General features: G+C 34.9%; 2 long non-coding RNA genes and 1 pseudogene across 2 annotated transcripts in view; all 3 read right to left on the bottom strand.

Annotated features, from left to right (window-relative positions):
- LOC107975333 (uncharacterized) overlaps nucleotides 1-2,328 on the bottom strand; it is a 12,276-nt gene extending 9,948 nt beyond the window's left edge. The window contains exon 1 of the long non-coding RNA XR_010158109.1: nucleotides 2,245-2,328. This is a non-coding gene — a long non-coding RNA (uncharacterized LOC107975333). The remainder of the gene's footprint in view (nucleotides 1-2,244) is intronic.
- A 16,167-nt stretch (nucleotides 2,329-18,495) lies between these two features.
- Nucleotides 18,496-49,337, bottom strand: LOC129144302 (uncharacterized). Its single transcript, XR_008548604.2, has 2 exons — nucleotides 49,161-49,337; nucleotides 18,496-18,730 (listed from the first exon to the last, which is right to left on the bottom strand). It is a non-coding gene; the product is annotated as an uncharacterized LOC129144302 (long non-coding RNA).
- Nucleotides 49,338-67,825: 18,488 nt separating this feature from the next.
- LOC100614001 (putative taste receptor type 2 member 33) lies at nucleotides 67,826-68,665 on the bottom strand (annotated as a pseudogene).
- Between the last annotated feature and the right edge of the window lie 3,424 nt (nucleotides 68,666-72,089).

Raw genomic sequence — 72,089 nt, 5'->3', positions numbered from 1 at the left:
TGTAGGTTTTCTTCTTTGTTACCTATGTTTTCAGATCAAACTCATAAAAGATTTTTAACTTGCTGTACAAACTCATAATTGATTAAAAATATTATTTAAAATGCTAAAGCATTTTTGTTACCTAGAACCACATATTAGAAGAATATCTCATAAAATAATAGGTAGGTAAAATTAAAACTTATTTGTATGTACTTTTCAAATATATCTACTTGCCTCTTTTTATTAAAATTACTAAATATTTTAGAGAACCACATATTAGAAGAATATCTCATAAAATAATAGGTAGGTAAAATTAAAACTTATTTGTATGTACTTTTCAAATATATCTACTTGCCTCTTTTTATTAAAATTACTAAATATTTTAGTTGGCAGAATCATAAACCCTATCGGGCCACATTCTTACTCTTCAATTTTGTGGCAGATGCCAGACCTATACACTAAAAATGGCATTGTGGATTTCTTGGAAAGTATGGAGAATTGAGAGGAATAATAATTCTCCCCATATGTGATTCTCTTTGCCATCCAATCGTATAGACTTGGGGACTTTTTTTTCCTCTTGGGTGGAAATTGAAGTCGAATTTAGGATAGGAGGGAAGACCCATATGATAATTTTTAATATTTTTTAAAGGGCAAAATACAAGTCTTCAAATTAAAATGAAGTGCATACCTCAATATTAAAAAGGTTTTGTAATAAACTCCATTCTTTGAGGATAAATTTGTTTATATAAAGGTCCAGAAAAGTTTATGGAAGTAGAATTTGTCTTGGTTGGTAGTTGGCAGAAAAACACTTGACAGTGGAGTTTTGCCCAGAAATTTGCTATAGGATTTTCAGCTAATTAAATGAAAAAGGCAAAAAAAGAGAGAAGAAATATGATATTGGGACATTTATAATTCAACCATTATAAACTTCTTTCCTTTCTCCTTTCTATGCTCTCTTACCCATGGACAAATGCCATATGCCATTAAGAAAATTGGCTCTTTAAGTTGGATATTATCCAAAGCCCCAATGTATAAAGATGGAAAATAAATAAATACTGGAGCCAGGATGTTACACATCTTATCTTTGGAGAATTATTAACTCAGAGGTACCATATGTGATGGCTGTCTATGGTTTGCATGGTGAAGATCATTATTAAGCATATGGAACCTCCAACACTAATTCTAGTGTCATGAATTCCGTTTAAAAGCAATTCTTCTACAGTCAGGTTCTGGCAGAACTTCAAAGCTAACATTCAAAGTCAGAAAGCTTAAAACCGTGCAAGCTTATTTAGATTCCTTAAATGGTCTGGTTTAGGAGATTTCTGGGCATTTGAAGCTTTGTAAGCCATTGCAGAGTGAAAAAAGTTAATCTGTGTGGCTACATTTTCAATAATGTGACATTAGATTCATTTCAAAGGCTTTTCTTCTTGGGTATCAAGCCACAGTCAGGATTTCTCCAGGGTACAGAATACAGGCTCTTCCTTATTTATTTATTAATTTTTAATGAAAGGATTGCTCCTCATGCTGAGGATTATATAGTCAAAGACTGAAGTTGTGTTTTTGTTATACCCAAAGAGCAAAAAATGGACTGTTTTCTTAAAAAATAAATGCCTGTAACAATAGCAGTAAAACTGCATTTTAAGGCACAAAACTCCTAAAAATATAGGTGAACAATAGCATAAAACTGATGTGTGATTATAAGGGCTATATCAATATGACATTTGAAATTAAAATGCTAAATATACATTCTTCCTCTCTCTCTCATTTAACATCTCCAGAAATAATCTAGTTTTCTAAGTTAGCTGAATGTACAAGGTAAATATTTTTTAATCGTTGACTAAGCTGTTTTTCTATGTAATTATTTCAATATGCATTTTTAATATTAGGCAATTTAAGGAGTATGAACAAAAAAATAAGACCCTGAATAGCCAAAAAATGATACATAAGTATTTTAAAATTTTATTTATATTTAAAAAAAAGAAATTTGACACACTTTATCAATTTTTCCCCCCTCTGGGTACTTTTCTCTTTAAGATAGTGAGAATCGCCCATCAAAATATTTAATTACTATGTAATCAAATCTATACAGTGGCCTGATATTGTGCTCAGCTATAATCCCTGCATTCAGACACATCTGTATATTTGAAAAAAATCAAAATAGCAACTTAAAAATTTGATATACTTAAGTACATATCCAGCCTTGAATTTGTGTGTGTGTGTGTGTGTGCACGTGTGCTTTAAATAGCAAATTATGTCATATCTTACCAACTTGATTATAAGTTTCTGGATGACAGCAACTTCATCATAAACACATTTTCTTCTCTTTGGGTAACTTTCACAATGTTTCCCACAAAATAGATTAATTTTAAGGCTGTTTTGGAGAAATGGGCATACGAAATAATGTATGAATTATTGAATTTTGACAATTATTAGGAGATTCACATTGTTGACCCCAAACCCAAATTGAAAATTAAGTTCATTATGCATTTCTTTTTAAATTTTCGATTTTTAGTTTCCAAAATCAAGCACTTTATATTACTTTTCTGAACATTAAGAAATAGCCTTAGCAGGCATATAAATACATATATATATTTGCCGTTTATATATAACACTTAATGAATACTCATTTCAGTACTCAAAATTTGCAAAAATTAGAAATATTTCCAAAAATGGCATTAAGAAAGCTTTATCAATTCATATGGATTATGATATATGTTTTATGTGTGTGTGTATGGTTTTTTTTTTTTTTTTGATAGTGGTCAATCAGATGTGTCCCCAAGACGGGACACGGGAGAGACTCAGGGAAACAATGTTTATTATGCTCACAGGTTCTAGAAAGAGTACTGTATGCTGAGAGGGGCCCCAGAGGAGGAGCACCACAGGAGCACGTTCAACCAAGCCAGTGAAAAGCCCCAAGAAACCGTCAGGCGAGGGTTTTTCTTATACGTCAGAATAGAGTACATCAGAAAAGGCTTGAAGGGATTTCACTGGTCCTTTTGGATGTTACTAGGTCACTGTCAGGGGAGGGCAAGAAGAGGAACTTGTGTCACAGACCACTCTATTCACTGGTGAACTTGATCACTTGGGCAGGGTGCTCACAGCTTGTCTGTGGGGATGTTGAGGAAGCAAGAAAAAAAGAAAGAAAAAATATGAAGTTTTAAAAATTTACAGTACAATATAGTATGAAGCTATTAAAAAGGCATTGACCATTTTTATGTCCTTTGTCAATTCAGCTTCATCTCTGCCCCTTCCATCATCTCTGGGAGGAAGCCAAAAGTTTAAATCTCATAATCTCTTTTCACTACACTTCCAGGTTGGATTCTGAAGGCAAAAGAGGAGAGCCCTCATTTTCTAGAGGCAGATATACACAAGCATCCTGTAGCACTGAATGCTCCACCTGAGGATCACCCACTTACGTACTGAGGCAGCAAAGATCTTTGGCAGCTTGCAGGTGGCTCTAGGCATTCCCTTCAGAATCTCCATCCCTGATGCTGCCATATGGCTGTAATCACTGATGGAAGCTTCTTTGCAATTGCTGCACTTCCAGATTGCCTGAAAGTGGCCTTCTAGTCTTCACTCTCCTAGTGCTTTGAGCAGCCCTTAAGCTTATAAATCCCTATAATATATCTTTTTCTATTCCAATATCCTAGTGAGACTTCTATTTCCTTAATGGCATTCTGAATGTTTCATATAGTTACATCATACATTTATATCTGCAGACATGGTAAGATGTTCACAATATATTATTAAGTGGAAAAAAATAAGATAGAATAGTATGCATAAACTGGTACTGCTTTCTTCTCCTCTTTTTATAAATGTTTAATTATAAGCATTGAAACATCAAAGCGTATGTGCCACATTGACGATGTTGTTAACAGTAGTTACATTTTTCTTTTCCTTTTAGATTTTTTTTCATTTTTGAACACTTAACATGGAATAATTGTTCAATAAAAATGAAAGAAAAAAATTCATTAAAAGTTCTAAGACGTAGTTTACTATAAATATAAACAATATTGTTTTAATTTAGAGAAGTAAATTGAGGAATGTGCTAAAGTGGAATATTCAGCCTGGATTAGCCTGGTAGTAATAGATGCTTATTGAGGCAAATCCTTGCGTATTATCAATTTATTTCTGATTCCTGGACATAAACTCTTTCTGTGGCAAATTGATGATAAATAAAAGTAAATCGTAATTCCAATAAGGTGATTTCACAAACATATGTTTCTTTTCAATGCTGAACAAAACTGAGGTTAGAGATGAATATCTGTCCTGAACTGCCAATTTTCTTATAAACTCTTGAAAATTTTGATTTTTCCTTGGTTGTTGTTTTACTTTACAAATTTGGAAACAATTATCTTATGACTAATTTGTTTTGAAATGTAAACAAGAACATGGATATAGACTTTTTCATTTTCCTTCTTTTTCCTTGCTTATAAATTATTGAAAATCAACTTTGGTTTTTCTACTAATTTACTTAATAAATTAAATAATCTCATACTCCCTTGGTCCTTTTTTTTTTTTTTTTTTTTTAGTAAATCAGCTCTGAAACCAAAAATCTCTAAGGACTATAGGGTTTCAGTAGGTATCTAATAAAAAACAAAACAATCTGTCATAACAAAATAAAGTTAAGGTGTTATTTTGACTAACATTTAAAAGATAAATCTGAAAATATTTCTAAAGATTAATTTCTTTAAAAATCAAATTAAATTATGGCATAATTATAGTATAACCATTTTTGGTAAAACATCGTAACTGTTGACTAAATCACTTGAAATGAAAACATGTTTTCCTAATTTTTTCCCCTTTTTCCCTTTTTTAGAATTTTATACATATTTTATACCCACTTTGCAAACTAATTTCAGAAGGGTTTTCTCTAAATGCTAAGCAGAATGAAATGAAATGATTATTTCTTGTGCTCTAAAGCAAAATAGTGTCCACTGTATTCTGGAAGAGCAAAAAGGTCTATTGTAAGTGAGGTGCTATTTGTGAAACCTAGGAGATAAGAGAAGCTCTTTGTTGTGGCAGGAGGAGCCTGACATTTCAGCAAGAAAGTATTTTAAATATCAAAAGTGCATGTAGGTGCTAGCTGGAAAGCAACATAACTATGTTTCAACTATGTTTTTGCTTTTAATGCCAGCAACATAGTTGAAATACTTGAATATTCCTTCTTATTTAGGGGAAATAGAGCCCAAATGGAAACCTAAAATGGACCCATTAGTGGGAAGCAGAGCTGAACTAAGTCAGTTGTGTGTGCATGTGTGTGTGCATGTCTGACATTTTGCTGATAATGATGGATAAATTATAAAATGACATAGAAATAAAATATAATAAGGATGAAAGCTAGTTAAATCTTTTAAAATAAATGGAACATACAACCTCAAGTACATGTGACTTGCTAAATGAAGATTAAAATAATCACTAGATGTCAAGGACTATCATTTTAATCAGATTTATTCTAGTAACACCAAAAATGTACTACAATGTAAATATTAAGACAGAATTTAGAGAAAATCATGACAACATATTTTAAGAAAGCTGCTATTATTGGTTTTAAGGAAATAAAATGTAGGTGTATTTAAAATTATCATTGGAACTGACTACTAATGATTTAGCACAATGCCCTGACATACCACAGAATCCATGTGGGAACTCTCATCTTAATTCCTTCATGCACCAGAAAGTTCATCAGTGGAGGCAGAATCAAATGAATGCTCTCACCATTAGGTTAACATGACCAAAGTGAGGTGGTTTTCTTTTACATAGTGAAAAGTAGAACAGTGCTCACACAGCTGCTGACATGCAAACAGTTTACATAACTTACTAACTCGAAATGTCTATTCAGATAGCAAGGGCAGTATCTCCATGTTTCAACTGTTTGACACAATGATGGATTATTTATTTACTGAACAGCACTGGTGGCCAGAAAATCTGATTTCCATGCATGAAATCCATGAAACCTCAGCCACTGAACAGTTTCTTTTACATGTGGCAAAGGTCATCTATCAAGGGATTTTCTCACGTTTTGTGTGATTGGTCATGCCTCATTTCCTTCAAGAAAATATGATTTCCCTAAAGTCTGTGTATTTTAAAAAGACTCACAAAAGACCCAGAAAGTTATTTCCTCTCTGTGATAAGTACAGAATATAGAGGCTAACCTATAGGGAACGACAAGCAACTGTTTGTAGCTAGGAACCATATTTAATCCTATCATTAGGAAGCCTTTGCACTCACCAGGTATAAAAAGACTGCAAAATTAGACACTTAACCTTGTCATTTAACCTTGCAGAGTTTAATCTGCATTCAAACTTTAATAAATATATCCCATAGACCTATTCTTACATAGTAGAAGGCATTTGTTTCAGATAGTGTATTTCAAACTTAAAATCATTTGGTGAATGGCTGTGTGAAGATTTGACAACCTTAAAAATACTGAAAATCATTATTTCCATTTTTGACCTCAAAAATCAAGGAGAATGAACATTAAGAGATTATATTTTTAGTAAAATTTCTAAGAACAGTAAATATAAAGCATGGTGAAAATCAAGAGCAATTTAAAGAGTACTGAGAACAGACTAGGACATATACTTGGAGATTGAAAAAGCAAAACAAAACCCTACTGTTCTAACTTAATTATATTTATAAAATATTCTTTGGGTCACAGTTCAGAAGTATCTTATAGTAGTAAAAATGTGCCAAATCTCTTAATGAACCTAGGTTTTGTCTAGAGTTCCAAATATTGAGTGGCTACTCTGTATCACTGTAAACACCTCCAGATTCCTTCATCGTGGAGGGATGGGTGCATGTGCTTATTTGAGGCACTGAAGCAGGAAAGTCAGGAATAATCTCTGATTATTAATATTATTGTGATACATCATGAAGACAATAGCTATGGAGAGTCAACATAAGGATATGGCAAATGATAATACCGTATCAGATACTGAGTAGAGTATAAGATACCATCCAAGTAGCTTGGTCATGAATCTACTGAGTATCTAGCTTTACAGCCACTGATTATATAGGCTCTTTTCAAGGCCTTGTATGTGGGTTTGAATTAGTAATTTTGAATTATTTTTTGTAAAGAAAATATCCCCTAATTGCATAAGCTTTACACCCTCAAAATATTAGTCATCCAATTTCCACCATACCTGGATGCCATAAATTTCTTTTTCTGTGTTTAGCTCCCTATGTAGTAAAACATGCATTTGTTCAACCAAGTCTATTCAAAGTTAGATTTGGGGGATGACAAACAGGAGGTTGGGAAAATTATATCGTGCATAACATTTTTCAGCTTTCTCACAACAAATGTGTATTCATATGTGTATGTTTGTAAGTGTGTGTAATATTGAGTTAAGTTTAACTTGTATAGAGATCTTTTTAGGAACAAAAGATACACTCTTGAAAGACACCATTACAATTAAAGTTGTGCTTTAGAAAGTGGTGCAAAAGTTACATTTCTTAAGGGAGTTACAAGAGAAGGGTAGAGAGTTTTACACGCAGATGAAAGTATCTCCATGTGTTACTATCCTCTTTCTCTTGCTATTTTCATCAAAAACAATATATTATGGTTTAGGGGAAGTGAAAATTTATTTCTAACTCTCTTAGGATCTCTGACTGGGCCTGTGAAGTAATTTGGCACAAGGTAGATTAACAGGAGAAAAACACGCAAGTAACTGTATTCAATACAGTTTTATATGACATGGAGCTCTCAAAAGGAAATGCCCCCCAAAAGTGGTAAAACCTAAATGCTTTTATATTAGTTTAAACAAAGAGAGGCAACTGTGGAAAAGTAAGTAACTATACTTACTAAAGTATAACCTATAGAGGAGGCTAAAGGAGCATAGGAATTCTTTTAACAGTCTGTTTTTATGGAATTATCTTGGCTAAGACTCCTCCTCGAAGACGATTTCTTTTTTCCTTGGTATAGGTAAGGCATCTTTCACGTGGGATTTTGTATCTCCTCTTTTCAAGCGAAAGGGGTAATTAGAATGCCATTCTTATACCTGCTGTTTTTCAAGTGCCTTTAGCTCAAAATAATCTTATGCCAAAGTGGCATATTCTGCCACTCTTCAGTGAGATTTGAGGAAATCACCCCTAATTTCTTCATTTTATTTATGGATCTTTCTTGGTCATGAGCTTCTTTGATGTGCCAAAATTAATTAAAAAATGAAAATGTAATATATTTATGTATACACAAAGACACAAGCACATGCCCATACACATATATACTGTCTTTGGTTAAGTTAATAAATTTGTGCATGTATGTTCATGTGTGCATGTGTATTTGTGTGTATGTTTGCATATCATTGAGACTAAATGTCAACTCAAGGGAATTTATATAAAAACATAATTCATATACTACTAATTTTGAATAATTGACCTATTTTGTAACGACAAGTAGTGATTTGACTGATTTCCATTAGACACATATATCCTGGCTCAGTTAATGCTGAGATCAATGATAGGAGCATTGAGTTATTTTTATTAATATTTTTTGAATACTTTATTATGTAAAATGTTTCTAACATCTTTTGTAAATCATAAGGGTAATTTCTGAGCCTTTTTTAATGATACTTTTATTTTTAATGTTGAGCTCTTTTCAAATGTGTTAGTCTTGAAGAAAAGAGAATACTGGAACATGAGCTACAAATAATTAGAATTTTTCTTTTTTTTCTTTTCTGTTTTCTTTTTCTTTATTTTATTTTATCTATTTTATTTTATTTTTAGACAGGATCTCACTCTGTCTTCCAGGCTGGAGTGCAGTTGTGTGATCATGGCTCCCTGTAGCCTCGACCTGTCCAGACTCAAGCAGTCCTCTCACCTCAGCCTCCCAAGTAACTGGGACTACAGGCACACTCCCAGTTATTTATTTATTTATTTATTTATTTATTTATTTATTTATTTATTTTTGAGAGACAAGGTTTTACCATGTTGCTCAGGTTGGTTTTAAACTTCTAGGCTGAAGCTATCCAGCCACCTCACTCTCCCAAAGTGCTGGGATTACAGGTGTGAGCTACTGCACCTGGCTGGAATGTTTCTTTAAACTATTCTAATATTCTGCTTATTTTAACTATATTCTCAATATTTTGTAAACTGGATTGATTTTTTTGATAGTAAATTATTTTTCTACTTAATGCTTTAGCACTTGTTGCCATGAATATTTTAAGTTATAAACAAGTTTTTACCATTGTTAGTATGAAAGCAAAATGCAGTTTTTGCATTATGGTGATATCCCTCACCTATAAAAATATATCTTTCTGGCCGGATAAGGTGGCTTATGCCTGTAATTTCAGCACTTTGGGAAGCTGAGGTGGGTGGAACACCTGAGGTCAGGAGTTCGAGACCAGCCTGGCCAACATAGTGAAACCCCATCTCTACTAAAAATACAAAAGCTAGCCGGGTGTGGTGGTGGGAACCTATAATTCCAGCTACTTGGGAGGCTGAGGCAGGAGAATCACTTGAACCCCAGAGGCAAAGGTTGCAGTGAGCCAAGATGGCACCACTGCACTCCAGCCTGGGAGACAGAGTGAAACTTCACCTCGAAAAAAAATATATATAATTAATTAATTAATTAAAAAAATAAAAGTATATCTTTCTGTAGAAATAATAGTATATGTACTTATGAATTTTCCACTTCTTAAATGGAAATATGTTTAAGGTTATGTGTTTTTTAAATTATGAAACACATTATCACATTAGTAAACATATTTTTTTTAAATAGAAACTGTTATAATTAAATGGCATGAGTTTCTTAGAAATACTGTAAACAGTTACAAATGTGTTCATTCAGAGAACTATTTGATATTTATTTTCAAATGTAATTCCTACTAAAAGTAGGTTGGCAGCCTTTTTAGTGCTTTATTATTTACTTCAGTTACATTATGAACAAATGAATATTTTCTGTGATTTTTTAATGAATTTTCAAAATAAAAAATTATTGCTTATTCTAAATTTTTGACAGTGTATTTATTTAAAAAAATCAATTGCTCTAATATTAATATCTAGCTTACTGTTGAAAACAAGCCTGCTTCATTGCCACTCTCCACCAAAGAATTGATTTTTATTTTTTGAAATAGGCTGACTATATTTAAAAATTTTATTGATTTATTTTTTATTTTCTAATCCATATAGTCAATGAATGTGTAATAACATGAAAATTTTAGTAGCAAAGTAATGTCAGTCACTAGACTTGACAATTTTACATGAATGAAAGCAGTGCTTAGTAAATTCTGAGTATTTAGGAACAATACTAGTAATTTTTCCCATTATTGCTTAAGAAGGCCACAACTGGGCTGCTCACGTGGACTCAAATGTGAAGATTTGACAGTGTATTTAATAGCTCCACAATGCAGCTCCTGGTGCCTCATGCTCTGTATTCTCTGAATGCCTGAGGTGATGGAGAGTCACTGGATTACAGAGAAACTAAACTCTAAGAGAACATTTGTTGTTTGGTGTTACAAATTTCAAATAAGAATGCAGTAAAAAAAGTAGGCTGATGCACTTCCTAGGACAAAATATGAAATGAAGAAATAAGGATCCCAATATTTCCTGGTAATCAAAAATTTTCCTCTGATGCAAATAAAAAGTCTAGTTCACAAGAGAGTAGTGAAATTCAATTTTCATAATAATTTCTGCCTTATTGAAAAAATGCAAAGGTCCCTTGATAAAAGAAATGCAAAATTTTCTATCAAGTAAATGTAAAATATGCTAATGTAGGGATTGGAAAGTCAAGTGCATATGACGGCTGATGCTGGAGATTGCTTTGGTTCCTCATGTTACAGTTTGTTACAAAGATTAAAATTATTTGATACAGTAATCAGTTACCCTTTCGCTTCAAGTTCAATAAAGTGATCTGTCCCATTACCCAACACTTACTCCTACTTTTATTTTTCTTTCTTTTCCTCACGTTTTTGGAGAGGGTTTTCAATTCATTCAATGTCATTTTATTTAGAATGCCGTATGGTTAAAATAAATGTTTTAATTTTAGATTTCTTTCTCTTTCTTTAATTTAAATGATTATATGATGGTTCTTTTTATTTATTTTGTCATAAAAGTAAAAGATTAAAATATTGGGGTTGAGCGAATAAACCTAAAATCTCGTGCAAAGACTTGGTGCTATTGGTTCATTTCTATTAGATTATTGAATTTTTTTGTGTGTTAACCTGAACTGATGTAATATCATATTTAAGCAGAGTGAACTATACAATATATAAAATTATTGAAATAGTGCTAACTCATAATTATTCAAACCTAGTATTAAATGCTAGAAACATTTAAAATTATTACATAAATGAATAAAGGAAAATATAATTTTCATAAAGAGGTTTGGATAATAGTTGCATGTCCTTAATTTGAAGGACAAATTGTAGGTGAATAAAATCACTGCTGGCTGGGCACAGGGGCTCACAACTGTAATCCCAGCACTTTGGGAGGCCGAAGCAGGAGGATCACCTGAGGTCAAGAGTTGGAGACTAACATGGTCAACACGGTGAAACCTTGTTTCTATTAAAAATGCAAAAGTTAGCCAGGGGTGGTGGTGCATGCCTGTAATCCCAGCTACTCGGGAGGCTGAGGCAGGAGCATCGCTTGAACCCGGGAAGCGGAGGAGGAGGTTGCAGTGAGCAGAGATCGCGCAACTGCACTCCAGCCTAGGCAACAGACTGAGATTCCATCTAAATATATATATATATATATATATATAAAATATAAAATATATATATTGCTATATTATATACATACACACACACATATATATATATATATAGCTGTTTTCAAAATGTACTACACTGAGTTTCTATTTAAAGAACAAAGAAACATGAGTCTATATCCTGAGAACTGAATAGACTTAGTCAAAATATTTCCAGATTTCAAGATCCTGAGAGATGGTCACAAAACCTTGGCATCCTGTAAAGTCTTAAAGGGTGACAAGTTAATCACTTACCTAAATCTCTCTCAAGGACCAACATTCTGATAAACTCAGGATTTCACTCTTCTGGCTTTAGTGAATATTCAACCACTCCTCTACTGTTTTCCTATCCATCACATCCTAATAGATTTCCTCCATTCCAACTAGGACAGGTCTATTATTTTCTCTCACCAGAAATACCTTTGATATTGCTCTACCTTAATATATATACAGTGCTTTTAAGTTTTGTTCAATATTTCTTCCAACACAGAAGGTAAGCTCTAAGAGAACAGAGTAGATGAATATTACAGGTACATCTCACTACTAAACTGCCATAACAAGAATAGTTCTTGGAACACTTAAATATTTAATTTATTTAATTTAATAAATAAACATTCAACAAATGTTACTTAATTGATAACAATAAATAAACATTTATAATCAATAACAAAGCCGTAGTGACAACCGTGATAACACGACAGTTTAGTAAGTGCATACCATGTGCCAGATATTCCAAAAGGGTTAGCTCATTTTTTTCTTCAATACAACTCTTTTTGGGGTAAAAATAATTATTCCCAGTTCACGTGTGAAATGAAAACTCTAAGATTAGCTTGACAGAGATGTTTGAAGGTATTACATAGGTCACCCAGAAACTTGCCTCTTTTAAGTATTTGATTAAAAGAATCCAATGGTGATATTCTGAGTATCTCTATTATCATCATATCATGCCATGGATTATCAGTGTTCCTTTTACTCCTGGAAATGCAACATTAATGCTTTTAAATCTAATTAGACTAGGGAACCAATTGCAGAAACCCCAGAGCCAATTTAGAAAATGGGTTTTTAAGATTTTGTTCTTTAAGAACCACTTTTGATTGTCAGGATGAATGAGCAGCCTAAGAACCACTTTTGGTACCAAAATCTGTATCAGTCAGAGTTCTCCAAAGAAACAGAACCAATAGGATGTATGTATGGAGAGAAAGAGAGAGAGAGATTGAACTGAATTTATTTTTAAGGAATGGGCTCACATAATTGTGGGGGCTGGCAAGTCCAAAATCTGCAGCATGTGCTGGTAGGCTAGCAGGCTGGAGCTTCAGGGAAAAGATGATGTTGCAGCTCAACTTCCAAGGCAATCTGGAGGTATAATTCCACTTTCATCAGGAACCTTTGTCTTTTTTTCTGAAAACATTCAACTTATTAGATGGCACCCACCACATTCTGGAGTATAAATGGCTTTACTTCAAAGCTACAATCTAAATGTTAATTTCATTTAACAAATACCTTCACAGCAACTTTAGGCCAGTGTTTGTCCAAATATCTGAGTTCTGTGACCTAGCCAAGCTGACACATAAAATTAAGCAACACAGGTAGCAGAGCTCAGTTGTGATGGGCCTCCAGAGAAATATCCTCAGAAGGCTTTCAGAATTACCTACCTGAGGGGATAGGAAGCTAGGGCATTCACTCATTAGCCACATCCTCATCCCATTGGTTGAAGTTTACCCTCAGGGGCACTAGACACCCTGTACTTCCCAGCTGTATTTTCATGCTGGACTCAATGACTTTCTATGGCATTGGAGAAGTTCCTGTATAAACTTTATAAAAATCCAGGTGTGGCTGAGTTTGCAGTGTGCTGTCCACAGCAGCTGCAGCTGAAATCATGGCAGGCAGAGAAGATGTGTGGACCAGAGTTCCAAGTCTATATTTTTAGCCCTGCCCACATTTGCACCTGTAATTTTAATAGGCTAATAATTATCTCGGACATAACATACCCTGATTAACAACAAATTATTTATTTTTCCCACCTGCTGGTCTTCTAGCATTTTCCTTCTCATCAAATGATGCCAACACTCACCAAATTGCTCAGCCTTTAAAGGTGGGAGTGACCCCAATTCTACTCTTTCCTTTGTACTTGCATGTTCTCTTCACTTTACCAGCAATATGCATCCTAAAACCGGATATTTTCCCCATTTCAGCTGCTATCATCCTACTTCCAGTCACTGTCAATTCTTGTTGAACAAACCACAATAGGCTGCAAAATGAGAGTTTCAAGATATAAATCATATCTTGCCATTCCCACGCTCAAAAGATGCCAAGGTCTTTCCATCGCAAGTATAGTAAATCCCAAATTGTGTACATGATCTGAGTCCTTTCTGACCCTTCATCACCATCTCCTATTTCTTTCAGCTTCATTTGTTGAATTCCCATCATATTTCATTCCAATATCTGCTCAAAATTCACTTTCTCAGCAAGCCTCCCCAGGAACTCCTTATCTGAAATTGGATACCTTTTCTTTGCCTCCGATTATCATACTTCATGCTTCACACTGTTTCACTTAGTTTCACATATTTATCAATACCTGAAATTAGATGCATTTATGTCTGTTCTTTTCCCCATTAAAATGTAGGTATACTCAGGGCAAAATTTTACCTTATTCTTGTCTTTATTATCTATGCCTAAAAATGAGAATTGCATACAATTGCAGTAAATTTCAATATATATGTGCAGTAATGATTAAAAGGAAAATTTAAATATTATAGCCTATTTATATATGACATAATTATAGTAAAAATAGATTCATTCAAAAAATATAGTGGATATATTTGCAAAAAAAGCAAAATAATTGGAGTATGTAATTACCTTAATCACTTCTGACAACATATGTACAATATTAAAATTTACTAGTAAAGCTATTCTTAATTTATACAGAATTTCAACTTATAATGTCTTTTCACCTAAATTTTATCACTTGATGGTTTAAACACTTTCATACGGGTAAAGAGCCACAATACTATTCAGACATGTATTTTTGTTTATATTGGTTTTATAATTGAAAAAATATGGTTACAGAATTTTGGCACATATTTTTTTCTGCATTTTAAAGTAAAAAATATATGTAATTACTCCTCGTTGTTTTAACAGTTCTTTTCTTAGCAGAATTACTTTTCATTCTCAATATGAATTCTTTCTATGCAAGTATTTGGCGTCTTAGACTACACGCAATTCAGCCTCAATTAATCTGTGTTTAATATATTGAGTGAAATGAAAATAGAGAACACTGAAATCTGTAGTAGATTCTGTGCCAGAATTATTATATTAAAGTATCTCAAAAGTAACTCATACTGAGACTAAACAAACTAAAATCAAAAAGCATTTCTCTGACATTAACAATACAAAATTATCCCTTGAATTTATAGCTTATAATTTGACATTCTCAATAGGAAAAACAATACTATTTTGAATGTTTAAACCTAAAGCTTAAGAAAAATAAAGCTGTTTGCTTTATATTAACCTTAATCTTTTGGGTATTAAAACAGGCATTATTACTATATTGATAACTGGTCCATGGTTTGTACACAATACTTGTAGGATGCATGAATAAATGAGTTGGAAAGTAAAGATCTTTAGTCTTTTGCCTTGTGAGTGGTCCAAATGCCAACTCTTTCTTTCCTGCCAACTTGAATTTTGGTGAAGTAACTTGAGGAGTAAGACAGAGTTCTAAAAATTGTCTTAAATGGCAAATTTTAAACTTTCCCTTTAGAATTTCAGAGACTCTTCTAATGCAGTCTTCTTAGTGTCATGTGGACCTAATGGCCTATATATGTCTATTTTTTATATAAAATCTTCTCATTAGCCTTAATAACATAATATTAGAGAGATTCATATAAATTCCTCTTACACTTACAGAACTTGTCAATAAATGTCTCCTCGTTTTTAACAAGATTTTAAAAATCCATTCTTCTTTCATGTTTAGTTTTTTGTTTTGTTTTGTTTTGTTTTTTCTCCCTCTCTGTCCCCTAACTCATCAACATTTTGCCACCACTACCACTTAGGTATGCAATCTGAGTAAGATATCAGTGAGTTAAGATATTGCAAAGAATCACATTTTCAAATGCCACACCTCATTTCAGACACATACCAAGTATGATTTCTGTTATCAATCCAGGTCTTTTTTGCCTAACTTGGTTTCAGGTTCCATTTGACCATTAAGTGTTTCAATGTTATGCTATTTTCCTCTAGGCATCATCATTTTCTCAAGTTTCATTTCTTTCTACTTTTTTCAAACCAAGGAGTGAAACTGATAGTTTTGAACACCCCTAGATGCTATCTTCAGCTCCACGGTGTAGCATCATCACCATCCTACATCTGCACAACACCATCCTGCACAAATCTGCCACTCCATATGTCGCATCGTGCAAGGAGATTACAATGGCTTGAATTTGGAACACACTCAGAGATTCCCTGGAGACATTCCACAGGAAAAAAATACTGCTGAATCCAACATTTAAATCTTTGCCTAGAGCTACCCCACTCCAAAGAGAAATATAATGAGGATGAAAACACAAGCCCCCAAATTCAATTGCCACATTTATTTTCCCTCTTTTGAGGAGTGTCTCCTCTTCTCCTTGTTGTGGTTTCTTTTTGTTGATACTGGCAGTTGCCAGATGGGCTTTATTTTTAAATTTAAATACTTTATTTTATGGCAGTGTTGTCCATTGCGTCTTATTCAATGCCAGCTTTTATTCCTTTAAAACACAAATGTTTGGCACATCCTTACATTAAGGATTAGAGACAAGAAACTTACATGGGGGAAATAAGAAAAGCATACATTTCTATCACCCTAAAATTGAGAGAAACTTGAGCATAGAATGATTATTCAAGGGAACCTTTGAAACTAGCTATGCTTTTATTTCCATCACAACCAGCGGATAAACTGCTCACAGTATGTGGGCAACTAGTGAAATCTAAAAGGTAAGCTATAAAAAAGAGGCTCAACAATGCAGAGAACAGAGATATCTCAAAAACAAGGCTGATATGTCCCAGCACCCATACTGCTGCCTTATCAGCACATGATTAATTGGCAGAAACTATGACAGGCGTAAGGATATTGACATTTAGAAGGTCATTTACTCATAACAAAAATATTATTCAACTTGCAAATATAAACAAATAATCTATTGTGTAGAAATACTTTTTTTCTTATATGAGTATATGGATAACCTAATGTTTATTGATAATGATGTAGTTTATTGTTTGATGTATATAATTTTCAATAATGTTATTTAAATCTAAGTTGGTGGACCAGTTAATTTAAATATTATATATATATACATATATATGTAATATTCTGATAAATAAAGACCAGTTCCTTTGTGTATGCAAACTATTATCTGAGTTTCAGCTAGAATCCTGGTGTGAGTAAACTAGCCTCTCATCATATCCTTCTGGTACTGAAAATTCTTCCTTTTAAAAATCTATTTATCCACTCATCGTCAGTACAAACACACTTGAATTCTGTCTCTCATCTTCATTTAGAGTACAGTTACCTGACAATTTCAACATTCAGGATATATTTCACAAGGAAAAGAGAGTCATTGGCCTCTAAGCTATAATATAAACATAATAAATCTCCACACTAAAGATTGTGTAGTCTTTTGCAAATACTTTCACCTTTGTCCTCACCCACTCCTCCCCAAAATATTCTCTCTGCCTGGAGATTAATTTTTCTCCTTTTAGAACTCAACAAAAGTGCTTCTCTGACTCACAGAAGCAAACTGAGTTGCTCCCTCCTCTGCCTTGCCATTTCTTGTCTATTATACCTTTTATCTTCAGTATGTATTTCTTTTTAATTATACTAAAGTACAAGCATTAATGGTCAGAAGAAAAGTATTTATATTTGCCAAAATAATTATCTACTGCATAGAAAGAGCTCAATAATAATTAATTAAGTAGTTAGTGCATATAATGAATTAAAAAGTATCAGGTTCATACTTAGAGATTATTGACCTTTTCACAGTTCTATCATATTGGATTTTATAAACAGATAAGAGAAAAAATATGTGATGCTTTTAGACAAGAGGTAGAGTTTGGGGAATTATTAAGTAGAGATGCAATGGTAATATATTTTTTTAAATGACAGTGGTCATTGTGAGACAGGAATATCAAAGGCAAAAAGTGAATAAAAAATAAATTACAGGCTATTGCGATGGAATATGATCACTGAAGTTCAAAATTACAGTCCATAATCATCAAGCATATTAATGCAGTGAAGTGGGCAAGAAAGAGGACAACAGACAGACATTTGACTACTTTGTTCTGTCATTTTTGTATATAACAAATTCTGAAAAAAACCATCATTTCTATGAACACTATGGTGTTTGGAATTTTTGAGTGAGAAATATGACAATGAATTGTGGTGTTACAAAAGTAAAGTTGTCTTGGTAATATATGAATCACATGGGAGAAGTACTATACAATGGCCAAAGACTATTTCTCTAGGAAGATAAGTGTTTTTTTATTGTTTTTGTTTTTGTTTTGTTTTGCTGTTTGCTTTTAAGGCACAATAGTACAAGAAATATTGTTCTAGAATTGTTGTGCATTGAATACAGAAGAGTCACTGTTCATGTTTAAAATTTCAGCAAGACTTTGTTGTTCTATTCAGTTCACCTTTATAGGCATCAGGTTATGGAGCACTTCAGACAATATAGGAAGATTGAGAAGGAGGCAGGAACCTGATAAGATAGGTTGAATCTTGAAGTAACCAGCAACTTAATTAACTGAAGAAGATAGTTAACTAAGAAAAAAAAAAAAAAAAAAAAAAAGCAGGCTGCTCCTACCCAGAAACACTCTCAGGATTGTTGGACAGTGTCACTAAGTGATTTTCTTTGTCTTCCTCTTGCTTATTCTCTGGTTTTTTCAAAACCAAGAGAAAAATGGCTGAGTTGAAGATGGTGTTTGCAACACAATCTGGAGAGTTATTGACATACAAACCACTCCCTCTGTGTAGACTTGCTCTAAAAGAGATGCTCACTCATGATCTAGCCACTGCCACTGAACCAGCAAGGTCTATGCCTGAAAGAGCAGAGCAGAATTTCTTCGGTTAAAAAAAAAAAACTGTCATTAGAGTTCAATAATATTTTATAATTTAGTGTTATATTGATCCATAATAGTTTCCTTAGTTCAAAGATCAGTCTTGCATTAACAAAATGAAAAGAAAAACTCCTTTCACCATTTGCCCTCATGACCACTGGCTGCCATTTTCCTCAATCTCTAATTATTTTATAGTTAATAAAAGAGTTCTCTCTAAAACTTTTGCTTGCGGCTCAGGGTCTGAACTCATGCTGCTGATTATACTACTTAACCTGAAAAGAGGAAAAGCTTAATTATACTCTATAAGCACTTCTAAAATTATTTTATTAAATAGGTGGCTAACCAAAATCTATTTCTTTGAGAAAAAAAAAGTGAAAGAAAATTGACTTGAATTTTGAATAACAAGAGAAGTTTAGTGCATATAAATATATTTTTAAATGGAAGGATGACTAAATATTGACTATTACAGATGTGAAACATAATTAGACATGCTCTCTTTTTCAATACAAATTTAAGTAAAATATATTAGAATAACACATGATTCACTTTGAAAACAACTTTTGCATGAAGGAATGCTTTTAGATTTTATCCTAAATTAACAAGTGGATGGCCATCTTTTTTTTGTTTGTTTGTTTGAGATGGAGTCTCGCTCTGTCGCCCAGGCTGGAGTGCAGTGGCGCTATCTCGGCTCACTGCAAGCTCCGCATCCTGGGTTCACACCATTCTCCTGCCTCAGCCTCCCGAGTAGCTAGGATTATAGGCGCCCACCACCACACCCGGCTATTTTGTTGTATTTTTAGTAAAGACGGGGTTCACCGTGTTAGCCAGGATGGTCTCGATCTCCCAACCTCATGATCCACCCGCCTCGGCCTCCCAAAGTGCTGGGATTACAGGCGTGAGCCACCACGCCTGACCAGGGATGGACATCTTTATATACCAGCTAGAGTAATTATAAGAAGCACAATAAGGTAAGAGTCAGCAGTAAATGAACACAAATTTGCAGAAAAACTTACCTATTGTAGCTACATCTTTAATTAACAAAAATACCTACAACTACATTTTAATAAGCACAGTTTTACTAACAATATGTATCTTCAATTTTGCACAGAAACATACTTCATTATAAAACTATAGAAGAAAACCTCAGTGTTGTATAGAAAGCCTTTTGCTCCTTTGAGTAAATTGATGGAGAAAGAAATATGTCTTCATGGAGCTGATAGGATATAAGATAAGTTAACTTAAATATAGCTGACATTCAGTTTTCACTAACTTTCTCCCTTATCTCTACAAATAAACTAGGCCTGGTGCAGTAGTTCCCACCTGTAATCTCAGCACTTCCAGAGGCCAAGACAGACAAACTGCTTGAGTCAAGGAGTTTGAAACCAGTCTTGGCAACATGGTGAAACCCTGCCTTTACAAAAAATACAAAAACTTAGCTGGCATGGTGGTGTGCCAGGTACTCAGGAGGCTGACACGGGAGGATAGCTTGAGCCAAGGAGGCAGAGGCTTCAGTGAGCCAAGATTGAGCCACTGCACTCTAGCCTCGGTGACAGAGTGAGACCCTGTCTCAAAAATAAAAAATATATATATATAAACTAACTGCTCTGCATTCTCAAAAATTCTTTTGTCAACAGTGCATTTACTTCAAATTTGTTTTTTTTTTTAATCAAATACCTGAAAATACGTTACTACTCAAGGGTCAACTAAAAATTTAACCTAGGCTATATCAAGCTATTTTTGTATATAGCAATTTTACTCCATTGACCTGAGAGTCAAAACAGAAAATTTAATGTAACATATTTAAATATTACGTCAATATTTATGTATTTATTTCATTTAGAAATGATTCTCCCTCTTACAGATAATGACAAGGTAAAGAAAGTGGTAATTTGTGCAATCCCCCTTTATCCTTACCTCTCCTTGGCTCTCAGACCATCTCCTACTACACTTCTGCACTGTGTCAGCTACTCCATTCTTAAGTAAGAAAGCCCTCTCCATTGCCTCCTGGTACCATGTGTCTTTTTTTTTCTTTTTTCTGGGAGGCAGAGTCTCGCTCTGTTGCCCAGGCTGGAGTGCAGTGCCATGATCTCGGCTCACTGCAATCTCTGCCTCCCAGGCTCAAGCGATTCTCCTGCCTCAGCCTCCTGAGTAGCTGGGACTACAGGCGTGTGCCACCACGCTCAGCTAATTTTTGATTTTTAGTAGAGATGGGGTTTCACAATGTTGGCCAGAATGGTCTCAATCTCCTGACCTCGTGAGCCGCCTGCCTTGGCCTCCAAAATTGCTAAGATTACAGGTGTGAGCCACTGTGCCCAGCCAGTACCATGTGCCTTTAACAGCTTGTAATACAGTGTCTACATACCCTACACTTCAAGTAGCCTATGAGCACCATGATGACACATGCATTTTACTAACATTTGCATCCTCACTGCAAATGGAGTTAAGAACACATCACAGGATTTCTATTCTTTTAATGTAGTATGAACATTTTGAATGAATCAAGCAATGTGATTAGTATTTTATCTTTCCTAGGTAACACAAACAATGTTTTTAAAATATCTTTTACTTGGAGGGACTCTTTAATGAAATAAAGGCAAAGAGTTACATGTATCAAGGCAGAACATTTCAAAAGACGTTTTCCCACAATATTAGATCAAATTCCTGCAAATCAAATTACTTAGATATCAATTTCTTGGTAACTATTTATAGTTCCTGCATTTTCCCTAGTAATCAATTGATAAGAGATAGCTAACTATTAACTGAAGTGTCAGGATAGAGGAGATAAAGAGAGGTATACACTGTTCAATTTGATATTTTAAGTATATAAATTTTTTGTTTATCTAATAGCATGCAAATATTTCCAAGTTGCTACTACAAGAGATATTTTTAAAAAGGTAAGTTGTGTAACATTTAAAAATTCTCTGCTAACATAGAATAAATTAAAAACCCCTAAAAGTAGTACAGAAATACTACATATTTCAACTTGTAATCTAAAATATATACAAGTAAAATTATTAAAGGTGCAACTATTCAAATTATAACAGATTAGATGAAATCCTATACTTACAGGTTGTATTAGTCAGGGTTCTCTAGAGGGACAGAACTAATGGAATAGATGCATCTATCTATCTATCTATCTATCTATCTATCTATCTATCTATCTATCTCTCTATATCCACCTATAAAGCAGAGTTTATTTAGTGTTATCTAACAAGATCACAAGGTCCCACAACAGACCCTCTGCAGGTTGAGGAGCAAGGAGAGCTAGTCCAAGTTCCAAAAGTGAAGAACTTTGAGTCTGGTGTTTGAAGGCAGGAAGCATCCAGCACAGGAGAAAGATGTAGGCTGGGAGGCTAGACCAGTCTCTCTTTCACATTTTTCTGCCTGCTTGTATTTTAGCCTTGCTGACAGCTGATTAGATTGTGTCCACTCAGATTAAGGGTGGGTCTGCCTTTCCCAGTCCATTGATTCAAATGTTAATCTCCTTTAGCAACACCCTCAGGGCCACACCCAGGATCAATACTTTGTATCCTTCAATCCTATCAAGTTGACACTCAGTATTGACCATCACATAGGTATATACTAGAAAAAGCGAGAGAGAGAGTAAATGCCTCAACTTCCACATCTATCTTTGCATGGCCTGGGCAGGATGGCTATAAAGCCTCCCTTACTCTTTGCAGTGTGCATTTTAGGTGTGTGAACAGTGTCCTCCAGTGTGTGTGATGAGCAGCTGCTGGAAGGCTGTAGCGTGCTGAGACAGACCAATGGCATCCCAGGTGTAGGGACTTGGCCATCTGGCTTCCCACTATGTTTGCAGATTTGTGGTCATCTTGAGATAAGTGTAACATTTCTCCTTTTATAGCACATACATAAAAAAAATCAGTCTTTCAAGGTTATTCTGATCAGATTTGTGTCAACCAAACATCAGAGTGCTTAGGGATTTGACAGTAGTGAAGGTTGTTACATAGTTTCTTATTTCTTACATAAGAAAAAGGATCATTACTAGCTCCCATATGAAATATAGCAGTAACATTAAAAAGTTGCATTTCAACCCATCAATAATTTGCCTCAATTTCTTTATTTTGAAATGTGAAAATTATTTTCAAGAATGTAGCAAATTTCACAAAATCATCAACATGGATGATCCATTACCTCAAATTATCCAATAACAGACAGAACATTTATATGTGTCACTGTGAAGAAGAAAAATGTCAGACATTGACGAATCCTGTCTACACGCTCTTAGATAAATGTATAGGTCAAAGGAAATACCCTTCTCAATACCAGGGTGGGTATTGTTAAAGAAGATTCAAAGATATTTTTGTCCATCTGTTCTTGTCCACCCACCCACACCTCTTCTCCCCTCTCTCATTTGTGCACTCTTCTGAATACTATGGTTCCATAGATCATTCTTTTATTATTATGGCAAATGATGCCTGCACATTATTTAATCCAATTTGAAAAAAAAAATTGAATTCAAAGTTAGAATATCTGAATGCAATCTCATAAGCACAGTTATTTTTTTTTTTTTGCTTCATAAAGGGAAGTTTCCTTGACTGTAGTAAAATGTAGATGTTGAAATATATGCACATCATGTAGCCTCAAGCTCCCAGACTTGTGAGTGCCACTCCCCTCTCTAACACTTGTCCAGCAGAGGTTCACCCAGTAAGTGTCCTTCCTACCTGTATGCAGGGAGTCCATGCTTTTTTTCACCCATTCTTCCTCTCCTCTCCCCTCCCCTCCCCTGCCTTGTCTTTTCCTCTCCTCCCCTCCCCTCTCCTCCCCCTCCCTTCTCCTCTCCTTCCGTCTTCTTCCTGATGTTGTTGCACAGGCACATCTATTGACTATTGCTGAAAATCCCAAGAGAATTCTTCTTCCTCACATGGATTATCACTTCTGTGGATTGCTGCTCCAGGCCTCTCTTATAACCACCACATGGCAATTAGTCGACTAATTTAGGTCCCACTCTTATAATTAAAACTACAGCAGTTATTTCCCTGCAGTATACCTTGGTCTCCCTGATACACACACAACTTTTTTTTTTTTTTAAGCGATAGGTTCCCACTCTGTCATCCAGGCTAGAGTGCAGTGGTGCCATTATATAATATAATATTGGTGCCATATATAATATTATATATATATATATATAAAATATTATATATATATATATATATATATATATTATAACCTCAAACTCCTGGGCTTAAATGATTCTCCTACCTCAGCCTCCCTAATAGTTGGGACTACAGGCATGCACCACTTGGACAATTTAAAAATATATATATTAGAGATAAGATCTTCCCATATTGCCCAGCCTTATTTCAAACTCCTGGCCTCAAGCAATCCTCCACCTTTGATCTCCTAAAGCGCTGGGATTGCAGGCATGAGCTGCTGAGTCTGGCCCAGTGTTTTAAAGAGTATATTAACATAAAAAATGCATTTCCAATGTATATTCAGTATTTTAAAGTCAACTTTATTATAATTTTGTTGATAGTTACCTGCATCATTTTAAATCGTGAATACACACACACCATACACACATTATATACTAAAGTCTATGATTCATTTCACTTTTCTCATAATTTATAATTAAAATGATCAGTGTATTTACACAAAAGGAAGATGTTCACATCATTTTCTTTGGTAAATGGGAATTTATTTTGTTTGAATTAGTGCTTGAATATCTAACCATATTGTTTAGGGAACTCTGGGGATTTTACGCTTACTTCTTCAAATAAAAATTGATCAAGGTTGAATATCAAAGGAAATATAGAAAACAATTTAAATATGTTTGGTCTAGAAGCTTCAAAAGTATACAGTAGTAGGTGAGACTTCTAGTTAGAATTTAGTGTGGATTTCTAGGTGTTTGGCACTATGTAACTACATGAGCAATAATTGGCCCAAAATTTATAGAGTTCTATTAGGAATATCAACTGATAAATGTTGTAGTAAAATGAAATGTAACCATTTATTTATTGTATTCAATAAATATATTAAGTCCTATATATTGAATATATTTATTAATTCTACAATTTAATATCTGCTTATGTTTTCCTATCTAGTCAATGTTACTTTTGGTTTGCTTTCTTCTATGTTTTTCTTTTTAATGTAAGATCTAAGTATATATTTATTATAGAGTGATAAAAGCTCATGTAAATTGTTATTTCCAGCTATAATACATAAATATTTAAGTATAATTGGTGCTTGAAAATTTTCAAAGTAAAATGGAATTTTGAATCAAATAACTTTATAATTCAGTTTGTTTGTAATCCTTATCATAATTGAGCATAAATTTTTCTTTGTCCTCTGAGTCAGCCAATGGGATTTGACTCTTTCACACTGTGGTTTGAAAAGGATTTCTATCTTACAGTATCTAAAGATGAAACTATTAACATTATTTATTAAATAATGGTATTTAATACATGTATGGTATTTTATACATGTATGTATGGTATTTTATACATGCATGGGGTAATGGTATTTTATACATGTATTTTATACATGTATGGGGTAATTATCATTAGTAATTATGCAATCATTCCCATAATCAAATAGGAACAAGGTTAGTAGGATTACATTTAAATGTAATTCATTATATATGAAAACTCAATAAGCAAGAACTGAATTTGTTAAATGTGCCATTATTGAAAGAGAACACATTGAAAATTGAGCAGTAGAACCATCAGTTGATTCTTTTTCTTTTTCTGTTTTTTTTTTTTTTTTTTTTTTTTGCTTTTTGTGTCATCAACAATTATATATATTATTTGGGTGTACATCAATATTTTTGGTGATAAATATCTGTAGAAAATCTATGTGATAATAAATAAGCACTCCTCTTGTTACTTGTATACATTTAACTTGTTAACATTGTTAAGACAATTCCATTTAGAAAACGCAAATAATAGGTCTTTCAACTTGCTTTGCAAACAATCTCTAACCTGAATTGCTTTAAAGTATTTCAGTTTTTGGGTTAAAAATTATTGAGACTGCCATTAATATTCTCTCTGGTAGAAATAGTCACAGGATTTTTTTCTATTTTCTTCAAATACAGTCAGCTGTGGCTTCCTTCAAGCCTGCTAACCAACCCTGCATAGAGGAGCTATGTCTGACTAAGTTGTAAGAGAAATGATACTGCAATCACCCCTGGTATTCCATGTGTAAAAACAGCCTTAGGCTCTTCTCCTAATACATGCTGTTAACACTTGTATATTGCTATTACATGAGATAATGGAATTTTTTTTAAGAAAAAAAAAAAAGCTAGAGAGTTTTACCCATTAAAATCCTATTAGGGAAATTACAAAAGTTCTTTTGTACCCAGGGCTGGCCATAGGCAAAATCCTGAAGTTGGCACTTGTTCCGGGCCCTGTGCAGCGTTCTAGTCTTAATATCTGTGGAACCAATATGTAAGGTACAAAATAATAAGGGCTTAAGATGCTATCTCACCCAATAGTCCCAGTATTTTTATAAAAAACTAACAAGGCAAAATATTTGATGATTTTTTGTGTGTATTGGCAAATAGCATCACTTCCCACTCAATTGCCCAGTATATGTGACACAATTTGAATCTATGTCCCCACCAAATCTCATGTCAAACTGTAGTCCCCAAGGTTGTAGGTGGTGCCTGGTGGGAGGTGGTTGGATCATGGGGGTGGATTTCTCATAAATGGTTTAGCGCCATTCCTTTGGTGCTGTTCTCATGGTAGTAAGTTCTCAGGAGATCTGGTTTTTGAAAGGGTGTAGCACCTCCCTCCTCACTTGTGCTCTTCCTCCTAGTCCCACCATGTGAGATGTCTTGCTCCCTCTTGCCTTCTGCCATGATTGGAATCTTCCTGAGACCTCCTAAAAAGCAGATGCTGCCATGCTTCTGTGAAAGGAAAATAAATCTGGGGACTCCAAAATCACTCAGCTAAAGGGAATATTCAGGCTGGGAACTGTTTAGGGCAAACCTGCCTCCCATTCCAATCAAACTCATCCCTCTGCTCACTGAGATAAATGCATATCTAATTGCCCCCTTTGGAGAGACTAATCAGAAACTCAAAAAAGCAACAATTTGTCTTTCATCTATCTATGACCTGGAAGGCCCCCTCCCAAATTTGAGTTGTTCTGCCTTTGCTTTGAGCTGTCCCACCTCTCTGGACCCAATGAATGTTCAACTAACATATTTTGATTGATGTCTCATGTCTTCCTAAAATGTATAAAACCAGACTGTGTTTGGAGCACCTTGGATAGATGTCCTCAGGACCTCCTGAGGCTGTGTCATGGGTGTACATCCTTAACTTTGGCAAAATAAACTTCCTAAATTGACTGAGACCTGTCTCAGGTATTCAGTATTTACACTCCCTGTACAGACAGCAGAGCCATGTGTCAATTAAACCTATTTTCTTATAAATTACCCAATATCAGGTATTTATTTATAGTAATGTGAGAATGGACTAATGCAGAATATTGGAACCAAGGAGTGGGGCATTGCTATAAGGAGACCTGAAAATGTGGAAGTACCTTTGGAATTGGGTACTGGGCAGTGGTTGGAAGAGTCTTGAGGGCTCAAAAGAAAAGAGAAAGATCAAGAAAAGTTTGGAACTTCTTAGAGACCAACTAGGTAATTATGAACAAAATGCTGGTAGTGATATGAATAGTGAAGGCCAGGCTAATGAGGTCTCAGTTGGAAATAAGGAACTTTTTCGGAACTTTAGTGAAGGTCACATTTTTTTTAATGCCTTAGCAAAGAACTGGGGTGCATTGTGCCCTGCCCTCAGGATCTGTGGAATATTAAACTTGAGAGTGATAATTTAGGGTATCTGGCAGAAGAAATATCTAAGTAGCAGAGCTTTCAAGATGTTGCCTGACTGCTTCTAACAACCTATCTCATATGCATGAGCAAAGAAATGACCTAAAGTTGTAAATGATATTTAAAGCGGAGCCAGAGCACAAAAGTTTGGAAAATTTGCAGCCTGGCAATGTTGTAGAAAAGAAAAGCCCACTTTCAAAGGAGGAATTCAAAAAACATGCAGAAATTTTCCTAAGTAAAAAGAAGCCAAGTGCTGACAGCCAAGACAATAGGGGAAAAGGCCTAAGAGGCACTTCAGAGAACTTCGTGGCAGCCCCTCCCATCACAGGCGCAGAGGCGTAGGAGGAAAGAATGGATTCATGAGCCAGGCCCAGAGCCCTGCAGCCCTGCACAGCCCCAGGATACTGCTCCTTTCATCCCAGTCACTCCAGCTCCAGCTCTGGGTCAAAGGGGGCCCAGGTACAGCTCACATCACTGCTTTATAAGGTGTGAGCTTTAAGCCTTGGCAGCTTCCATGTGGTGTTAAACCTGCAAGTGCACAGAGTATAAGAACTGAGGTTTGAGAGCCTCTGCCAAAATTTCAGAAGGCTGCTTCAGGTGTGTTGCCCTCATGGAGAAATTCTATTAGGGCAGTGCAGAGTGGACATGTGGGGTTGGTGCCCCCATATAGAGTACCCACTGGGGCACTGCCTAGTAGGACTATGAGAAGAGGGCCACCATCCTCCAGACCCAGAATGGTAGATGCACTGACAGCTGGAAAAGCCACAGGCACTCAATGCCAGCGTCTGAGAGCAGCCATGGTGGCCCAACCCACCAAAGTCACAGGGGTGGAGCTGCCCAAGCCCTAGGGAACCCACCTGCCATATCAGTATGCCCTGGATGATGTGGGGCATGGTGTTAAAGGAGATTATTTTGGAGCTTTAGGATTTAATGACTGTCCTGCTGGGTTTTGGATTTACATTGGGCCTGTGGCTGCTTTCTTTTGGCCAGTTTATTTTCGCCTTTCAGAATAATAGTACTTACCCATTGCCAGTATCCCAATTGTATATTGGAAGTAACTAACCTGATTTTTTTTTTAATTTACAGGCTCGTAGGTGGAAGGGACTTGCCTTGTCTGTAATGAGACTTTGAACTTCAGACTTTTGAGTTAATGCTACAGTGAGTTAAGACTTTTGGAATAAGTGGGAAAGCATTATTTTATTTTGAAATGTGAGAAGGACATGAGATTTGGGGGAGCCAAGGGTGGAATAATATAATTTGGATCTGTGATCACACCAAAGCTAATGTCAAACTGTAGTCCCCAATGTTGGAAGTGGGACCTGATGGGAGGTGGTTGGATCATGGGGGTAGATTTCTCACGAATGGTTTAGCATTATCCCTTTGGAGCTGTTCTCATGATGGTGAGTGAGTTCTTGTGACATACGCTGTTTGTGAAACCCCATCTCTACCAAAAATACAAAAATATTAGCCAGGCGTGGTGGCCAGTGCCTGCAGTTCCAGCTACTCAGGAGGCTGAGGCAGGATAATGGCATGAACCTGGGAGGCGGAGCTTGCAGTGAGCAAAGATTGTGCCACTGCACTCCAGCCTGGGCAACAGAGTGAGACTCTGTCTCAAAAAAAAAAAAAAAAAAATTGTGCAGCACTTTCCCCGTTGCTCTCTTTCTTGCCCCTGTTGCTGCCTTGTGAGACACCTTGCTTCCCCTTTGCCTTCTGCCATGATTGGAATCTTCTTGAGGCCTCCCCAGAAAAAAATGCTACCATGCTTCCTGTATAGCCTGCACAATCATGAGCTAATTAAACCTATTCTTTTAAATAACCCAGTTTCAGCTATTTTTTATAGCAATTTGAGAATGAACTAATACAACATATTTGGACTTTTTTGACACTTCATCTTCACGATCATATGCAGCTGTTATCAAGTCCCGTTGATTCTCCATCCTAATGATGTCTTATGTTTCCCCTTCTCTTTTTCACACACTAATAGTGCTTTATTTCATACGGTCATAATATCTCATGAAACTATTATAATACCCACCCACACAATCTCTACCTCTAGGCTTCTACTCCAATCTGTCTTCTACAGTTCCTCCATAGTTGCATCTCTAAAGTACAAATATGACCAAATTGCTTGTATTTAAATTTCATTCATTAGCTTTTTACATCTTCACATTTTTTTTTTAATCTGGCCTATTTTCCCCCTACATTGACAACTCAGCTCTATGGAAACACTAGATGTGCACATACAACAGATTATTTTATCTCGTCTTTTTTTCTAGTTGTTTTTATTTAATTACTTGTTTGTTTTTTGTTATTTTCTGTGCTTGGAATTTCCTGTTCCTAACTCTCTTTGCCAGTCTGGATTGAAACAATTCAAATATATTATAATCTGCAGACTCTGCAGTGAGTGAATACTTACTATTCTTTGAATCACCAACACTTGTTTCTAACACATTGAATGAACAAATAGATGGATGAGATAAAACCAAAGGAAAGTATTTCAAACAGTGCCCAGGTGGTGAGGACCTTACATGGCCAGGTGTTGCCATACTGCAGTGAGTAATGTTGTAATCAATAGCAGTACATTTTCAGAAGAAAAAAAAATCTGTGCAGGTCACATGTTAATATGTTTCTAAATGACTAATCGGTTGAAAAATGTTCTTTACTTCTCTTTTTAGTACAGATATTTTGATTTTGAATCTGTATTTCATGGGATAGCTGAGTAGTTCAGTACATTTTAAGTTTACTTGTTTTCAAGTTGGATAGACGCTGAAGGCTCCAGTTTTCCTTCTACTTTCAGGACTAGGGCAACATAGGAAAAACTGACACAGATAAAGAAGGGAGAGATTTGTGAATGAGTTTCATAAAAGTAGTTAGGGAGGGATAGGGGTTGAATGAGAGATAGGAGTGTCTGTTAAAGGTCCACTAACCCAAATTATAAGTACAAAACCCTAAGCATTTATCAAATAATTTAATACAAGTGTTTTATTTATTTAATTCCATGACTAGGTTTCCTTTGCTCTGATAAAATGATTAATTCTTTGTGCCAATCTTATTTGACAAGATTCAAGAATACATTTCATATGATATTTTCTTTCCACTGTGTTTTGTTTTTTCATTAATAAGATGACATGTGGTTTTTAAATCAAGAAAACTTAAAAGCATAAAAATTAATGTAATCTTCTCTACTGCTGCGAGACAGATTCAATTATTCTACCACTCTTTACACTTTATTTTCACATGAATTTGGACAGCTATCTTGCAGTGTTAAATGTGATCAGGTAGATTTATGCCTCTCTTTGTCCTTTGTGGACTCTATGAGAAAGAATATAATATCTCATCTATTTTACTACCCTAAACTCTACCCTAATCTTGCATGGGTAGAGAAAAATTCTAGCATGCATGACTTAGGGAGAAATTATGTCAAGGGAGAATTGGGGAAGATCAGACATTTAGAAAGACGCTAGTTTCGGAAGACCTCTAATGGTTTTATCCTGGTCTTGCCCTACCACAGCTTCTGCTCATATCTTTTTCAAATATCCTTAACAACCAACAGTATCTTAAAAATTGTTGAAAGGGTGTAAATTTTGAAGAAAGAACTCTAGCGTATCAACTGTATCATTTACTGTCTTTCTCCTGTCCTCATGTGCTTCTTTGGTAAGCACATTTGGTAAGCATTTGCTTAGTAAGTGATGCTCTTATTTATGAATCATTCCATTAATTGGCTGAAACCTGGTGATCTTGAACACAATTATCTGCATCTGAACAAGAGCAGCTAAGCTTCCTTTGACTAGAGTCTTCTAATTAGATAGTAAGAATATACCTGTACTTTTACATCATAAATCAAGTTTCCAGCAATGTTTTTACATTTCCTGGTATAAATTCACTTTCCACTTCTCCAGACAACTAAACTCACAACTTCTTTACTCTCTCCAAAGGTCATCATATTAATTTTCTTTAAACCCAAACACCAAACTTGACATGGTCAGCTCATATGATTGAATCATACACCTTATTGAAAAAATTAGAAGTAATTGGTCCAATTTTCTTATTTTCCCAAGACTACCTCTGTAAATCCTTTACTGTTTATACCTATATTTTCTGTGCTTCTAACTATTTCAATAAAAGAAATTTCTGGTCTTGCATCGGAGTTAAGCCCCTTGATTTGCACTCTAAATTTCATCCTCTATAATCTACTCTGGAATATTTTCTTCTACATTGTCCAGTTCTCCCACTCCATTAAAATACTTCCACTATTGCTGATATAAAAACAACAAAAAATACTTAAATACATTAAGGTCTTAAAACGAACACTGATATTCTCTGCTCCCCTCTTTTAAAAAGTGACTAAAGTCCATATCTCCATTTTCTCATTTGCTTATTTATTCATTCTTACTTTCCATTTTTTACTCCAGTAAAACTCTGTATATTTTCTGGCCACACTTGAATATGAGCTCTATAAAGGCAGGACTTATATATATCTTGTTCACAATTCAAATTCAAGGTGTGGAGAGTGCCAAGCCCATAGTAAATATTTGCAATATTTGTCAATTGAATCCATGAGTTCATGCATGCACCAAGACTGTTTTAACCAAAATTAAACAATATTTATTGAATATTCTGTTAAAGAATGCTAATACATGGTATAAAACTAACACATACTGAAAAATGAAATTTGGAAAATACTGAAAAGTATGAAGGGTAATTTTTTAAAAGCATATACATTCTATTACAATAGGGTGATTACAGTCAACAATAACTAATTGTATGTTTAAAAATAATGGAATGTTTGTAACACAAACATATGATAAATGCTTGAGATGGTGGATATCCCATTTACCCTGATGTAGTTATTATGCATTGTTTGTTTGTGTCAAAATATCTCATACACTCTACAAATATATACACCTACTATGTACCTGTAACTTTTTTAAAAAAGAAATTATCTTGGTTAATATTTTAGGTTTTCATTTCATTATTTCTGTATTTATTGCATATATTTTAATATCTTATGATCACTTAACATTATAGATTAAGCATTCATTCTTCCTAGCAATGCTTGATGAACATAATTTTAATGATTACATTATAATTCATTTATGGATGTGTTATAATTCAATATTTCCTTATTGGTAGATATTTAATTACGTTCAATGTTTTACTATTTATCATAATGGACATATCCTTCATGTTTTAGTTATGTTCTTAACACAGACAGCAAGAATTAGAATCACTGAGTAAAAAGACACAGAGGGTAAAATATCTTGAAACATATTATTGAACTACTTTCACAATGTTTATAGCCGTTTCTATTCTCATAATCCCCCCATGAAAATGACATGTATAAAACCCTCACCAGCTTTGTGAGAGTTTCTGTAAATACTATTCATTCTATAAATACTGATCTGATGGTTAAATTGGTATCTCATAATCTTTCAATCAGTGTTTCAGCAATTACTTCTAATACTGCAATAGTTTCTATATTCACCAGTACTTTTGTTTTACTTTTCAGGCAGCTCTTATTCTTTGTCCTTTTATGTGGCAATGCTTAACTTTTCAGTAAGTTTGAATGATGTCTTTAATTGTAAGGGTATCAAACTTTGTCATATTTGTTTTATTATTTTCCAGTGTGCTGTTTGCATTTAATTATGTGCATTGGCATACAGGTTATTTTACATTTGAAGTTTACAATCAAATTTTACTTCTTTTTCTAAAATTACTATCAGGTTAAAAAGTACTCATAAATTCAGAAATTTCATAAATTCATTTCTATTCTAGATTTTAAAAATTTGTTTAATTGCAATTATTTAAATTTTAAGTCAAGTTAATTTCAATTGAGCTATTTAGGCATTAGAAATTTAGAAATTTCATCAACCTAATGTGTGCAAATATGCAATGATTGTTCCTTGACCCCTAGTTTTTAGGAGATCAATTTGATTATTCAAAAATGACTTTTTAATTCAAAATTTTCTCTGTTTGTAAAATACATGAGAGGTCTGCAATATGAGAGATAATTTTCCATGTAATGAAAAGAAATACTATTTTGGGAGAAGGAGCTACCTGTAAACAGTCTAGCACAGCATAAGGGTCTTGCCCTGCACTCTGCTTTTATAGCTCTCCATAATTCTACAATTTGTCCTTTCTTTTTATTTTGGAATTCACAGATTTTCTCAAAGCCTTTTTCCGTAGCAGCAAGACCATGTTTAGTTGAATGGACGAAAGGTGACCAGAAGACAAAGAAATAGTATAGGGAAAGTAGAAGCTGTTTGTGTGCCTATGTATTTGTAAATGTCCCAGTGGGGTTACTATAGCCAAGCAGTTAACAGATGGTTCAGATTTATCTCTAGTTTATTTATTGATGAATTTTCAATGACAATTTATATACTTATTTGGTAAGGAATTGACTATTAAGTTGACAGAGAAAGAAAGCTTCAAAACAATTTGAAATTAGCATGCTATCTGTAGTTCAAAAATGAAATGAATTATTGTGAATTTTATTAAGTGAGCCAGAGAATGTGACTAATCCATCCTCTAATTATGACAAACCCAGTGAACAGAGGAATCAATGCTTCCTTTACTGCAATGAGAGAGTCTTACATTTCCTACTATTGCACGAAGTGAATTCCAATATTGCAGAAAGTGAATTCCAACAAAATTATCTTTCTCTTAATAGACTCAACTAAGGGCTGATTTTTTTCATTGTCCTCATTGCATACACCTGCTACGGAAATCTAATATACTAAATAACATTTGTCTTTTTTCCTGTTGCTTTCAGTTGGACCCCATACTTTTGCATTTAACTCAGAAGACTCAAATATATGTGGTGTTTTACATTCAGCATAGTTTAATAATATCTAGAGATGATTAGCAGAAAATTTTAATCATCCATTTTTTTTGGTTTGACCTAATTTCTTATGAAGTCAGTGCTTTGTCTTGCATTTCCTTTTCGCTGGATATTCTGTATGCAGTTAACTTTTAATTTAAGAGGAAGGAACATTTTTAGACATATTTTATATGGTAGCAATGTGGATATAGTTATGAGAGCTTTACAGTCATTCTTTACACTACATTGTTAACGACCCCTTTCAACTCACAAAACACAACATTTTCCCCTGATATATGTTTATTTTTCTTTCTCATTTCCAAATCTCTCAATCATGAATTGAAAGCATTAATATCTCCCTAGAACAGATGCCCCTGAAGTCCCCTTGCAAACATAAAAATTTCCCTGAAAGTGAAGAGGGTAGATATAAGAAAGGCAGTGTGTTCAAACCTGTGGCATCCATTGTATCCTGTTTTTCTCTCCTCATATGAAAAAATTTATTCTCTTTAAAAAATTTCCTCCATAGTGATTATTTCTAAGTTTAGTCAAATTAAGCTGTTGTTTTAAACTCTGTATTTTTCAAAACTAGTACTTATTCAAGACAGTTTAATTTTTAATCCATCAGCAGCTTTGCCTATATGATGAAGAACATCCTTAAACGGTATTCAGTCATAGGACTTTATGGTTGCCAAGTATTTAAGATGAGATGGGGAGAAGAGGAAAAGAAAAAAAAAAAGAAGAAAAAAACCCAAAACTCATCTCCCACTCTTTGTACATTGGCTCTGTGCTGAGGCTTCCCTTCACCAATTAGCCAGGCCATTCACAACTCTGTCTTCACCCTCACTTTTTGCCTGGACCGCTCTTAGAGATCACTCAGAGGTGAAATTCTGGGTCTTCTCGGCTTTTCTCTGAGTAAGCTTCCTGTCCTGGGCATGAATGTGGCTTTCTAAACACTCCAATAAACGCTGGCACTTTTTAATGCCCTAAGTTCCAAAAGAAACTCTCCTCTGCTTTTCCTCACAGACTTCTAGTCTTTTATATGCCCTGAGGACCTACTCAAGCTGCTATGGGTTAGTCAGTCACCTTGTAATGTTTTTTAGGAATGCCTGCAGCTTTTTCTCCTCAAGTAGGTTCCTAGTTAGGGAAAACAATGACCGATCATGCATCAGCTTACGCCCCAGACAGATAAGAAGAGACAAACAATTCTTTATCGATGAAGCTTTCTCTCCCCTCTCCAAAACCAGGGCCCAGGGGCCCAGGCTGGGAAACTCTACCAGATTCAGAATAGCTGCAGTGCTGGGGAGGGGGTGGCACAAGAACAAATAAAGCATCATAAAGCTTTCCTACTGTTTTTAAGTTGCCTTTTCTTTGATTCAGCATTTGTTTTCTTGTTGACAACCTTTGACTGTTTTCCAGACTTTTGACAAAGTTGGTTCTGACAGTTTTTGCTTGATTTTTTTTAAGCTTCTGTTTTCAACCAAACTAAAATGAAATCAGGCAAAAAGCAGCAAGATACTGGTGCTTATTCAGGATCTTGTCTATTCTTATAGTCAGATATGAATTACTCTGTCTTAACTAGAAGTAAAAGCCAGAAATTTTTATGTTTAAAACGTTTATGCTTTTTTACGCAGTAACCTTCTAGGAAATTATTTGCAGAAAATAATCAGAAATTTTCATGATGCTATCTACTCAGTTTTATTTACCAGAGTTAATATAATGTTGATATTTTCCACACTATTAATGATTTAATACTAATAAGTTCAAGTGACTGTATAGAAGACGTTAATCAAAGGAATCATCATTTTGGCCTAATAACTTAGAAACAGAGATACAGATATAGATTTATCTATAAGAATTAGATTATTTTAAATTATTTTACAACATGAACAACATTATATTAAATATAAATTTAAAAATGGTAATAAGCAGTATAATCCAATGTTGTTAAAATATTAGTGTGTATTTATATGCATAAAATTTGTTCATATATATGAATATAATCTTTATGTCATGACTCACATATGTAATTTTATAATATAGTCCCGGGCACACAGGAGACATGGAAGGAAGAAACAGATAAGGAAAGACAAATTGCTGAGCTCATTTACGATAAAAGTACACACTTCAAAAAAATTCATGAAAAATAGAATGATAAAAATTATTTTCGTTTTGTGTAAAGTTAGAAAAACATAAAGAAAAAATAAGCAAGGCCTAATCTATTGCTTTTTAAAAAAACTTTAGAACACTATAGCCTTTCTACATATAATGTTAATCAAGATGGGAAAGGCAGGACTATGGACCTTTGGAGATAACGCCCATTTATGCGAACACTTTCACATATATAGCAATACCCTAATATGAATTTTTTATCTTACGTGGGTCACTAGTTTATTTGCATTTTTGGGGTATTTAGCTACATTTCCATTTAACTTTTATAATATTGTATATAATATACACACATGTTTAATGTCTTATAATACTGGCAATATTCAGTGTATGGTCATAATTTCTATGATATCAGTAAGGTCGATTATAAAATGTGTTTTTCCACATTTTCTCACTTATAAATGGGAGCTAAATAATGAGAACACAGCCATGCATAGAGGGGAACAACACACATTGGTGCCTATTGGAGGGTGGAGGGTGGGAGGAGAAAGGGGATCAGGAAAAATAACCAATGGGTACTAAGCTTGATACCTAAGTGATGAAATAATCTGTACAGCAAACTCCCATGAGGAAAACTTACCTATATAACAAATCTGCACCAGTACCCCTGAACTTAAAAGTTTAAAAAAAAAAGTTTTTAATAATAGTGATATAACATTTTATCATCAATGATGATGTTTTCATTCTTAAAAGATAACCATGTTCATCTGAACTATTTTCAGAAAAAAAATTACTATAAAAAGCACGTTATGTTTAAGCAATATTTTTGTTTTAAAACAAATCTATAAAATCTATCTATCTACCTACCATCTATTTATCATTTAATTACCTCAGCTGCAGTACTGAAAGATGGATGTTTATCAGTGGGACAGACGGGGCATTAAAAAAAGCTAAAATGATGCCCCTCACAGGTCTGCCACCGTGTGTCTATATATGTACTCCTCAGTATATTTCTTAATAGCTGAAATGGCATCGTGCCTGCAACTCATCACTGACTTAATTATCTTTCTGCTCTTATCTAGCCAGGCCAGGAATAGAATAATGAAAGAAATGACAGACTTTGTTGTTGCTATGATTTAGGTAAATTTCCTAGATGACAACTGCTCCTGAAGGAAGACATCATATTGAATTATTGGTGCCAGAAACAAGAGTATTATTTTATACTTTCACATAAAGGCTCTGAGAAAACCTTCCCATCCCATGAGCCTCAGTTGTGTGATTGCAAATAACTGCATCCCTTTTTGGGGGATACGATGCTAGCTAATGCCCATATTTATTCCACATCTCTTTTAACATGGTGTCGATAAGTCAACATAATAAACATTTCTTTCAAAACTGCCATCTCTTTGCCAGTTAAAAAACCCCTCCCACCCAATATTATAAGGTGAGGAGATAGGAATCTAATGAATGGAGTTTAAAGGGTGAGAGCAGGCCGGCGCAGTTGCTCACACCTGTAATCCCAGCACTTTGAGAGGCCTAGGCAGGCAGATCACTTGAGGTCAGGAGTTCGAGACCAGCCTGGCCAACATGGTGAAACCCCGTCTCTATGAAAAATACAAAAATTAGCCTGGCGTGGTGGTGCATGCCTGTAGTCTCAGCTATTTGGGAGGCTGAGGCAGGAGAATCACTTAAACCAGGGAGGCTGAGGTTGCAGTGAGCCAAGAAAGTGCCACTGCACTCCAGCCTGGGCGGTAGAGCAAGACTCCATCTCAAAAAATAAATTTAAAAAATAAATAAATAAAATAAAAAAGGTGAGAGCAGCTCTGAACAGAAGGTGAGCTACTTGAAAAGTTCAATTTTCTTTTTTCAAACATATCCTCATTGAATGCAGCAAGTAGAACTGCATATCCACTTATTAATAGGAAGAAAAGATTAAGCCTTGATTAGGCTAGTTGCTATTTCCTTTTAATCAGTTAAGAGAAAAGAAAAAAAAAACATTTTTATCCTTTTTACCCTCAGGAAAGATGGGAATTCTGTGGTACTTCTACCTCTAACAAATTTAAGGTGTGAAATTACAATAGTATTTTATGACCTAGGTCATAAATACAGGTCACTTGGTTGTAATTTTTGGATTTTTTTTTTTTTTAAACAGAGTCTCGCTCTGTTGCCCAGGCTGGATTGCAGTGGCATGATCTCGTCTCACTGCAACCTCCATCCCCTGGGTTCAAGCAATTCTCCTGCCTCAGCCTCCTGAGTACCTGGGACTACAGGCACATATCACCACGCCCAGCTAATTTTTGTATTTTTAGTAGAGCCAGGGTTTCAATATGTTGGCCAAGATGGTCTTGGTCTCCTGACCTCGCGATCCACCCGCCTCGGTCTCCCAAAGTGCTGGGATTACAGGTGTGAGCCACCACGCCCAACCCTGGATTTTAGTTTTTTACGCCTAAAGAAATACAATGATATGTTATGTGAAGAACAACATCCTGTCTCCTCCAATACATACAAATAAAAGTGTAAATAGCATATTTTTATTTATGTTTTTAAAATACAGAAATTGTAGGCAAGCACCAATTCAGTAAGAATTTTTTTATATTTTAAAATAATAGTGTTCTCTGCTTCTCATCAATATTTTTCCCATTCTCAAGAATTTATGCTAAGTGAATATATATGAAAGTATGTATGTTTTTATAAATATGATTACACACACCTAATACAGGAAGCTTTCACTTTGTGTGGAAATACAGGATAGCAATAATGACCATATAAGGTGAAACTTCAAAGTAATCATAACAATCAATAATAATAATTTTGCTGTGACCTCCAAACATTTTTGGCAATTTTTATTATTAAAAATTATTTTCACTGTAAATTATAAATGTATAAAGAAATTCATCAAGAACTATAAAAATGAATATTTACATAGTATACTGTAATTAAAACAGAGACATTGAGAATTAAAGTGCTCTATTTATTGGTAAAAAGCATTATTATTTTATTTTTATGAAAATAATTTCAACATTTATTATAAATTAAAGGGTACATGTGCAGGTTTGAAACATGGGTACATGTTGTTATGCTGAGGTTTGGGGTCCCAACAATCCCATCACCCACGCAGTAGGCATAGCTTCCAACAGGTGGTTCTACAGCCTGCACCCACTCCTCTCCTTCTAGTGGTCCTCAGTGCCTATTGTTCCTATATTTATGTTCCTGTGTGCTGTGTTTAGCTCTCATTTATGAGTGAGAATATGCAGTATTTGGTTTTCTGTTTTTATGTTACTTAGCTTAGAATAATGGCTTCCAGCTCCATTCATGTTGCTGTAAAAGTCATGATTTTATTCCTTTTTATGGCTGTGTGTCCAGAGTTGGTTCCTTCCGGTGGGTTCCTGATCTTGCTGACTTCAAGAAGGGAGACATGGACCTTTGCGGTGAGCTTTACAGCTCTTAAAGATGGCACAGACCCAAAGAGTGAGCAGCAGCCAGATTTATTGTGAAGAGAGAAATAACAAAGCTTTCACAGGGTGAAGGGAACTGAACAGGTTACCCCTGCAGACTGAGGGGGCCAGCTTTTATTCCCTTATTTATCCCCCACCCATGTCCTGCTGATTGGTCCATTATACAGAGTGCTGATTAGTCCATTTTACAGAACACTGATTGGTCCATTTTACAGAGCACTGATTGGTCCATTTTACAGAGTGCTGATTGGTCCATTTTACAAACCTCTAGCTAGCCACAGAGAGCTGATTGGTGCATTTTACAATCCTAGCTGCAGAGTGCTGATTGGTGCATTTTACAATCCTCTTATAAGACAGAAAAGTTCTCCAAGTCCCCACCCAACCCAGAAGTCCATCTGGCTTCACCTCTCAGCTGTAGTGTTACATGGTATATTTATAATACAGCATTTTCTTTATCCAATTGACTGTTGATGGGCATCTAGATTGAATCTATGTCTTTGTTATTGTGAATAGTGCTGCAATGAACATAAGACTCCATGTGTTTTATTGATAGAATGAATTATTTCCTTTGGGCACATACTCAGTAGTGGAATTACTGGATCGAATGGTAGTTGTACTTTCAGTTCTTTAAGAAATCTCCATCTGGGCACAGTGACTCACGCCTGTAATCTCAGCATTTTGGGAGGCTGTGGTGAGTGGATCACCTGAGGTCAGGAGTTCAAGACCAGCCTGGCCAACATGGTGAAACCCTGTCTCTACTAAAAAATACAAAAATTAGTCGGACATGGTGTTGGGCACCTGTAATCCCAGCTACTCTGGAGGCTGAGTCAGGAAAATTGCTTGAACCTGGGAGGTGGAGGTTGCAGTGAGCAGAGATTGTGCCACTGCACTCCAGCCTGCACAACAGAGACTCAAAAAGAAATCGCCATACTGTTTTCCATAGTGGTTGTACTAATTTACATTCACACTAGTAGTTTGAAAATGTTCCCTTTCACCACATCCATACCAACATCTTTTGTTTTTTGATTTTTTAATTATGGTCATTCCTGCAGCAGTAGACGATTTTCTCATTGCGGTTTTAATTTGCATTTCCCTCTCTAATGATTAGTGCTGTTGAGCACTTTTTCATATGTTTGTTGGCTGTTTGTATATCTTCTTTTGAGAAACATCTGTTCATATCATTTGCCCATTTTTGATGGGATTATTTTTTTCCTTGCTGATTTGTTTGAGTTATTGTAGATTCTAGACACTAGTCTTTTGTCGAAGGCATAGTAGTTTGCAAATATCTTCTCCCACTCTGTGTGTTGTCTGTTTACTTGGCTGATTATTACTTTTGCTGTGCTGAAGGTTTTTAGTTTAATTAGGTCCTATTTATTTATTTATTTATTTTTTGCTTTTCGGTCTTAATCATGAATTTTTTGCCTAAACCAACGTCCGGAAGAGTTCTTCTGATGTAATCTTCTAGAATTTTTATGGTTTCACATTTAAATTTAAGTCTTATCCATTTTGAGTTGATTTTTGTATGCGGTGAGAGATGGGAATCCAGTTTCATTCTTATACATGTGGTTTGCCAATTTTCCTAGCACCATTTATTGAATAGTGTGCCCTTTCCCCAGTTTATGTTTTGGTATGCTTTGTTGAAGATCAGTTGGCTTAAATACTTTCTGGGTTCTCTATTCTGTTCTATTTGTCTATGCTCCTATTTTTATATGAGAATCTTGCTGTTTTGGTAACTATAGCCTTATAGTATGGTTCAAAGTTGGGTAATGTGATGCCTTCAGATTTTTCCTTTTTCTTAGTATTGCTTTGACTATGTGGGCTCTTTTTTGATTCCATAATGAATTTTAGGATTATTTTTCTAGTTCTGTGAAGAATGATGATAGTATTTTAATGAGAATTGCATTGAATCTATAGATTAATATGGGCCATATGGTCATTTTCTTCCCATCCATAAGCATGGAAAGTGATTCCATTTGTTTATGTCATCTAAGATTTTTTCAGCAGTGTTTTTTAGTTTTCCTGTAGAGATCTTTCACCTTTTTGTGCAGCTGTTGTAAAAGGGAGTGAGTTCTTGAATTTATTCTCTACATGGTCGTTGTAAGTGTATTGAAGTGCTACTGATTTATGTACATTGATTTTGCATGCTGAGACTTTTCTGAATTAGTTTATTAGATCTAGAAGCTTTTTAGATGAGTCTTTAGGGTGTCCCAGGTATACAATCACATCATGAACAAACAGCAGCAGTTTGAATCCTTCGTTTTCAACTTGGATGTTCTTTATTTCTTTCTCTTGTCTGATCTGGCTAGGACTTCAAGTATTATGTTGAGTATAAGTAGTAAAAGTAGACACACTTGTCTTGTTCCAGTTCTCAAGGGGAATGCTTTCAACTTTTCCCCATTCAGTGTGATATTAGCTGTGGGTTTGTCATACATGACTTTTATTACTTTGAAGTATGTTCCTTCTAGGCCTATTTTGTTGAGGGCTTTTATCATAAAGGGAAGCTGGATTTTATCCATTGTTTTTCCTGTATCTATTGAGATGATCATATGGTTTTTGTTTTTAATTCTGTTTATTTACTGTATCACAGTTATTGACTTGCATATGTTAAACCATCCCTGTATCCCTAAGATGAAATTCACATGATCGTGATGTATTATTATCTTTTTGATGTGCTGTTGGATTCAGTTGGCTAGTATTTTGTTCAGGATTTTTGCATCTATGTTAATCAGCGATATTCATCTGTAGTTATTTTTTTAATGTCTTTTCCTGGTTTAGGTACTAGGGTAATACTTACTTCATAGAATAATTTAAGGAGGATTCCCTCTGATATGGTTAGGCTTTGTGTCCCCACCCAAATCTCATCTTAAATTTTAATCTCTATAATCTCCACGTGTCAAGGGAGAGACCAGGTGGAGGTAATTGAATAATGGGGGTGGTTCCCCCAGGCTGTTCTCATGATAGTGAGAAAGTTCTCATGAGATCTGATGGTTTTATGAGGGGCTCTTCCCCCTTTCCTCAGCACGTTTCCTTCCTGCTTCCTTGTGAAGAAGGTGCCTTGCATCCCCTCTGCCTTCTGCCATAATTGTGTTTTCTGAGTTTTTCCCAGCCATGCTTAGCTGTAAGTCAATTAAACCTCTTTCCTTTATAAATTACCCAGTCTCAGGCAGTTCTTTATACCAGTATTAAAATGGACTAATACACTCTTTCTCTTTCAGAATTTTTTCAGTAGGATTGGCACCAATACATCTTTGAAGGACTGGTAGAATTCAGCTGTGAATTCATCTAGTCTTGGACTTTTTTTTTTTTTTTAAGTTCTGTGATACATGTGCAGAACATGCAGGTTTGTTACATAGGTATACGTGTGCCATGGTGGTTTGCTGCACCTATTGACCCATCCTCTAAGTTCATTCCCATCACTGCCAACACTCAACAGGCCCCGGTGTGTATTGCTCCCCTCCCTGTGTCCATGTATTCTCATTGTTCAACTCCCACTTATGAATAGGAACATGTGGTGAACTTTCCTCTTAGCGCTGCCTTTGCTGTATCCCAGAGGTTTTGATAAGTTGTGTCAGTATTATCATTCATTTCAAATAATTTTCATATTTCCATTCTGATTTCATAGTTGACCCAATGATCATTCAGGAGCAGGTTATTTAATTTCCACGTATTTGAATGGTTTTGAGGGTTCCTTTTGGAGTGATTTCCAATTATACTTCACTGTGATCTGAGAGAGTACTTGATATAATTTTGATTTTCTTAAATTTATTGAGACTTGTTTTGTGGCCTATCATATGGTCTATCTTTGGTAATGTTCCATGTGCTGATGAGAAGAATGTGTATTATATACTTGTTGGGGAGCATGTTCTGGAAATATACGTTAAATCCATTTGTTCTAGGGTATAGTTTAAGTCCGTTATTTCTTTGTTGGCTTTCTGTCTTGATGATCTGTCTAGTGCTATCAGTGGGGTGTTGAAGTCCCCCACTATTATTGTGTTGCTATCTATCTCATTTCTTAGGTCTAATAGTAACTGTTTTATAAATCTGGAAGCTCCAGTGTTAGGTGCATATAATTTTAAGAGGGTAATGTCTTCCTGTTTTGTGTAGTTTTGAAAAAATCTCTTGATTTTGGTTTCTGTTTTTATTGCACTACTGTTTAAGAATATGCTTGATATAATTTTGATTATTTTAAATTTATTGAGACTTGCTTCAAGATAAAGCATGTGGTTGATATTAGAATATATTCCATGTGTAGATGAGAATAATGTATATTCTACGGTTTCTAGGTGAAGCCTTCTGTAGATGTCTATTAAGTTCAATTGGTCAGGGGTAGAATTTAAATACAGAATATTTTTGTTAGTTTTCTGCCTTGATGATCTGTCTAACACTGTCAGTGGGGTGTTGAAGTCCCTCACTATTATTGTGTGACTCTCGAAGTGTTTTTGTAGGTTAGGAAGAGCTTGTTTTGTAAATGCAGGTGCTCCGATATTGGGTACCTATGTATTTAGGATAGTTAAGTCTTTTTGTTGAATTAAACCCCTTATCATTATGTAATGCTTTATTTGTCCTTCCTGATTGTTATTGGTTTAAAGTCTGTAATATCTGATAAAAGAATAGCAACTCCTGCTCTTTTCTGGTTTCTGTTTGCCTGGTAGGTCTTTCTCTATCCCTTTACTTTGAGCCTGGAGCATTATTATATGGAGATATGTCTCTTGAAGACAACAGACAGTTGGATTTTGTCTTTTTTTATCCAGTTTGCCACTCTATGACTTTTACTCCTTTTTGGGTTTGCTCTGAGAATACTCACTAGTGGCACTTGTGGCTGGAGTGTTTGCCCAAAAATGACTTTGCCACAAAATATTGCTTTTAATATTATTTTTGCATCACTCTAGTTTATTGACTTTGGAAACAAAAGACACTGTTCTATATATAATATTCTGTTTTTAGTAGTGATATTCTCATTTACAAACTATAGTAATTCTCAATTGCTAAAAATATCAAATCCTAGAAAGTTTGGCACTCCTATGCATAATGTTAACATCATTCTCTAATAGTTGTTGGCCAAAAATTCATTTGATGAATCCAATTTTTACAAAATAGATAATTCTAATTATTCTGATGTTAATTCTGTCTAGAAATAACTCAGAGAATAGTTTTTAGATTTTATTTTCACATTTAAAATCAGTCAAATTTTCAACTTCAAAGAGTGTGTTTAAATGAATGCTGGCAAAGAGCTGTACTTTTTATCTAAATGGGAAAAGGGTTTATTGAGGCATGTAGACCATTTATATTCAGGATTAGTATTGACATATGAGATTTTGATTCTGTCATTGTGCTCTTGCTGCTTATTTTGTAGACTTGATTGTGTAATTGTGTAATATCGTATGTGGGCTATGTGCTTGAGTGTGTTTTTGTGGTAGCAGGTTTTGATCTTTGGTTTCCATGTTTAACACTCCATTACGGACATATTTTAAGGGTGGTTTGCTGGTAATGAGTACCCTTAGAGCTGGAGAATTTTATTTTTACTTCGCTTATGAAGTTTAGTTTGGCAGGGTGTGATATTCTTGGTTGGAATTTATTTTCTTTAAGAATGCTGAAAATAGGCTCCCAATCTCTTATGGTTTGTAAGGTTTCTGTTGAGAGGTCTGCTGCTAGCCTGATGAGGTTCTCTTTTTAGGTGGCCTGACCTTTTTTCCACCTACCTTTAAGTTTTTTGTGTTTGTGTTTACACTGGTGAATCTGATGACTATGTGCCTTGGGTATGGTTATCTTGTGTAGTATCTTGCAGAGGTTCTCTGTGTTTCATGAATTTGTACATCCTCCTCTCTAGCAAGATTAGAAAGTTTTCATAAACGGTGTCCTCAAATGTGTTTTCCAAGTTGCCTACTCTCTCTTCTTCTGTCTCAGAAATTCCAGTGAGTCATAGATTTGGTCTCTTTATGTAATCGCACATTTCTCAGAGGTTTTGTTCAGGTTTCTGAATTCTTTTTTCTTTATTTTTGTCTGACTGAGTTGATTTGAAAAACCAGCCTTCAATCTCTGAAATTCTTTCTTCAGCTTGATCTAGTCTAATGTTGATGCTTCTAACTGTATTGTGAAATTCTTGACGTAAATTCTTCAGTTCTAGAAGTTTAGTTTTGTTCTTTCATAAAATGGCTATTTCGTCTTTTAGCTCCTAGATCATTTTTAAAAAATTATTACATTCCTTGGATTTGGTTTCAACTTTCTCCTTAATCCTGATGAGCTTTCTTGCTATCCAGATTCTGAATTCTATGTCCATCCTTTCAGTCATCTCAGTCTGACCAAGAACCATTTCTAGGGTTCTAGTGGGTTCTTTTGCAGTTAAGGGAACACACTGGCTTTTTGAGTTTCGAGTTCTTGGATTGAAACTTTCTTATGTGTGAGGGCTAATGTTCCTTTAACTGTGATGTGAGTTAAGTTTAGTCAGTTGGCTTTATTTCTGGATATTTTCAGAGGGCCAGAACTCTGTACTAAATCTATATTTGTGGCTGGATTTTTGCCTTAGTTTTCACAGGTGCTGTACAGTAGCAAAATATTTTGGTGTTGCATTTTGAGCTGTAATCTAGTATGTGGCATTTACAAGTACTGGCTGGCAGATAGACTCTTACTCAGCCATATGTCTCTTTGGTACTTTGGCACAGTTGGCAGCAGTGCTCTTCTGTGTTTGAGAAGATGTGGGAGAGAAATGACTGCCTCACCTGGCCGGCTCCTGCATTTTGGAAGAGCCTCCTCCAATCATTGGTTCCATGGTTGTGTTGCCTTTGTTAGGTGTTCTTGTCCACAGGGCTCCCTCAGGCAGGGATCATGGTTGGCAGACCACACTAGCTGCCTCTAGTCTGTCATCTTGACTCCCTCCTCCTATAGGACCTGCTGGACAGGTCCTGTTGAGGGAGGCACACCCTGCTTGCTCCTCCACTCACTCACAAAACCAGGCACCTAACACCTCTCCATGTTCTGAGAGTAAGCGCTCTCCCTTCTTTGGTCACTAACTCAGCCAGTGGGTACCACTCAGCTAGAAGCAGCGGGGGTGCTTACCCAATCTACTGTCTGGGTGCTTCTTGTGGGAACATGGGATTACACCCTCCCACAGAGTTTAGGCAGAAGCATTTCCACTGTGCTGCAAGCCACAGGAGGTATGGACCACCTGGCTATGAGCAGTGGTGATGGATGTGTTGCCCATCCTGCCATCAAAGTGCTTCCCGAGGAACCTGGAGCTGTTCCCCCTGGCAGAGTTGAGGCAGAAGCAAGGCCACTGCGCTGGAAGCTGGCACCAAGCCTAGTCTTCTGAGGTGGAGTGGAGCAATCTTACTGTTCTTGGACACTCCAATTGTGTTCTCAGTTGGGGCTATGACAGCTGGTGCTGGGTTTCTCTGAAGTCCAGTGCTTTTGGTGGTCCCCATAGACTTGAGTGCTGCCTCTGCAAAAACTGCAGGTGGCTCTGTATCAGTCTAGCAGCCCGGGGGGTGAAGGGGATTTTCTCCTTCCAAGGCTTGCACAGATCCCTGTGGATCCCCCAGTGGCTCTCACTCACTCATTCACCCTTTCCCCATTTTGGGGCGCTTCTCCTGCCTGTGTACTAATCCCAGATGGGCTTCTGCTTAGCTTCACTCTTTTCTGTTCTCTGTGTTCCCTCACTGCCTTGCTGGATCTCCACATGGTTTATTAGATGATTGGCTTGCAGGGCCGCTAGGCGCTGTTTAGCAGCCACTTTGTTTTCTCTCTGTAGAAGTGTTGCACACTAGCTGCCTCTAGTCTGCCAACTTGACTCTCTCCTCCTATAGTTTCTGAACAGAAACTATTCTCATATAGTTCATCTTCATCATCATCTTATAAATTATGACATGGAATTAGAATCTTTTCTACACCTTGGTAAATTAAATTTTTTTTTCTAAATTTGCAGCAATTCCCAGCATGTATCTTTTGCATCGTCAGTATCATAAGCTAGCTCTAAGAGTTTATTTAAAGTATTTTTTTAACCAATGTCACTTTTTCTATGAAAACATTAGTACAATCATTTTCTTATTTATGAGTGCCAAATTAAAAAATAAAATAGATCAAGTGGAAGGCAATATTGTTTTTATATCAAAAAATAAACAGATATCATAAACAATTTAATGCAAAATAAGAAAAAAACATTCAAAGATTCCTTGGTGTCCAATGTATAATAGAAAAATCGCATACGAGAAATTGAAACATAAGTTTGTATGGAAAGAAATAGAAAGAATACAAAAGTAAATGTGTAAAACAAGCAAAAATTTAAGTAAACTAAAAAAGTATAAGTTAAAACGTGTTTTCAAGTTAATGAAGAACAGAATTAACATTAAAGGCAATAATTTTGATGAAAAGTCCTGAAAGCAATATTTCAAGAATAAAAAGGAAATAGAGGAAAGAATAAAAATCAGCTGACATAATGATCATAATAAGAACAAGAAAGACAAAAATGAAAGCTGAATAAGCCTGAAATATACAGATTAAATAAGTACCATAGCATGGGAAAAATCAACACAAGTAGTAAATGCAACAACACCAATTTATAAACAACAAGGAGATAAATATAAACAGTGAGAAAATTTTTCTCCATTTAGTAAAAAAAGAGACAAAATAGCAAACGGTCTGCAGTGAAACTAAAATTTTCCTGCCCACAGTTTTCTCTGCTACAATTAATGTCAGAAGACAATAAATAACATTTATAAATCTATGAGAGAAAAGATTATGTCACAATTTTTAGATAAGTGATTTTATTTTCACTTTTGAGAACCCAAGAAAAATAACCTTATATATAAAACAACCAAGATCTTAAATAATTTACGTAATCTTTTAAAATTGCTGGAATACATAATCTAGCAGTTCAATGTGTTAAACAAGACATACATTCAAATCTATGGTATGGATATTGAGAAATTTGATTTCAAAAATTGACATCAATTGTGTCATAAAATGAGCAGATCATTTAGCTGATTGAGCATCATTATATTCTGGCAGTAATATAGCAGTATATTTAAATTACTGACATGAGTGCCTGGGCTTTGTTACTCTTATATCTATGATGACTTAACATGGGCTATAAAACATCGAACAAAAATATAAAATAATGGTGACAATATGAGGTTTGATTGCATCATAAATAATGCAACTACATAAACAAAAGTGGGAAATATACTGAATGGTCTCCTTCTCAATTTCTCTACTGTTATATCTGATATCTGATGTCCCAAAGTGACTTACACATAAGGATATCTTCAATACTGTGGACAGGGGCTGGTCCAATATGGATGCCTATCTTCTCCATTCATGTCCATTATTCCAGTTCTTCAATGTTCCCTAAAAATGGCTCTAACATCTGTCCTTTCTACACAATATCTGCTACCACCATCCTAATCTGAGGTCTCTTGCTTGTACCTCAGTAGCCAACCACCAAGTTCATCCATCTATTATGTCATAAAGGACCTCAATCTGCATACCATTCAACTCCAGTCTTCAAAATGATGCACAGCCTTTTTTTGAAATGAAAATGTGATGGTAGTTATCTGCTCTACTTCCTTCTCCTTTTTTTTAGCAAACTGAATTCTCCACAAAACAGATGAAATACATAGAATTAGTTTTCTATTACTATGTAAGAAATTACCACAACTGTAGTGGGTTAATAAAACACAAATATATTATCTCAGATTTCCTTGGGTCAGGAGTTCAGTACAGCATGGCTGGGTTCTTAACAAGGTTGAAATCAAAGTATCAGCTGGACACATCTTCATCTGGAGACTCCATTAGGTTATTGGCAAAATTTATTTCTTTGTGGTTGAGTGAATGAAGTCTGTGTTTTCTTGCTGATTCTGGCAGGTCCCAGAGATGTGGTTCCTTCTACACTTGGTCCTCTCACATTTCCAATCTCTCTTATGTTGAGCTCATAGGTTACTTATTTTCAGAAGTGGTCCAGACCTTTTTAAAGGCTACTCTAATTAGATCAGGCTTACCCAAAATAACTTCTGTTCTTAAAGCAAACTGTGCTATATAGCAGGGGTCCCCAACCTCTGGCCATAGACCTGGAATCAGCCACGCAGCAGGAGGTGAGCAGTGTTGGAGGGAACATTACCTACCACCTGAGCTTCGCTTCCTGTCAGATCAGCGGTGGCCTTAGAGTCTCATAGGAGCACATGAACCCTGTTGTGAACTGCACAGGTGAGGGATCTAGGTTGCATGCTCCTTATGATGATTTGAAGTGGAACGGTTTCATCCCCAAACCGTCCCCCACCCCCAATCCATGGAAAAATTGTCTTCCATGAAACCAGTCTCTGGTGCCAAAAAGGTTGGGGACCACTGCTCCATAGCATATCCTAATTATGGGAGCTATATTCATCATATAGGCAAGTCCCACCCATACTCAAGAAGAGGATATTACACATCAGGGAGCAGGGACCTTGGTAGCCATTTTAGAATTCTGCCTATCACATATATATTTTCTTCACCATTTTATTTCTAGTAATCAGGACAGTGCCTGGCCTACAATAAGTTCTTAATACAATATTCTATGATAGTTTCTTAATTTCATCGTATATCTGTTTTCTGGTCTACAGCTTGTATGACCATCTGCCAACTTTACTTCTCCATTTAGATTCCTAGTAGCCAACAAATATTATTGTGACAAAAACAGAATGCAGAATTTATGCCTACCACTCCTCAAGTCTCACCAAGTCCAGGAAATTGTATTGTATTGCAATTCAACTGCCTCTCAGGCCAAAATTTGGGCATCATCCCTGGCTCCTCTTTTCCATTTTCATCCCATAGTCAGTCCCTCCACAAATCTTGTCAATCCTACTTTCAAAATATATGCTAAATCTGTTAACTCTTTATTTTTCCCTTGCTTTCATCCAAGTCCAACACCCTTTGTCTCTGGCCTGTATAACTGCTACAACTGGTAAAGTGGTTTCCCTGTTTCCAGGATCTGCCCTGACACCTTCTTTCAATCTGTTATCTGGGAAAATTGTTTTTATTTATTTATGTTATTTTTTAGTGGACATATGATGATTATATATGCTTCTGTGGTACATGTGATATTTTAACAGATACATAAAATATGTAGTGATCAAATCGGGGTAATTGAGATATTCACCACCTCAAACATTTATCATTTCTTTGTGTTGAGAATATTACAGATCTTTCTTCTAGCTACTTTGAAATATACAATAAATTATTATTAATTTGGTCACCCTACTATGTGATTGAACACTAGAACTTATTTCTTCAATCTGACTGTATTTTTGTACCCATTAACCAACCTGTCTTTATTCCTCCTAATCTTCTGCCCCTCCTGGTCTCTAGTAATTACTAATCTCTCTCTACCTCCCTGAGATGAACATTTTTGGCTAACACATTCTCTGAGTGAAAATATATAATATTTATCTTTCTGTGCCTGGCTTATTTCACTTTACATAATTTCCTCTGATTTCATTCATATTGCTGCAAGTGACAGAATCTCTTTCCTTTTCCTTGTTGAATAATATGCCATTGTGTATATATACAACATTTTCTTTATCTACTCCTCTATTGCTGGACACTTAAATTGGTTCCATATCTTGGCTATTGGGAAAAATTCAATGATCACAGGAGTACAGATATCTCTTCAACATACTGATTTCAATCCTCTGGATATATGCCCAGCAGTGGGATTGTTGAATCATATAGTAGCTCTATTTCTAGGTTTATTTATTTATTTATTTATTTGAGAAAGTTTCATAGGATTTTCAATGGTGGCTATGCTAATTTACATTTCTATCAGCAGTACGAGTATTCTCCTTTCTGGCATACTTACCATCATTTTTTTTTCTGGTCATTTTGATATCAGTTGTTTTAAGTGGGATAATACGATATTTCATTTTGACTTTGATTTGCATTTCCCTAATGATTCATGATGTTGAGCATTTAAAAATATACCTGTTTACCATTTGTATGTCTACTTTTCAGAAATGTCTACTCAAATCCTTTACCCATTTTAAATCTGATTATTATTATTGTTTTGCTGTTAAGTTCTTTGAGTTCCTTATATATTTTGGTTATTAATCTCTGATGAATAGTTTGCAAACATTTATTGCTATTGTGTAGGTTGTCTCTCTACTCTGTTGATTGTTTCTTTCGCTCTGCAAAACTTTTTACCCCAGTATAATCCCATTTGTCTATTTTTGCTTTTGCGGCCTGCATTTTTGAGGTCTGACCCGCCAAAATCTTTCAGACCAATGTCTTGGTCTGACAGATTGCTTTAAGTGGTAATCCAATAATTTCTTTCTAATCTCATTTTCCATGTGTCTTGCCTTATCTTAACATGATCTAGTCTCGGTGGCTTTCACTTTTTTCCTCAGACACCAGGTACATTCCTGTTTTTGTACATTCATTCTCGATAACTTTTTGCATGCTTGGCTCCTTCTCTTCACCCATATTTCAGCTCAAGTGACACTTCTTTTCACAAAGTTTCCTCACCTGACTTCCTAAGGTAAAGTTCTTCTTACCTTTGTAATTCCCTATTAGATACTCCCTTTAATTATCTTTTTTTAAAAAATCACCCATTGCTCTCTAAAATTGTCTTGGTCATTTATGTGTTTACATACTGATTTTCTGAATTTTAGCTATAAAACTGACTGATGGATGACAGATGTCTTAGTCCATTCGTAGTTCTGTCACAAAATACTGAGACTGGGTGATGTATAAAGAGGACAGATGCATTTCTCACAGTTCTAGGGGCTACATCTAAGATCAAGGCACTAACATTTATTCTGGTGAGTGCTTTATTGCTGCATCCTAACATAGTAGAAGGTGGAAGGGTAAGGGAGCCTAATGCTACATGAAGCCTCTTTTTTAAGGGCTTTATTCCTATTTATGAGGAAGGATCCCCAATAGGCCTAGTCACCCCTTAAAGTCTCCATATCTTAATACTATCACATTGCTAATACCTGAATTTTGGAGAGGACACATTAAAACCATAGCATTAGGGCAATAAGTGTGCAATGCAAATGTGTTGGGTAAAAAAAAAAATGAAAGAATTCCACCATAATATGATTTGGGTAGGTTTTAAAGGGACTTCTGTATATAATTACTGATAGGCTTGAAATTTATAACATTAGAGTAACACATGGCTTCCTAACAGTAGGGGAAGAAGACTATTACATCCTGGAGACCAACCTGAAAATATTCTTGCTTGTGTAGCATGCAGCCCTGCTGCACTATTTCTTTAGAGTGGTAATTCATAAGTCAAACCACTGGATAACTGAAAAAACAGAGTATATGAAGTTTCGTGATCAATTTTGGGACTTACAATCATTCCTAGAAAGTTCTTCAATATCTAGAATACTGGATAAAGAAATTGGTAACATAACATGCCTTTCTGATATAAGAGGGCTGATGTGCTTCATATGCATAGGTTTTGGGAGTGTGAGTAACAATTATTATAGCTACTACTTTATTCACATTATTTTGTGTCTAAGGTACTATTATTTTTCCTCATTTGGCTGTAGAGAAAATTGAGTCAAATAAATGGTAGAGACTTTCCTAAGGTCATGCAACTAGTAATTAGTGGAGCTAGTATTTGACCTCAGGAAGTAGAACTCTGAAGGCCACTTTTAATCACCATACTATGTGGTGTATGAAAAAGACTAAGAAGTTAAAGCGTTTTTTCCCTAGAATAACTCCTATTAGTATAATAATATGCTTAATAGGGAGCTGCAATTAAATCAGAATTTCCCAAAATGTGTTCCATAAAACACTAATAACTCTAGACAGTTTATGAGGTGAAAATATGCTAAAGTAATATCAGTTTAAGAAAACCATATAATTATACTCACTTTCCTAGGAACCCTGTTTCATGTCAGCCTTATGAGAGTTCATCTGGCTCTCTAGCACTCCAAAATACTGAAACAGAACACCGCCATGTTACTTTTACCACAGAACAATTTCTCTCTCTCTTTTTTTTTTTTTTTTTTGTATTACATATATTGACATCCCATGAGATAAACACACACTTTGGGGAGCTCTGTTAGGATGAATTGTTAGTGTACTCAAGTAATTTGGCAAATCTGGCAGTGAAATACCAACAAAGGGAATAGAAGCAGTTAAGTTGCACCTCCATCTATTAATGACTATCACCTTTAGTTCCTACTTCACTTTATTGATAGGCTATGAATGTACAGAGAAACAGATTGACTTGTGGTATGCTGATGTGAAGTGAGTCAGTAACACTTAGGAGCACACATCTCTGTGTGGGTGTGCATATGGGCTGTGAGGAGGGAGAAGCCGGGCAGCTGAGAGGAAAAAAGCAGCTTAGTTACATACATATTTAAAAGTCAAGAGGATGTGGTGTTTAATTTCTTTTTTTCTTGGATTCATTACTCCTCTAATCCTTGACTCTGTTACCTTTAATTCTGTTGATTAAAAGGTATTATGTGGGCAGGTTAGTCTGTGCTTGATGTTACTGAACAGCAGGTAGACAGGAGCTACAGTTCTTTTTTGTTTGGAGCAGGACAATTAAAAATGTAATCAACTTTGAAAACTGGAGGGTAAAAAGGAAATACCATGAATAGACATGGATCTAAATAACTGCTTCGCTAGCAGACGGTCATTGCATATCTCCAGAATTCGAATAGATTTCTTTTACATTTTGGAGAAGAGTCAGATTAGAAAAAAGATAATTTTTTTCTGATTGATCATTGCATACAAAAAGGCTTGACTTATGCATCTTGCAACAGAACACAATGTAAAAGCTGAAAAATAAACCATAAAATACAATGCTGAAAATTTCCATATCACAGCTGCCCAGAGTGCATAACAAGAAGAATATTAGTAATGTCCAGATGCACATACATCTACAGGGAAGCCACTTGCCAACAGCAAAATAAAAGAAATGACAATGTCAATCACATCCAATAGACTATGTTAATGTTTTTCAAACAGTTCTTTCACACTCAGAAATAGTGCTCATTAATAATGGATAGTACTGTATGAAGGAGAAGGAGGGTTGCCTATAAAACTGATGGAATTCATTGTTCATTGCTCATCTTCTCTCAGTAATGAACTGCATTCCTGCAGGATGATTTTTCTTTTGTCTTTAAAACTATGCCCAAATGGTTTCAAATCTTTTAAGCTAATTAATCCCTTTCTTTACTGAACTAACTTTGCACATGTGGTACTAATGCACTGCCCATCCTCACATCTCCTTCATCTCTACCTGGTCCTACTTCAACTTACTTCCTTTTTAATTACACAGTTTTTGACTAGTACTGCTGAAATGTGCAAGAAAGTTCTCAAGCTTTTAAAAATACCTTGAAATTATGATGCTAAATCAAGAATGAGTTTCATTGTTGTTGTAATTCTTCTTCTTCTTCTTTTTTTTTTTTTTTTGACAAAGTCTTGCTCTGTTGCTCAGGCTGGAGTGCAGTGGCACAATCTCAGCTCACTGCAACCTCCGCCTCCTGGGTTCCCGGGTTCAAGCTATTTTCCTGCCTCAGCCTGCTAAGTAGCTGGGATTACAGGCACCTGCCACCATGCCCGGCTAATTTTTGTATTTTTAGTAGAGACGCCCATCTCTTTCACCATGTTGGCCGGGCTTGTTCCAAACTCCTGACCTCAGGTGATCTGCTTGCCTCAGCCTCCCAAAATGCTGGGATTACAGCAGTGAGGCAGCATGCCTGGCCTGTAATTCTTCCTTATTTTTCTCTTCCTTTGCTTGGCTGTTCAAGCAGCTGTCAGTAGGGCCTGCAGATTTGGTGATACATTTAGAGGTTTCCATATTGCATAATCAAATATGAGTACTACAAAATCACTGAAATTCAGAAAGACTTCTGATTCCATGGGGATTAATTTCCTAATATACCACTTTCTTCAGGGAAGCACCTAATTATCTCTTTTTGACCAAGAAGTCATTTGGAGTCAATTTTATATAATGACCTCCATTTTTAACATTTTTAAGCAAATGCTTTTTTGAAATGTCTTTGAACATAAGACCAACTGCCTATTATTCTGTTCACAATAAAAGCTACCTTTTAGCAATATATTGGAAAACACATGTAAAGAAATACTCATAGGATACAACTAAGATCTATTGAAAAATTATATTTACAGTAAACTGTACCCTTAATGATAATGTCTTTCATGTATAACCGTGAATTGCCAGATGAAAAGGACAATTTATGCAAGATGTATAGCAATGTAAAGAAAAGTATATGTTTGGACATAGATCCAATTACCAGTTAGTTGACACATTCAAGTTTTTCCCTCTATAGTTTAATTACAGGAGTGATTTCCTGTCAATGGGAATACATTTGTCTCAGTGAAGTTCTATTATATCAAACTATGAAAGGAAGTGCGGAAATATATAGTTGCTCCAGATACAAATAGGCAGAATGCTCAGATGTGCATTCAGAATAAATACTAGCACTACCTCTTAAGTTGTCAAATTCCTAATCCATAAAACCAGCAACTATGTTATGTTTCATGACAAAGGGAAATTACCACTACAGATGTAATTAAGATTGCTAATTAGATGCTATTAAAATATGGAATCCTGGATTAGCTAGGTGGACCAATATAATCACCAGGAACCTTACCTTAAACGTGGAAGAGGGAGACAGAAGAGAAAGAATGATGTCACATGAGAAAGATTGCATTCACCATTGTGGCTTTGAAGATAAAGAAAGAGGGACTGAGTCAAGGAATATGGCAACCTTTAGAGGCAGAAGACGAATTCTCTTCTACAGCCTCCTGAAGGAAATGCAGCTCTGTTGATACCTTAATTTTAGCTCAGTAAGAGCTGTGTAGTAATTATAATTTAGAGAACTACAAAATACTAAAGTCATATTGTTTTAAGTCACTGTGTATTAATCACAAGAGCCATTCATAAGTAATACATGATGTATCTTGCTTTTGGATGTGGTCATATTTTGTCTTTGCCCTTTAAAATGAAACAAACTACAAACATTATAAAAGCTCCACTAGCTTTCCATTCAAAATTTCTCTCCCTCCTTCCAACTTCCACCCTCAAGTAGACCTCAATAACTCTGGTTCTCCTCTTGGTTTTCATGTTTTCACATCACTTAGCCCCCATGGTTAAAATTTCTGAGCTCATCAAGTTTGAACTGAGGAAATAAAAAGGATATTAAAAAGATAGGTATTGGTATGTCTAAATCTGTCCTCAGGTTCTCTGGATCTGGCAAATGTTTAAATCTGACTCAAAAATATTTCCATGTGTTCTTTAGAGTCTCCACTACAAAGCACTTGAAATGAGTATGCCCGTGTCTGTTCAAGTTCGCCCAGAGAAAAGGGACCTATAGGAAATACATGGATTACTCTGAAGAATTGGCTTATTCACTTGTGGGGACTGGCTAAGTAAGTTTGAAATTCACAAGGCAGACAGTCAGGAAGGAAAGAGACCAAGTGGATTGAAACCCAAGAGCAAGGGCCAAAGTTTGTTGCCCACTTTCTCAAGAAGGCCTATGCCCTCTTTTAAAAGGACTAGCAACTGATTAAGTCAGGACAACCCAAGATAATCTAAATTAAAATCCACTGAATAGGAATTTTATTACATTGGCAAAGTCCCTTCACATCAGTACCTAGATTTCTGTTTGACTGAAAAACTGGGAAAAAGGTTTGTGTGCATGTGTGTGTGTGTGTGTGTGCATAAATGTTTGTGCTATACAATGACTGCTGCTTTCTTTCCTTCTTCAGACTCTTATAAGAGAATATCTTTTGAATCCCCCGACCCAATATTGGTACATTCTAGAAAGGAAATTCTTGTTAAAGTAGTTTTTCCTGGAGAAGCTGACACACCACCTAGTTATGACAGACTCTCAGTTTGGGATGGGGACAGTGGTGCCTCTTTTATCCTGCAGCTTTTAATTTCCTTTAAGGTCTATATCCAGGAGGATATTTCATAGTTTTTTAATGCCACTTGTGTTTTGCAAATACACATCTTCACTTTGTCCCTTACTCTACCCGATTACTGACAATTTCCAGAGTAGCAGAGATATCAAGGGTGTCATAAATCTTGAGGAAAGTGTGTGGTTGTAAATAGTGGGAAATATATTGCGCATTGTTCACAGTAACAAGATAGAAAACATTTAATATTTAATTTCCAGTGGAATCCAATATCCTTCCTTTCTAAATTTATATCTACCACTCCATTTCCTTGTTGTCCTTTTGGTTGCCTTACTGGTCTGTTTTCCACATGGTGGAGAGAGCTTTGCCCATTCTTATCCCCTGGCCTGGGATGCTGCCTGCAAAATTTTACAGGAGTTTCTCTATTGCTTCAGTTGAGTCCAATGAATTATCATACCCATGTTGGTCACTCATCATGCCTTCGTTCTACCTCATTTTTATTCCTGGAACTAATTACTACCTTATGTTTGTTTACTTATTTTCTGCTTTCACACTAGAATTAAAACTTTTTGAAAGAGGAAACTGTGACTCTTCTTAAACATTGTGTTTCTAGTAATCTTTTTTTCTCTCTTCAGCTTTTATTTTAGATACAGGGAGTACACGTGCAAATTTGTTACATACGGATATTGTGTGATGCTGAGGTTTGGAGTACAGATCCTGTCACCCGAGTAGTGAGCATAGTACTATAGGTAGTTTTTGAACCCACCTCCGACTCACTAATAGTCCACAGGGTCTATTATTCCCATGTTTGTCCTTGTGTGCTCAGTGTTTAGCTTCCAGTTATAAGTGAGAATATGCAGTGTTTGGTTTTTTGTTCCTGTATTAATTTGCCTAGAATTATGGCCTACAGCTTTCCTTTTATTTTTCTTTTTTTAACTTTTATTTTAGGTTCAGGGGTACCTGTGTAGGCTTGTTATATAGGTACACTCAATTCACAGGGTTGGCTGTACAGATTATTTCATCACCCAGGTACTAAGTCTAGTGCCCAATAGTTATTTTTTCCGAACCTCTCCCTTCTCCCAACTTCCACTCACAAGTGGACCTCAGTATCTCTTGTTCTCCTCTTTGTTTCCATTTATAAAATGGAGTGCTCTCATTTATAAAAGTGAGAAATGAGGTATTTGGTTTTCTCTTCCCTCATTAGTTTGCTAAGAATAATGGTTTCCACCTTCATCCATGTTCCCACAAAGGACATGATCTTGTTCTTTTACATAGCTGCATAATATTTCATTGTGTATATGCACCACATTTTCTTCGTCCAATTTGCCATTAATGGGTATTTAAGTTGATTCTATGTGTTTGTTATTGTGAATAGTGCTGCAATGAACATATGCGTGCATGTGTCTTTATGACAGAATGATTTTCATTCCTTTGGATATATACTCAGGCTAGCAATCTTAACAGTCCTGTAACTATCAGTTTGTTGAACTCAGAATGTAGTTCATTCTGAGGTTTAGCTTGAGAAAGTGATTCAAAATTCTCAGGAATTAATGAAACAATTTCTAGGCACTTGGTTATATTAGTATGAAATAGATACTTAAAATTTCCAATGAATAGCTATTCAGTTATTCCTCATAAGATAACTAAAGCCAGTATTTTATTAAAAAATAAAGTTCAGAGTTAATAATTATATTTTGAAAAGTTTTTTGAATAGAGAATAATTATTTACTTATGGGAAATTCTCAGTATGCTAAATGGTAACTAAGAGATGGGCAAATTCAGACCTTACTTCTTTCATGGTTTCACCACTTCTCAGCTATTTCTGATTTTTGAATAAAGTAAATCACAAATTTCCTATCTACCAAGTGGGGCTGTTATTGGGCACATAGGCTTTCATAAGGATTTCACGAGATCTACACATACTAAATCCTCAATGAATACTAGATATTCATTTGTAGTACAAATAGATTTCACTTGTTCAAGATCTCATATAGTTTCATGTAATCTCATTAAGTATTTAGTATGAGCCCTGGAGGTCTATAAAATGTGACTTTTTATTAATTGTATTGATCACTTAATTTTAAAAGATATATTTAATTTTCTTTTTATTAAAACATATTTTATGTGACACAACTGCAAGAATGGCTACATTTTTTTAAATGTCACTGATGAATCACAAGGATATAAAGCAAACTAGATATTCACATGAAGGCCATATGTCACAGCTTGCCATGACACTGCAAGGTTACACCATGGTGTAAGAAACAGCATCCCATTTCATTCTCAAAAGTATATTAGTTTGGCTTATAAATTGTAGTATTTACTTAATTAAAGCAAACAATATGAAGGATGAAAAGAGGGACTTCACTACAGATGTTTCAGAAATCAAAAAGATAATAAAGGATTATTGTGACTAATTGCATACTAATATATTAGAGAACTCAGATGAAATATATACATTTATTTAAAAACAATGTATTAATGTTGATTTAACATGATATAGTAGTAGTCCTACAATCATTAGTGAAATTAAATGTATTAAATATTCTCCCATGAAGAAACACTTGACTACAATGGTAACATTCAAAGAATAATCCAATTTCAACACAATCCTTGCAGAGAGAGAAAAAGAAAGAAAACTCTTTTACTCTTCATAAGGCAAACGTAACTTTAATAATATTAGACAAGGATAATACCAGAAAAAGGAGAAGATAAGGGGCAATCTTACTCAAGAACCTAAGTGCAATCCAAATGAGGTGTTGGCAAAGCAAATATGTTTTTCCTCATATAGAATTCATAGTAGTGATGTAATGGACATATATAAAACATTATACCTAGCAATAGGAAACTTCACATTCTATTCAAGAACAATTTTTTCCGGTGTAAGCTTTTTTTTTTTTTTTGATAATGTCTACACATTAAACTGTATATCAGAGTTCCACTTAGATAATCTCATAAGCCCACCAATTGAAAATTTTAAAAATCAGATTTTTTTTCTTTTTAACAAATCTTTCTCACATCCTCTTTTTCTCACATCAGCCAGTTTACCAAGCATCACCTCTTGGAGTCGTCATAAATTACTTCCATTGCTTACCCCAAGACTTCCAATCAGTTAACTGAGTCCTGCCAGGCATATTGTCAATATCACAGTAACAGCAACCTTCTCCTTTCCATTTACATTAATAATACTCCAGATAGGCCCTTCTTCTTACCATTTGAACTAATGCAGCAGCCTTCAATATCGTCATCTTCTTACCATTTTTCCCATTCTTTGGAGTCTGCAGATTGATTTCTTTAATAGAAGTATCTGATCATTACTCTCTACTTAAAACGCTTTTATGGTTTTGCATCCCATTCAGTACATCATCTAAGCTCAACATAACATAGAGTGGGGTTCTGGTCTCCGTCTTCCAGATTATTGCCATAGTAGCTGTACACTATGCTCTATCAATATTAAATTATTTGCAGCATCTGAAAAATCAACCTATTAACTTACATTTCTTTGCTTTTCAAACGCTCTTACTTTTGCTTGTAATATTTTTTCTTCTTCTTAAATGGTTAACGCATAATTTCATAACAGAGGCAAATCACAATAATTATCCACCCACAATTTATTTATTAATATTTTTTACCTTCCTCATGACCAGCCCCACCTTCATTTCTTAATTCTTATTATACTTACCCCACTGTAGTTTAGTTTTCTTTTTATTCTCATTTCACTATCTAGAATACAAGATTCTTGATAGAAGGGACCAATACTTGACCTCTGGATTCACAGTGAGTAGCATATGCACTCAATAACGTTTTTTTGAATGAGTGTACAAGTGAGTGTAAGGCAGAATATGAAAGCATATGTACTAAGTACACATATGCATACTTTAAATTTTGAAAGTGAGTCTGTTTTTACTAAATTATGAGATATTTTTCCTTTTAGTGTCCTTTTTAGTTTATATTTCTAGAGATAACGCATACATTATCCACTTTTTAGGTGGGCAAATCATTAATATGGAAATTCACTGTTAAATGATGTAAGTGTATGTTTGGATATTTTTGGTTTTTTGGGAAGTTGCTAAAAATCTTTAATATTAATTTTGAACCCTTTGAAAGAAACTAAAAAACAGAGTAATCAGTAGAAACTACACCACTTTTTGGCATGTGCTATGCGTTTTTGCTGAAGCAGAAGCCTGCCATATGCCGTATGTGATATGCTACCCAACTTTGCCATCATGTCAGTGAATGCATACTATCCTGCAGCCAAGCCACATGGGCATGACATGCCTTCCACTTCAGCATTTTTATGAACATTTTTTCACTTAATTCTGTCACACATGGTATTCATAATCTGTTAGGAGAAGCTCTGCCCATTTTGTCACCTTTAACATCTGAGAGCTCTTATAATGGCGCCAAAATGATTGTTCTTCTGATTTGGATCAGATGTGAGTCATTCTGGTTGAAATTTCTAAAAATGTTTCCAGTAGTCATTTTTTACATAAAAATTGAAGCAAGAATGGGTAATGGCACATACAAGATGTGACTTGGAGTGTAGTTAATTGCAAGTGTGTTTTTTTCACTCACACATTCATTCATTGACCAAATATTTATTGAGCCTTCATGATGTGCCAGGTACTGTGCTATATGCTGAGGAAGAAAAAAGAAGGAAAAAGTACAAAACCAGGATCCTCCTACTCTAGGAGCCTGGAGGACAAAAACAAACAAACAAAAAAAAAAACCAAAACAAAACAAAACAAAAACAAAAACAAAACAAAACAAAACAACCACAAAAAAAGGAAAGAAGTTTTTATTTCATTCAATTTTTTTCTAAATTAATTTTAAATGATTTTGTTTCATATTCCCATCCACTCAAATTTTCTTCTTTTTTTTTTTTTTTTTTGAGGCAGATTCTCACTCCATCATCCAGACTGGAATGCAGTGGCTCGATCTCGCTCACTGCAACCTCTGACTCCCAGGTTGAAGCAATTCTTCTGCCTCAGTCTCCTGAGTAGCTGAGATTACAGGCACCTGTCACCATGCCCAGCTAATTTTTGTATTTTTTGTGGAGACAGGGTTTTACCATGTTGGCCATGGTGGTCTTGAACTCCCGACCTCAGGTGATCTGCCCGCCTCAGCCTCCCAAAGTGCTGGGATTATAGGTGTGAGCCACCGCACCAGGCATGAGCCACCGCACCAGGCATGAGCCACCACACCAGGCCCTGCCATTTTGAAAACAGAAAAATGCGGCCTATGAATAGAGCTATCATTTTAAGGCAGAATACTCCATTCGTGGGCTGCATTTTCCTTTATTCAAAATGGTAAGAAGAAAATTTGAAGAATATGTGTGGAATATCAAAAGTAATCAATGTTTATGAATGAAAATAACTAATTTTCACTGACCTTGACATTTTTATGCCAATCACAGTTGAATTTCTGAGCATGAGAACTTTGCTTACTGGTCCACATATATTCCTATAGACATTCCTTCGATTTAGACTATGTAGCATTTATTAAACTCTGTTAGTATGTTCCATCGTGATAGTAAAATTGGACTGGATAAAATTAAAAGTAGAATTTCAATCTGAATGCCTAATTTTTCTATTAAATAAATATTTTTAGAAAGCACAACTTTTCTTCCAAACTATATTTCAGAGGTATAGTGTACATAAAAATACCTGGCAATGGAAGATAATCTATGGCCCATAAATAGATTCCTGCACTACAGTTAACCCCACATTAAAGCCATAGCATGTAGATGAAGCATTAGATGTAATGAAACTTCCGGAAGTAATTTGAAAATTAAAAAGATGTTGAATTCAAAATAAGATAGGAAAATAAATGTTAGGATTTTACAGATATCATTAATATTCTATTTAAATTAACCAAATTGACTTAATACCTTTTAGATAAAAGCAAAAACAAAATGTTCTCCAGAATCTAATGATTCTAGAAAATATATTGTTTAGGTAGAAACAATTTTATATTAAGAAACACCTTCATTACAAAAATGTATAATCTCTGTGTGTCCCTAGTACCTCCAGTTAATTTTATGCATGACATTGCTAGTGCACTAATGGAACAAATAATATTATAGCAACAAGAATAAAATTAAGCAGATATAGACAGAACATTTTTGAATAGATTTGAAAAGATGAAAGGATTAAAATTTAGTATTATTGAATGATAAATAATATATCTTCAGTATTGAAGCTGGCCATGGCTATGGGAGAGTATTAGTGAAGCCTCTGTCAAAGATCCTCGCCAGTGACTACAACTCAGTTAATTCCTATTACTTTTATAGTGAACATGACAAACATTTGTGAATTCATTTTTGTTGATCACTGCCTTCCTTCATATTGCCAATCACATAGAGCCTTGTGCTCAATATATAATGTGCTGACTCCTTCCTTCCTTCCTTCCTTCCTTCCTTTCTTCCTCCTTCCCTCCCTCCCTCCCTTCCTTCCTTCCTTCCCCTCCAATCTCTATTGAGCACTGCAAGAAGTAGGAAATTTATTGTTGTCTGTTTTGAGGTGTGTGCATTTGTATGTATGTGTGTATATGTGTCAAGGGACTGACCAAAGAAATTTGCATTCATCTCCCCAGTGATGATATTGTTCAAAATTTTAAGCCCCATATTAAATCCCTTTTAGAGTTTTCTGATCCCTGAAAAATTTCCTCTATCCTACACAGTCTTGATTCTATAACTTTCTCTACTCATCCGTAGTGCACCTAGACACGTGAAATATTTTCTTCTATTCTGGCCTAAATTTTAAATCAGAAATTCCCCACTGGCTAAGTTTAGAGTGCCTCTGGAATCATAGAGGAAACGAAATGTTCTAGTAATACTAGGGAACTTCTGTTATTGGCAGCGTAATTGTTTTTTCTGGCTGTACCAGAAGTAACACTATCAAAGGTTTTTAAGAGGTAGCTATTTTTGAAAAAGTGAACAATAATTTTAGGTTTCTGTGTGGAATATAAAATAAATGAAATCTCATAGGCTTTAGCTGAATTACCAGGATAAGTATTTCCTCATCCACATTTTCAATATTTTAGCCAAAAGATTGCATTTCTTTCTTGAAACTGGAAATAAATTTTCTGTAAGGATAGCACAGTTTGGGAAACAGAGCATAGAGAAATGTTATCTTTATGTTGTCTTCTTACCTGCTTCCTTCCATTTATCTCCAATTAATCTAGGCCCCTGTTGTATAAGGCAAGTATTTTGCACATTATCAAGAATCATCAATTTCCATATGATGATACTCAGCTGATTATAATCATAAAGCATCAAGAAGCCAAAAGTTTATCAGTGAGAGATAGCAAGTGGGTGTGGAATTAAATAACTCTAAAGAGCACCTAAAAATCATTGGTAGCCTCTATGCACACAGTTAAATTTAACTCAAATAAGGATCCACTTATGCTGCTATGCTGCCATGTTGCCTGTTGACTTTGATAAATTTATCTTATTTGGAGTTTAAAATATGTTTTCTATGAGTTTGATCATCACCCAGAATGATTTACACAGTGAATAATTGGTTAAAAATAGTAGTATCCCAGTCTTTATACTTTTAAGTCAACTACCATCAAACAAACAAACAACAATTGGATAAGATTACATAGGGTCTTTTAAATCCTTAGTTTTGACCATTTCTTCAAAGTTCTTTAGACTCTAGGTCCCCATTGTTTATAAAGGAGTGTTAAGTTGGTGGTGGTTTGTTATTCTTCAAGTGAGTCTGCAAGACAAAGCATGAAAAAGAGATAGATCTAAAAAGAATATAAGAAAGCTTCAAACTTCATCAATTCCCATCCTCAATGGGTCTTTGATTTTGCCTTGCAGATTTATGTTGTCTACTACCAAAAAGGAATGTCTGCTTTAGCTTTAAAAAAAAAAAAATCCTCATGGATTATTTGCCATTTTGAAATTATTTGTTAGTGGATTCCTGGTTTTGTTTAACAAATAAGATAACATTTCTAGAAAAAATAAATATAAACATATTTAATATATTTTATTACTATTTAGCTATATTATTTCCCATTTTGATTATATCCAGGCATTCAGAGTTTATCTTCTTACTTCTCTCATACTTAGCAATGAAAGATCTAAATTTAAATATAGCCAATAACCATGCCTCTAACATTATTTAAGGAAACACATCACAGATTTTTATGTAGTTTACTACATAATGCCACTAGATTAATCAATGGTATATTATTAGCTTCAAGATGTTTTATTAATATATTTAGAGCCACCTTTTGAAAAGAAATTGATGTCTGCATCCTCAAAAATCATAATTCAGTTCGTTCAGAAGGAAAAAATGACAGGAAAGACTTTTTATTGGTATGTAATTAGATTGAATTGGAATTTAATAATTGTAGGATAAGCATCTTCTGCAAGGCTTATCATTTCTATCCCACAAAAGAGAATTGATTGATCAATGAGTTTAACCATTGAAAATGTTATAGCTGTTTTTATAGTCCTTTAATTTACTGTTTTAGAAATCAAATTATGATTTCGCTTTACACAAATCCAAATGTAAAAAATACAGTGAAGCCAATTCAGATGTGTTGCATTGTTCCTTAAGAAATCCAGAGTGGCATGAGTAAAAATGGTGGACTAAGGACTCTTCGAAATTCTGTCCACTTGTTACCGCTATGGCCATGCCAATTGATATGTTAATTAGGTCTATACTGCCTACATAAACTAACTCTGACCAAAGCCATAAGGTTTCATAATGACTCAATAGCCAATTATATATGCTCAAAGTGATGGTTTATTGCAAGACCTTCATACACCACCAATCATGTGATTAATACTTAAAACACATGTAGTAATAAAAAAGGGCAGTAGAAAACCACAGTGATGGCTCGGGAACACCAACATGCCAATAGCCAAGTTCAGTTGGTCTGGAAGTTCTTCCAATGTCAGTGGAGAGGAAGATGTGAAGGGATTTCTCTCCAGCAGAGCTGACAAATGCCAGAGAATATCTCCAAGTTCTCACAGACAGAGCCTGAGAAGGTGTCTTAAAGAAGGCCAAGTCCTAGCTGCTTTTACAATCTTCCCAGATGATTCTATTCTCATCTCATTATATCAGCTGCCTTTAAGTTTCCATTTGCTCTTTTTAGGTCTCAGGTGGTACAGGCAACAGTGGATGTTATCCCCTCAGGTCATTACATATTTATCTCTTTGAGGAAAGGAAGAACAACTTCACTGTGGTCTCAAAGCTGCTTGACATGAATGACTCCATTTTGACACGTTAAGCACACAAATCATTTTGATACATCATCATTATAAAAGCAATAAGAACAGTGGCAAAAATGTCAGAATTAATGTTTTAGAATTCTGGAAATTAACCAAAGACTTTAGCCAATCCCAAGAGTGTTTATTCAGAGAAAAAAAAAGAGATCAATCACATTAAGAAAAAGAGTTTTAGATTAATATCATTTTAACATGACCTGTTCCAATTCTCCCCTCCGTAACTTCTCATTAGCCTTGAAAATCAACCACCACAATTGCAGTGAAAATCACAACTTGGCAGAAATTGAAAGGGAAAGAATGAGATTAGAGCACCTTTCGAAGCCCTCAAAAATGTTATTATTTCACCTATTTGGTAGTTCCTGGTAAGATCACATTCACAAAGATTATACATACATATATATATATATATATATATACACACACACACACACACACACACACACACACATAATGGGAATTGCCCAGTTCAAGCAATCATCCCCAAAGCAATCATCCCCACTGGGACTTTGTCAAAAATAATCAGGGGCTATTTTTTTTTTTTAATTTTAAAAATGCTTTTATTTGCATACTAACACATGAGAATTTACTTTTCACTTCATCCTCAATATAAAATATTTCAGCATATAGTAAGACAGACAGTGTATGAAGAGGAGTGAATTTGAGCTGTTTTGAGAATAAGAATATTTTCTATTTCCAGAAAGACAGCTTTGAATTCATCCATTAGCATATGATGGTGCTTTCCTGTTGAAATTAGTCATGAATTTAAAGGCAGAAAATGTTACTGCACATTTAAAAGTCAAGTGTTTATCGACATTAAGGTCTGGATATTAAGGGAATCACAACCAGTGTTATTAAGGCTGCATTTTTTCTTTCTTTTCATTTGTTCAAACATGATATGTTTTCTGCTCATCATTTTATCAATTCTGGTAGTGTTTGCATTCCAAGTTGATGTCATTAGACACAGAAAGTAAATGGCAAATAACATAAGGAAGGAGATCACAGTTTGCAAAGCTTTTATGTGCACCTTAGTGCTGAGATCTTGAGATCATTTGCCATGGAGCTGCATCTTCTTGACATGTTTACATGGAGAACAGATTAACAGCAGAAAAGGTATTAGTGTCAGAGTGAAGGGTGTGACGTTTGCTGGCATGGTTACAGTCAAGTTTGAAAGCTGTATTGCATTCCTCAATTTGATCATCCAAGACAAATTTCCTTCATATTCTTTTGTCCACACACTCTCACCCGTGGTTATCAGAGCAAGATTACAAATGAAAAATACCAAGGGCCCCAACAGTATCACCAAACCAACATTCTTAATCCTCTTCTTTAGGTGGAGAAAAATAAGGTTGGAGAAATTGGCAGTCTTGAGCAAATGAAATATGCTGAGGCTAGTAACACCCAGATGCTGAAATGCTTGGTTATCGCTGAGACATTAGAACCAAAAATTCTTACTTCTAATCTATATGAAGCCAAATTAAACACAGTTGCATACCAATGTAATAATATGACCCAGAGTAAACCAATTCTGGACACCACCAGAGCAGTGAGAAATTTGGTCAGCTGATGAGATCTTTTGTGTCTTAACCCACTCAATGACACCTACTAGAGCTATGAAGCCATTGGCAACATTTCCGAGAACAAATCAGGGGCTATTTTAAAGTAACTAAAAGAGTATGATTGAATTGTTTGTTACACAAAAGAAGGATAAATGCTTGAGATGATGGATATATTATTTACTCTGATGTAATTTTTACACATTGTATGCCTTATCAAAATATCTCATACATTTCATAGATATATACACTTAGTGTGTACCAGCAAAAATTAAAAATTAAAAAAAATCAGAGGCAATTGTTAAATTATTAAACAACTGTTGAATTGCTTCAGAAAGTACATAACAGTTGGGGAAAACAATAGGCTAACCAAAAAGCTTAAAAGGAAAAGCTGGAGAATGACATGTTCATATAGGACTTTGAGAATTCCAAAACATCTCAAAAAACGTAGCAGGCTATGTTCATGTGTAGGGCTAAGCAGATGCCCAAAATGGTATATAGTATCAGAAAAGATAAAAAGCCTTTAAACTTTCGACCTTTATTAATGTTGAGGCTCTTCACAAGCAAGGTATAAAGGATAAGGTGTAGTTGTCAATTGGCGGAGTGTTGGAGGCATGCCTCAACATGTACACAGAACCTCTTGGCAGACACTAGGAGATATATTAGTTTCAGGTGTCTAAAGAAATCTGTCTGATCATCAGCAAAGACAAGTAATACAAACAGACTTCATTCAGAAAGTCACTAAACAAGTAACTTCATTCAGAAAGTCACTAAACAACATACCAATGAAGGAGGTGAAAGAGTCTGCCAGAGTTGCCGTATTTGGTTGTTTAAATTGTCCAGTTTTTCACACACAAAGAAAGTATGAGACAAAAAGAAAAAAATAAGTGTGGCTTAAACAGCAGAGACAATTTCACTCCTTTCTTTCCTATTTGGATGCCTTTTGTGTCTTTTTCTTGTGGCTAAAACTTCCAGTACCAAGAGGTGACAGTAGATATCCTTGACTCGTTTCTGATCATAGAGAAAAGGCTTTCAACTTTCATCACTGAGTATGATGTTACCTGTGGGCTTTTCATATATGGCATTTATGGAGGTACATTTCTTCTATGCCTAATTTGTTAAGAGCTTTTAATCATAAAATGATGTTGAATGTTGTCAAATGTATCTATCAATAGGAATGTATGGCTTTGTTCTTCATTCTGTTAATATGGTGTATCATATTTACTGATCTGTATGTGTTGAATCAGCCTTTCATCCCAGGGATAAATCCCACTCAGTCATGGTGAATGATCATTTTAATGTGTTGTTTAATTCAGTTTGCTAGTATATTGTTGAGGATTTTGACATCTATGTTCATCAGAGATATTGGTGTGTAATTTTCTTGTCTTGCAGTGTCCTGTCTGGCTTTGGTATCAGGGTAATGTTGGCCTTGTCCACTGAGTTTGGAAATTTTGCCTAGTTAAAACAGTAATTGCCATTCACATTGATAGGATCCAAAGCATCTTACCCCCACAGATGCCTCTTTGGCACAGTGATTATTTTGAGGTAAAAGCACTGGAAAAACAACAGATGAAAGCATGGGACTAATAGGTTCCTTTTTCTACTTAAAGCAGAAGAGAAAATTTCTATGTGAAAGCTGCTGTCTCTGTAGCAAGAGGAAAGACATTCTTGTCCACAGAAGAGGTGTCAAGGATAAGAGAAATCTATACGAAAAACTATAGGCCTTGGATTAAGCAATGGTTTGTTAGATACGGTATTTAGAGCATATCAACCAAAGAAAAAAATAGATACATTGGATTTCATCAAAATTATTATGATTTTGCTTCAGAGCACGCTATAAAAACAGTGAAAAAACAACTCAAAGCATGAGAAGAAATATTTATAAATCACACAATTAGGAATGGTTTTATATCTAAAACACATAAATAACTACTTAAGCCTCAGCAATAAAAAGACAAACCAATTTTTAAAACAGACAAGAGAGTTGAATAAACATTTCTTCAAAAAAGATATGCAAACAGCCAATAACCATGTGAAAAAAATGTGCTCAACTTTTTTGTCTATAGAGAAATGTAAATCAAAACCACACTCAGATGAAAACTTCATACACACTAGAGTGGTTATAATAATAAGAAAAAAACATGAACAGGTATTGAAGAGATTGTGGAGAAGTTGAACAACTCATGCATTGCTGGTGGATTGTAAAATAGAACAACTGCTTTAGAAAACAGTTTGTCCTTCCATTGAAAGTAAAACATAGAGTTACAAAATGATCTAGCCATTCCACTCTAAAGAATATATTCAAGAGAATCAGTCTTCACTCACACACATATTTGTACCCAGATATTTAGAGCATCATTATTGCTAATAGCAAAAATGTGGAAAAAACCCAAACATTCATCAGTAGATGATAAACAAAGTGGTATATCCATAAAATGGAATATTATTCACCAATTCATGGAATGACATGTATGAAACTTGGAAATATTATGCTAAGAGAAAGAAGCCATACAAAAGGCCCTGTCATATATGATTTTATTTGTATAAAATGTCTAGAATAGGCAAATCCATAGAGACAGAAAGTAGTTAATGGTGGCCAGAAACTCAGAAAAGAGGGGAATGAGGTGTTTCTAATGGGTATTGCTTTATTTTTGAGATGATAAAAATGTTCTGGAGTTAGATGGCAGTGCTGATTTCACAACTTTGTGAATATACTTAAAACAAGTGAAGTACACACTTTAAGAATAAATTTTCTATAAAGTGAATTATATCTGAATTAAAATAAATTTTACCTACTGTAATCAGCTATTTGTCTAATGATGACATATTTGAAGAAAACTAGCAGAGATTTTTATAAGATATATAAATATTGCAATGATCAAATTTGTGGTACTTGTTCTATTTTAAGCAGACAGCTATACAACTACAATGGTGTTAATAAGTTGAAAATATTATAATTATATCTCCTGTATTCTTAGTCATATTTTCCATTCATTCTGATTTTGTTAGCATTTAGAAATATTTTCTGTTCTCTGTTTAGATAAATAGGCCATTATAAGCCACTTAAGGTTTTTAAAGTGTTTATGTATATAAATCCCAAGATGAGTTTTCATGAGTGAGAAAATAGTTAAATTTTCAGATCAAATAAACATTTTTTTAATGTTAAACCCAGTAAGAACCTTTAAGAATTTAAAAACACGAATTATTTTTATTTTATTTCCTTGTTTGCTTTCTCTTAATTAAAACTCAGATATATTGAATTAATTGCAATTATTTGTTCATGGCACATGGCCATCATTGGTCTATCCACTAATCATATGTGTTTATGTATTTTATATTATTTCATTTACATACCTAATATCACCATGAACATACCATCCAGCCTCAGACTCAAATCTAGTTTATACACTATTACTAATATCTATTTATACAAGTCTCTCCATCTCATCCCCAAACCTGTCCTTCACAACTACTATTTTTAAATTACCATTTCCTCTTTTTTTAAAC

This window comes from Pan troglodytes, chromosome 5 (genome assembly GCF_028858775.2).
Source record: "Pan troglodytes isolate AG18354 chromosome 5, NHGRI_mPanTro3-v2.0_pri, whole genome shotgun sequence".
NCBI lineage: Eukaryota > Metazoa > Chordata > Mammalia > Primates > Hominidae > Pan > Pan troglodytes.
This window is presented reverse-complemented; position numbering and strand designations above follow the sequence as displayed.